Here is a 72,089-nt window from a genome sequence, read left to right as displayed (position 1 = left end):
TCCACACTATAATATACTGTTACAGTAGTACTGTATATAAGTTAGTACGTATCATGTTCTTCCGAATTGACAAGGGACGGAACGACTTGCGTTGGTTTATTATCGCATACCAAAATCGATGTATGTACTTTATATCGATATGTATATATATATAGAAATATAGTCCATACACAATACTATTACTATAGCGATTAATAAATGTTGTAATAATATTAAAGAGTACCTCGTTAATTGTAGGATGACAACCGCATGGATTCATCGCCCGCTGTTGATACACATAATAATAATAATAATTATTATTATTGTAATAAAATCGATTTTATTATTACATCATACATAAGTACTACATAGGTTTTGAAAAAAAAAGTCGCGTACCAAGGAGTGTCTAACTATATTTTACATCAATATGATTTCTTACTCTTTTTAATTCAATCGCATTTTGGTCGAATAAAGGTGACGTTCAAATAATTATTGTTCACAGTTATGAGATGGGTGATTCCAATTAACACAAAATAATATAGAAATTGTGAAAATGAATTATAGTTTACAAATCATAAAATTAAAATAATGGTGTATTTCATTTAATCTTCAAGTTTTTTGACAACTGTTTATTTTATAAAATACTCGTGATACTTATAAAAAATAATTAGTTTTTTGCTAAAATTATTAAATGTACTTAAAATCATGAATCGTGAAAGTATTATGTACTAAATAGTTTTTATAATACCTAGATTTTGAAATTATTAAAATATATGAAATAATATAGTTAAGTATATGTAAAAGATACATAAATCAAGAGACCTCACTCGCTATAATCAAAATATGCCGAAAATATAATGGATTTTTAAAAACTGATCATAAGAGCAAATATATTTTTATTATTTCTATTATTATATATTTTGTTTACATTTGTAAATTTGTTATTCTTTTCGCGTTTTGTTTATTGTCACTATTTAATTAAAATGCCTACTTTGGTTGACCTACGACTTTAGTCTAAGCCTTATTATGCAGCAGTTTACAGTCAGCTCAACGGTATATATATGAATATATCCACAAATTTACAATTTAAACATTCGCGTTCCAGGTTAATTAATTATTTCAACATTTTGTTATGATATATTTTATACTAATAATACATAGCATTATAAACGTTTTAATAGTATTTGAGTGTTGAATGATTAATCTCTGAAGGTACCTCTCATAGAATCGTTTTCAATTGCAATATGCCAGCTTATACTTTAAAAATTAATGGTGATTCCTCAATGATTGAGTAGTTATAAACAATTTATAATTTATTTAGTTATTTAAAACCATTAAACTTGTTTGTCTTTTATTATGTATAAAAATATTTATTTATATATTATATAATTATTCATTAAATTGAACGCTTCTTTAGTTAGTGTACCGATAGCAGTTATACTTTTTTAATCCTAGTACAATAATTTTTTTTATTATTTAACAATAATTTTTGTTTGACTTTGATTTGTTTGTGTTATTATTATTAGCTCCGGAAGTAGTCGTATTCTGGCTAGTACATTCGTCGTCACATTCGCGTTACTTGAATGTATCCTGTCTAGATAGGAAATGATGCCGTCCGTCCCCATTTACTTTTTGCGCAATTGTTTCAGTCATGGTAGTGATTAATGAATTGTAACATTTACACCACGATGGCATACGATGATCGCCATAAATATATTAAGCTGTCGTTTTTATGTAAAAAAAATACTTTAGACACCGTCAATTAGGTTTTTAATTAACTAGTCGAAATTATTACATTAAGCTAGGTATACGCATAACGTATATTTTTATGTCTCCGGTGTTAGTAATTGTAATTTATTTTTTCTTTCAGAAACTACCTCGGGAGAATGTGCGGATAACGCCTCAGCCGCCGTTGCAGCATCTTTGGCTTGCAACAATTCACCAGTGACCAAAAGACGTGTTTTCAGCGGGTATGTAATGGTTTTTTATTTTGCACAATTGCTGTAGACTGTTTAATCCGTCATATTTTATAATATCAATTTATATATTATTGATTGATACCACATCTTATATAAAAGCTGTCGGACACCCATATTTGTCATCGCTTGTTGTGTATACCTATTATGTGTGTCACAAATTGTGATTATATTGTTATGTGTGTCGATGCATTTTGCTATATCGTCCGTGTTAAATAGTATAACCCCCTATGTCACATTATTTGCTGTAAAATCGTTAGTTGTGTATTCTCCTTATTAACATTGAATGGTTTCTGTCAACAGTCGTCTACAACATCGATTTTTTGAATTGTTGATTCTTTTACTTTCTATTGTACAAGATAATTTGATTATTGATTAATCGATTACTAGTTGTTCTAAATATCATGATTATTTCTTGGTTCTTGTAATTAGTATGGTAATTTATTGTGTTACTGAATATATTATACGCAAACAAATTTTATGCTACATTCAAATGTATTATTTGTAGATCAATAATTACTTATTAAGTATATATTTAAATTTTCATTTAAACCTGTTATTCTTTTTACTGATATGAAGTTTAAAGAATAGTTATTGAATCCAAACAAATATTTCTTCAATTTGATTTGAAAATAAAAGAAGATCTATTTTCTAAATATTTAATGTTTGATTTTTTTTAAAATAATATGAGTTAAAGTTACTTAAATATTTTATATTTTCCTTCTTTTAAAAATAGCGATCAAGTAATTTAAGTTAATAGTATTAAAATATTAGAATTTTCATTAATAGAAGAATAAGGAAGTTTTCTTTTACAAGTATAATTCAAAGTTCAATAAAAAATAATATGATTAAAAAATAAATGTTTTGATGTTACAATGGAGTCTATTTTTTATGTGTCTGCCATTACCTTTTGTAGCAGTAAAATTGCTTTATTCTTCAGTTAGGAAAAGTGTTCAAAAATAAAAATAAAAGTATATTCAGTATTTTACTTAATAATTAGAAAATAAAACCAGATTTTGACAAAATTGATTTTTTCATTTTATTGTAAATGAAAATGTGATTTTTATTTAAGTACTTGAAATTGTCACCAAATGTTTATATATCAAATTTTCTGTTGATGGTATAAATTTAATTTAAAAATATTTTGACTCTATTACTATTTATAAGCATTTAAAATTTTATTTTTAATCAACATTTAAAGTAAAAATTTCTACAAATTTTTTTTAAATCACAAAAAATTGTAAATTATTTTTAAATACAAGATTTTTTATGAGTTTTTATTATTGGAATCAGAAAAAAAAAAGGTGAAGCGTAATTCTATAAATATTTGCATACATTTTTTTTAAATCTAAATTTTGACAAAATTGGGTATTCAGGTGTTTATTCAAATTTATTATTAAATGAGTAGTTTTTTTTTTCTGTAATTCAATAATTATTTATCGTATATTATATTATTAAATCGCTAATAATAATATATATTTTTTTTTATTATTGAATTTAACATGCATATAAGTACATTACAGTGCTCCAACTTGCTCATATAATATAGTTATATTCCTAGTTACAACAACTATAATATAATATATTGTCCATATAAAGGTTATGAACTATAATATGATTCATTTTTTTTTTTTTTTAATTACAAAATTTATAAAATAACAATAATTGAAATTAGTGAGACAATTATTTCATAATTGATTTATTTTGTGATAGAAATTAATATAAACTATACTTAGAATAAAAAAATAGAACTTGGCGGTGATTTCCTTTGATAATGCAAAAAGTAAAATTATGTACACATTTATTATCTAGTAGCTAAAAGTTCCATTTCCCCTCCCACCGCTTTGAAATTTCGAAACAGAATTTCACCATTTATTTTGTGCTGGTTTATTCTTTTAATCCTGTTTGTACTCAGCCCTTTCCCTAATTATCAAACTTTCAAAGTAGGAGCTGAAATATATCCCTAACTAATTTCCTTTGTTAAAAATAAAATATTTTGTCTTACGTGTCTGATGATAGTTGCCCACATAATCATTTTTACCTATATAGTCTATAGCCGTAGAATATTTGAATTTTCAAAAAAACAAAAATACATTATGTTATAGTAAATCAAAGGAGCAAGTGTTCACACCCTGACTATAAATGTTATATTTTTAACAAATTGTTATATTTCATTTAAGAATAGTTCACTAATTTCTCAAATTAGAAAAGGTGACTTCATAAAAAGTATAGGTACCTAAAATAATAAAAATAAATAAAATAGTTATACAATTATTCTTTTTAAACTTCATGTGCAATTTGCTAAAAACCCACAAATGTGATGTTGAATTATATTGTTTTGTTAATAATTAGTATCATATTACGTAATGAATTTGTTTAACTGCTTTCAAATGCGTAAAAAATTGATTAACCGGAAAAATTATATGTATATTTTTAATTTCCACACGTTTCCCTAATCCAAAAAACTAGATTGTTTACTTCCCTTCCCCTAACATTTAGAACTTAAATATGAATATGTGTGCTATTCGTTTTCCTTAAAAACATAATCATATGGGTTGGGAAAATGAGCAAACAAAAGATTACTACGATATAAAACTAATGTTGTATAATTTTAAAAATCAAATTTCAAAATTCGCATTTTAGGACTGGCATTTTCATTTTCTACACTTAAATATTTTTTGACTTCCTCAAAACTTTTCTTTTCTTCAACCATACATTGTAGGTATATTAAAAACAATATATAGTATTAATTATACTTAAATAATATGTTCTCATAATTTTTATATTTAAATTAAATTATTTAAAAATAAAAATGAATATTATTTTTTCAACATAAATCAATATGTTTTAAAAATAAACAATTAAAGTAACATTGGAGTATAGAAATAACATTAAGTTCGTTTATAGTGTTTATACATTTGCAATATGCATACTATTTAATTCATTTCAAGTGTTTTGATAATATACACATTTTCCGGTTTATAGTTATTTGTTTGTCACATAATATATTAAATTATGTCGCGCACGTACTATCGAATAAATCGATTATTTCGAAAATATGTTTTTAATCACATTAATTATAATATCTGTCAATTGTTGTTGATAATTTTTTGTATAATTTTAAACTGATACATTTTATCGATTTATAATTTGTTTTCATCTTGTATACTATATGAAGTTCGAATATTAAGTAGGTTTAAAGAGTCTTTGCTATTAATATTTTCTCTGCATAAGTTAATAACTTTTATGTATTGTTCTAATTAGTATATTTATGTGGAATTTTACTATTTTTTTTTTTGTAATAAACTTAATTTTATCATATTGAGAAAGTGAAATGTACATAGATACCTTATCTATATTTTTATAATACCTAAACGTAAATATGTCATGAGATATCAGAGACGTAATAAATATTGATTAAATCAAGCGTGTTCTTTATGGCAGTATTCAAATATCTAATACTATAGAATATTTTAGGATTTAATTTTATTGTATTTTGCAGTAAGTAGGTACGTGCATTATTGAAATACATTTTAATTTAACTTAATATATTATTATTATATTCGATTTGAATATAATTACTTTTTCTTTTTAAATTCATTTTAATAATTATTTAGTAGACCAATTAATAAATCAAACTACATATTAATATCTTTTTATAAAATAAATATTATAACAGTCGCTCTAGGTCATAACAGTGTAAGTTAATTATTATAATATTATTAATGATATAAATATACAAACGTATATATATATATATATATATATATTATGGCAACGCATAACGAACTTTGATTCTTTACTGTTTCGGAAGGCATCTCGAGTTTTCCGCCGTATCTTAAATTTTTTGTCGCAAACGGGGATCGATATATACGTTTACATTATAATATAAATTTAATTATATGTTTTTGGATTTCACAACATCGATAGAAATTTTTTTTATTCGTCGCAAATTTCTACCATATTGTTCTGAGGCTTTGAAAAATAAAAAAGAAGTATGCTGCTAAGTCTTCTATTATTATTGATAGAATGTTAAACTTGTCTCAATTATAAAACTTCCAAAACATAATTCATGTCTATGTACAGTTTATATCGTTCCATGACCCTACATACATAAATCGGTGTATATAATATCAATGTATTATTACTTATTAGTAATGTAATATTTATAATAATGCCATGGGTGTGTGCGCCTCCCCCCTCATTCAGTATTATTACACTTCAACTATATTCATGTGATTATAATTCTTATTTTGTGAGACTCTTTTTTCATTGTGAAACATACTACGCACTAACATTTAATATTTGCGATATGTAAATATACTACATAGATACTTATGTATATATATATACGTAAAGGCGTTTATTATTATAATAAACTCGTCGGTAACGCGATATTTTTTTGATAAAAACGATTCGCCACGGCGCCACTGTAACGATGATATTTTGTCCGTTGGGTTTCCTTATAGGGCTATACGGAGATTTCCCAACCTCGGCCCATTACCATATATATAATAATAATAATAATACGCGTTTTACGATCTATGACCATATGTGGTTGTATATAATATGCATAAATATATTTTAGTCTCTGACCACAGGCGCGTTCGCGATGGTATTTATTATAATTTAATTATTAATTATGTCGTATACTCATTATGCGCCTTGTGTTTTGTCTGCAGAAGGATGTGGATTCCACAACCGTTGAGAAAATTCAGCAACGGCAGCAAAGTTGACAAAAACCACGTGCAATCGTCGGCCAAAAAGGGATCAGATAAAAAATACAAAGTAAACTTAAATTTATACCTACTTACTTATAGCCACCATATTACCTACCTACTAGGTTCGAAAGTTGTGGTGAATGCTTCTTGATAAATTATATTATTATAGCTTCATACAATAAAATATAACCAAAAAATTTATACAATTTATATGTTTTAAGAAAAAAAAGTTTATGGTTTGATCGTAGTGAAATTATTTTTTATCAAAAAGAAAAGAAATTTTAAAGATAAAAATCAAACCATAATGTTTCATATGTGTTTTTTGTTTAAAATGTTTAAAAACTTATTTTTTATTTTTTCATATAAAATTCATATTTTAAAGTTTTTATATGCTGCAAGTCTCGAACCATGGTTATTATTATTAATTAATTAAAACTATGAAGTTTGCATATTATATGCTTTGAATCTTCTAATGATGAATGTATTTATATATGTATGTGTATGTTAAATATATAATTACATATTGTTTTGTTTCTTAAGTCACCCATCAGCGAAGCCACCAAATCGTTACCGAATGATGATGAACAGAACGGTGAAGAACCTGATGACGAACTCGAATTACCGCCGCCTATGAAACCCATTTCTGAGTCGATTTTGGTGAACTCTTCCGACCCAAACACAGTCGTCTCACAAAGAGTGAGTTTGATTATTATTGTATTATTGTTTATATTTTACAGTTAAGTTTATTTTTGAATCCATGAATATCGTAATAATATAATATGTCATCGATAGTAATGTAAATCAATATCCATAATTTGTATACCTATTTAATGTAATCTTTAATCTAGCAATCGTAGCGCGAGCTAACTATAAAAAAAAAATATATACAGTGGTGACACGATAGTGTATATTCTCACAAAACAGGAATTTCTTATTTAAGTTGTGTAAATTGTGTTGTTTTTATTCAAACGAGATAACCAATTATTTATCGAATCTAATTGATGCCTATAGTGTATGACAAAGTATCAAAAAGACAATATAAATGATATTTTTGTGAAAATCTTTTAAATCGTGCGATTAGAAATGAAGTTATTTGAAACATGTTAACTTTTTCATTAAAAAATAATAAATTGAAATCTGGAATCACTACCGTCGCGCTTTTAGCGTGTTCTTGTGCACGGACCGATCTCTCATTCAATTTCATTTACGCAGCACGAGACGTTTGTATTCTAAATGCGAGAAACGACAGCTGCGGACTTCCATCGTCGTTTGTCCGCGTATTATTTTATCTTTGAATTTCTCCTCGAACACATCGTTCTTAGCTTCTTGTTTGCTAACAAGATTGTATATTTGTTTTTATACGCGTATTGAAGGTACGTCAAAAAAGTGAAAAATACTAATTCACGAAATTAATTATATTAACTGTAGTGTAACAGAAATTACTCTTAAGTATTTAATTTATTTACTAGCCAATATTTGTATATTCAATTACAATATTATAGAACGATTCACAAAAAAAAAAAAAAAAAATCATAATCAGATATTAATATCTCTGTCAATCAATAACAATTTAAAAATTGATTGGAAAATTTATATTTCATGTTCTGCAATTTGTCACCATGGTTATACACAAGTTTAATGAAAAAATAAAATCTATGATTTAGATGTAATAACTTAATTAATCACAAAGAAAGATGGCCACGTGGTGATAAAAATGTTAGTATCATAATCACTGAGAGAAAAAACTAATAAAAATAAAACATAAAAATGTAATTATGTATCAAAGAACTTGGTGATATCACAATAAAAACTCTTTATTGAATTTCATGAAAAAAAAAAAAAAAATAAATAAGTGTAAGATCTGTAATCACTATAAAGATATGATGTTGTGAATAAATTTTTAGTAAATTAAATTAAAATACACTTCTTTTATTTCCATAATGTATTTACTTTATGAGAATTTATTCTGGTAAGCATAAATTTCCATTCTAATGTTTTAAGTTTATAATGAAATCCTAATGCCTTTTAATTATTTTGTTCTTTTTTATTTTGAGTCGTATAAAGTAAGGGATTCCTTGCCAAGTAAATCAATTATTAAAACAAAAGAATTTTACTTAAATTTATTTTATTAAGTATTTATTCGTGATATTACATTTTTAAAGTACGTAAACATATTCAACATATTTTTATTTATTTATTTTTTACTTCGTAATTTTTACACAAAATGTTTTTGTTCTTTTGTTATGAGATTATGTCCAATCTATACGCGTATCTAAAAAAACCATCATTAGTGAAACTATAGATTTTTTTTGATTTTTATTGACAATTTTTTTTTTTTTTTATATATACCACTGTAAGTGTAGGGGATTTAAATGTTTTGCATAATTCTTTTCATTATTTAAATGATTTTAAAGGAAAGAATTAGTAAGTAAATATTTAAAATTTAAATGGATTAATAATCATTGTATATTTAGTAGTAATGGGGCTAAGCTAACGCTTTAAAATGTTTGTAAACTATTAAATTCACACAAACCCTCCTGATTTCTATTTATGGTTGTAAGGGGTACCTACAAGTTCCATCTATGTACTTGGTCTGTGATCAAGACTTATTATATTTATGTGTTATATTTAATATTAATTAATAATTGACGAAAACAACATTGTGTTTGTTATTCTTCAGACCTCAGGACTGTCGGCGGAAGTGACAGCCTCGTCTTCAGCCGACTTGGCTGAAATCGAACAAATCGTCAAAGATAGAATGGTGAATTTCGAGAGTGAAAATTTTTGTGTAGAATGCAATTGTTATAGATTATGTAGATAAATAGAATTAATATTTTTTAATGTTTAGTATTATGTGTGCGTGTGTTTGCAATTACAGTAGTATAGTAATATTTAATTACGCACGGCTTATCTTTTGATGTATTTATTTCTTAGTTTTTGTTGTCATTTTTTCGTGTCTGAATCATTGGTCTTTTTACAGGAACAACATACCACCACCGCCGCAGCTGCCGCCGCCGCTGCTGCTTCTTCATCCGCTTCCATCACCAACCCCGTCATCTTCCCTACCGACAAGATGAGTGGTGAATTGAGACTGAAAAACGACGACGTTGAGTGTGAAGAAGCGCTGCATAAACGAGAGTACGTTATGAGAGAGCTGGTCGAGACCGAACGAGATTATGTTAGAGACTTGTCGCTAGTGGTCGAAGGCTACATGACTGTGATGAAAGATCCCGAAGCCGCCGGCTGTGACATCCCCATGCCTGACGACTTGAAATCTGGCAAAGACAAAATGATCTTCGGTAACATTGAACTTATCTACGAATGGCACAGAGAGTGAGTAATTTTAATATGTTTGAACATCTAGTAAATTAAAATGTATAATATATATATTATTATTATCATTATCTTAGTAAACAATTTAATTTTTTTAATTTATATTTTATTCAAATAGTAATTATTTTTTTTATTTTTTTTTAAATATTTTTGGCTTTTTAGTTCAGTTGTTATGTTATTTAAATTGTTTTTTTGTTGGATTTTGTCTTATATAAGTTTAACTACTATATACTAAAAACTACTAATCATATAATTTTAAACTCAACAAATAATTATTTATATACCAATATTATTTATTATGAAATGCCTTTAATTCTTAATTTTATCATTTAATTGTTAATAAAATAAATTATCCCGGAAGTACGCTCATCATTTTTTAGTGCGCTATCTTTTCAGATTGTAATAAATTTGACTTTTTCTGTATTTTCAATTTTCAATTAATAATTTTTTGTATTTTTTTTTTTACAGTGTGTTTTTAGCGGCTGTTGAGCGATGTCTCACCCGACCGCATGAGCTCGGCAAACTGTTCAAAAAATACGAACGCAAGCTTTTAATGTACGTGGTTTACTGTCAGAACAAGCCAGTTTCCGAATACCTAGTTTCTGATCATAATGACTATTTCGAGGTAAAATTTTTAAAATTTTAATTAATAAATCAACATATTTACGTTCGAGTTAAATGTTAATTTTAAGTACAAAGCCGTCTCTTGTCCAAACTGCCTCGTTTCCACGCCTCGATCCTCACGTCATTGGTAATATTAATATTGGGTCCTCGTAAATTTTAGCACTTCAACAATGTGCAAAAACTTTTAAATTCAATATTCATGATATCCCGAATGATATAGTCATTCTTAATGATCTTTTAGTTTCTTCAATTTTAAATAAAATACTAAAAAATATTGAAATACTTTTGTTCAACAATTTGTTATTTTGAAAACAAATTCAAGCTACTTCTATAGTAATATAACTTTAATAATAATGCAATGAAACGAAACTGTTTAGACATGAATATATATTAAGTCTAACCGAAACTCAAAAGATGCTTTTTTGTTACTATGATCAACGCATCAATTATTTCCTTGCGATTCAAAAGAAACGTTCATTATTTTATAGCTTTCTAATAGCCGCATATGTGAAAAACCAAACAACAAACAACCTTAAGAATATTTATTTTATTTTGCATATATTTTTTTTTCTTGATGGCAAATAAAGAGTATTTAGTTTTTCTGAGAATCGTTAGGTCAATGGAAAATAGGACAGTGACCATGATGTTTATTATTCTAAATATTTATTCTTATTTTAGTTAATAGTAATGTTACCAATAGTGTAACCAAAAATATAGAAAGTTTGAATGTCTATATAAGCTAACCTCTGTTTTTTCGTAACCTCTAGGAAATGCGTCAGTTCCTAGGCCACAAGCTCCAGCTAAGTGACATCCTTATCAAGCCTGTGCAGAGGATTATGAAATACCAGCTGCTGTTGCGGGACATGTTCAAGTATACAGAGCGGGCCAAGCTGGCAGACGAAATGGAAGCTCTACGGCAGGCTATGCATGTCATGCAAGTAGTCCCCAAAGCAGCTAACGACATGATGGATGTCGGTCGGTTGCAAGGTTTCGACGTAAGTATATAATATTAAATTCCGCCACAGACTTGGTAAAACTCTCATTCCAAAATACAAGGTTATTCTTTTATTACTGTATAATCACATTCTTGTATGTTTTTCTAAATATTCTTTTTTATTTAATTTGAATACATAAAACGTATTTAAAAAAAAGATTTAGTATTTCTTCATTACGATTAACTATCCTTTCTGGTTTAAAATTCGATATTTTAAGAAAAATATTTTGTTTTAGTATTTGCAGAAATCAAAAATATATATTGTTATTTAAAAAAATATATATACTATAAAAAACAATGATTAAAAAATAGTAAACACTAAACCGTAATTTTTTGAAAAAACGATAATATCACAGAAAAAACAATTTTTGGGGTTTTAATTTATAAATTAAAATGTAAGATTCTCACCCCTAATTACATATAAGGCTATATAATCATAATGATACAATAACCGTCTTGTACAATGATTTCATGACTTAAACATAAATTTCAGGAATACTTTATAATAATGCATAATACCTTCTCAATAAATTTATTTTTTGGAACTGTAAGTTACGTACAATTCTTACATTAATTTATTCCGCTTTAATATTTCCCATTATTTTAAATAATGATTTATGTCTAGTCATAAAACAATCGAAACAAGACTATAGATCCCCATTTTAACCTTTTTTTTTTTTATATAGGGCAAAATTACCGCTCAGGGTAAGCTGTTGTTGCACGGCATGTTGACGTGCGCTGAGGGTCCCAGCTGTAACCCAAACCGAGTACCACCGCTCAAAGACCTGCACGTATTCCTTTTTGAACAAAGTATAATACTCAGCGAAGAAATGCGTAAGAAGGCGCAGTTTAGCAGCCCGGTGTATGTTTATAAAGCGCACATTCAGGTACATAATCTTTTACGATATTTTTTTGCTTATAAAAATTTAACACATTTTTTATTTTACAAAAAATATTCTATTTCATAAAATTAAAACTGTTCTATTTTTTACACTCCGTAAAGTATTATAAAAAAAATTATTGATTGGACCTTTTTTTTGTGATACTTAAACTCAAATTTGATGCAACGTGTAACTTTTTTATTCGATTGAGATATAATTGTTTTCATTATAATATTATTATAAAATTTTATTTTTATTTGTTAATTTACATATTATACGTTTAAATAAATGAAACAGTTTTAATAATTGATTACGAAAATAATATTAATTATTAAATATTTTTACTAAAATATATGAGTTATATTTATTTTAAAGCTTTAGAAATAAAATAAATTTTTATCGTTATAATTTAAAAAAAGTAAGCAAGTGAGTATTTGCTTTGCTGTGTATTAGATATCGAATGAGTCATTTAGTATTATGGGTGTGTTAAATTTGAATTCAATTATGTATCATTATATTATATAAAAAACGCTTTCAATTGAATATAGCCTATCAGTTTATATAACCAAGTATATTTTATCATATATATTTTTTTTTACAACATGTAGCTTTTAGTCATTTATTTTACTTTTATCATTACGGTAAACTGATAAAAATATTTCTAAAAATATAGCATTCAGTATTCTATTATTATAATAAGACATTTTATTCCATATTATAATATAATTTTAGATAATTCAACATTTTATAACATAATATTTTTTTAATTACGGTTAACGAGTAAAAAAAAGGTTCATAGTATGAATAAATGAATAAATAATATTTTAAAATAAATTCAAAATATCACCGTGTAAAATTAAATTTATAATTTTGTTTAAATTTTAACTTCTTAAAATGTAACTATATATAAAAATAATGTGCCTATGTATTTTAATAATTCTACACAATTATAAAAACAACTTATGCGGGATCATTTGTTAAATTTTCAAGAATTTAGACCCATTGGATATTTTTTTAATGACATTTATAGAAACAAAAACTAAACTAAATCAAAAATTCCTCATGCCAGTTCTGTTAATAATATAATAAAATAATAATAATTTAGTATAATAATAATATTTAAATAGTATTACCTATAATGAATAGACTTAAATTAAATGACAAATTTGAGCATTAATTTGATTTTATTACATCGTGAAAAAGTATTCACATAATGGACTATTTTCATATTTTATGTAGTGTGAAGATAAGATTTCCATATCCTGAAAAATAGATAACTTTTCATTAACCTATTTAATTTATTCGGCTGCGATACGTGTATATGTCGAGTGTTTTTTAACCTAATCTAAATCGACGTATTTCAGGTGAACAAAATGACACTGGATGAGAGGCACGGTTCATCCAGTAGTAACTCATCCGACGACTCATCAGACGGGTCGTTTATTATCAAATCCACCGACCCTAAGAGGCCGCCACTGTGGTTCGTATGCCATGCGCATAGTGCCGAGTCGCGTTCCGAATGGTTGCAGAACCTCAGACAAATACTACAGACTCAACAGGACTTTCTAAAAGCCATACAGTCGCCTATAGCGTATCAAAAAGAACAGACGAAGGAGACCAGTTAGTTGGCAAAATACGTCACAATGAACAAATAAAATTAATAATATTAAATGTCTACTATACTCGTCGATTTTGATGGTTTAGTACGATTGTGTTCGGCACATTGACAATTTAAGTCTGATCATGTCCCCAAGCAGATTGAATATTATTATATTATAATTATCAATACGACATTCCTATTTTACATTATCTTTTAAATTTTTATCTAAGTAGTTTTTAAACATAATCGAAGAAAAATAACACTATTTGTTTTTACATTTAAGATAACATCGATTAAATATAATCATCACGTGAGATTGACTTAACTTTAGAGCTTTCTAGAGGATATATATATATTTATATGTATTATTGTAAGATTTTCTGTGAGAACATCGATTTCCAAGAAATAAATCTCAGTATAGACAACGATTACATATAAGTAATTTGTTTTATGTTCCATATAAACATCTTCAGGTTCTTTTTTTTTTAAGGGTCTAGTCAAATGTTTATTTAGACTAATTTATATTTTATAACTTTTTTTTACTATAAGAATTCTTTTTATTGTTTATAATATATCCTGTGCAGTTTCGTACAATATTATTAATATTATTAAAACCTAAAATATCTATATATATATATAATACCATAGACAGTACTTGTGTAATATAAACATTATTCAAATGTCTAATAATATTTAGTAAAAAATAAAAAATAAATGATTACTAGTGTTTTCGTAATATTTAATAGTGATGGTCCAATATTAACGATTATCATATCGATGCCTTATATTATAAGATTCTATTGTTATTGTATCAAAACCAATATCTTACGGACACCAGAAAATTAATATTAAATTATTATATTTATTAAATATGTATACATTTAAAAACACGAATAATGTGAGTGAATGGGTCTCCGGTGAATGATATATCATTGCCGTACTCTTATTAAAACTAAGGTTGTGTATGTTCGATTTTGTGTAATAATTTTTTTTTATTATTTTAATTTCATCAATATTATTATAATTATTATATTTTTGTTTGCCAAAATTTAATGCACAAACTGTTGATTGTAAGTTATGATGACATTATGTTTGTATATATAATATTGAAGAACAATAATAAAATAAAAATTGTTGTTTTTTTTTACTTTGAAATTTTTTGTAATATTAGTTGTTACAATTTATTAATTTTATTAATACAGTAATGTTTTACTGTATTCAACAAATTAACAATATGTAATGTGAACAACATTAATTTTAGCATTGCGTGGACGGCTGTTTAGAAGTAATGCTTGGAGATATGACTAGTACGTTGTTTGTATTATGTATTTACTGCGTATATATTATACCGATTTTTCGTTTATTATTTCAAAATATCACAAGTCACTGTTTATTAATTTTATTTAACTGAATCAAATTAATAAACTTATAGACGGGCTGTTTTTATGAATTAAAAATAGAAACATAAAAATATTGTTTTTTAGAAGATAAAAACTAATCTTTCTTATTATATCTTACTATATGTATAACCTTAAGTATTCTGATATATAATTTTTGAATTGAACATGAATAATATTAAGACTTGTCTTTTTTTCTAGACGAGGGTGTACAAGTTGATACATTTTAACGAATTTGTGTAACTTATTAAATTGATTTAATGTAGACAAAAGTTAACTTGTATATTTGAATAAATTCCTTAAAATAAAAATTAAAGATTAGGTTAATTCAAACTTATAACTTGACTTCTTGATCCAAAATTAAAATGAGCTTAAATATCATACTTACCTATTTAAAATAGATGAATATGATTTATAAAATGATATCTAATAGTAAGAATTAATTTAACATTTTCTTTTAAAAATGATTTAAATAATTTAACACTATAATGTCATACAAATATTCAAATAAAAAAAAAAAACATCGTCACATATAGTTGGTATTAAAGTTATTATTTATTTATTATTCTGCGTGTTCATTGAATTCAACATTTGACTGCTGTACTTATATTTATATTAAATGTATTGAACAATATTTTTATCTTTAAAAAAAAAAAAAATGTTACATTTTTGTTTTACTAGTAACGCATTATATTAGGTATGTTAGAATAGGTATATATATATGTGTGTGTGTGTGTGTGTGTGTGTGTGTGTGTGTGTGTGTGTGTGTGTGTGTGTGTGTGCGTGTACTGTGTATATTACTAATTAATATTTATTGACGTAATTTTTTATATGTAACTACGTAGAAAATGTTTTATGATTTCAAATCATAATTTTAAGACTCGGTTGTCATGATCGGTAAGTTTCATATTATTTTTAGCGAAAACTAATGACGATTAAACAGTACTTTTTTTGGTATTTTGGACTGAATAGCAAAGAATGGCTCTTTTTAACATATTTCGTTAGACTACTACTAAACCATAGTAATAGGTAATAGGTATCAGTAAACTACTGTTTATAATTGTTATTTATTTTAAAACATTATGATGATTATTTATCATTTATTAGTCATTGTTAACATTGACAAATCACTAACAATACAAATCTCGATGTCGATAGTTCGGTACCTATTCCAACCAACTCAAATAAAAATTTAAACCATGATGATAGTTAAAAATAAATATTACTTAAAAAATCCATTTAATTGATTAAATGGTATAAAAAGAAAATTATATGTTTAGATTTTTTTTTATAGAATGGTTAATTATCATTCATCACACATTTCTTTATCTTCGAATTGCCTACAAATACATAACACGTGAAATCGAAAAAAAAAATCACGTACATACATAATACGGTGGACCTATACAGAGTACTTACTTATCACTGAATAACTGAATAGTCTTTGTAAAATAATTATGTACTTTGAAAATAAATTTTAATTTTGCTACTTTTTAAAGGACAACATATTTTTTTACTTTATACCGAAGCAGAATAAAAGTGTTTTCAAGAATAGGTATATAATTTATATCTCCAAGATTAATTATTGAAAAACGACTCATTAATAGTGGTCAGAGAAGTCAGAGAATTACCTTCTATGGGATATACCTAATCTAGTGAGACGATGACAGTTTATAATATTATTATGCCTCCTATAATGCTATTCATTATATTCGTATATTCTGATTTATTATGACTGTAAACTACGAATTATCGTCAATCATCTCACTTCAGCGATGTGACAAACAAGGGAAATGTTTACTTTTAGAGATTTGATCTTTCTTTTTTTTTTTTTTTTGTCAAATATCGTTTGCATTAATTTTTTTTTTAAGATAAATATTTTGGTACAACTGTATGATCTATATTACAACATAACTTTATTTGATTGCATTTTAAAATGAATAATGCATAATTTACCATAATTTTAGGTATCTATTTATCAAAATTATTAATATGATTGTTTTAAAATAAAGCTAGATAATGAATTAGTTACTACCTACGTGAGATTTCACTGATGATGTTTAATTTAAACGACATAAAAATACAGAATATAGTACCTGTCAGCTGTTACCTATCATGATTTAAAATAACAATTGAAGTTTCATACATTGTTCATTGGTAAATATTACACTAGTTTTTTGGCTATTTACGAAGCTAGATTATTTTCTTTTAACAAGTTTCGAGTGCAGTATACTTAATTCTTAACACTGGTTAACTAACATTTTCCTCGTGGAAAATTTTACGCTTAAAGTTACGATGCACTTTTAAATAACAAGTGTCTATATTTTTATACCCTGGGAAAACAAACACAGAATGGCACAAATCGAATACAAACAGATTATTAAACTATACACACTAAAATTAAATTAAAATATGAATTTGTATTTTTATATAATTATAATTATTTTCTGAGTTTTATGTCTCGAATATTATCTATATATTTTGTACTGAGAATGTTTGTTTTTATTTTTAATAATTCATTACATAATTAATTGTATTGGTATACGTAAAAAAGGAACCACCGTTAAAATATCTAAGTCTAAAATAATCATATAGGTAGTCGTACACTGTAGAACATTACCAATGTTCACGAATGAATAGCGCAAACAGGAATAATGGTTATTTAGTTCGTGTTTACAAAATATCAATTGTAAAATAAATGCCATATCTACAAATCAATTACCATATCAGCTATCTATCGTGGTTCGTTGCGGAGAATTAACAAAACATTATCATCTGTTGAATGTCGAAAAAGTTTAGAAAAAAAAGTCATCGCCGCCGTCGCTTAATGTAATATAATATTATATTATAATACAAATAAATAAGTATGCAAATACTTATTTTAATAGCAGTGCCATTTGAACGACCTGTATACTCATGAATTTATGCGTTACGTAAATCGAATAAAGGTGTCTATCACTGCATAGATAACGATGTAAGTTCACGTGTCAGTTATTGTAGGTTTATTTTTGTATGCTCGAGCGATATTCAGTTTCATTTCGATGCGAACTCGCAGCAGCATCGGATTTTCGTCTTCTTTCTGAGATTACAATAAACAAAATCACTAAAACGTTATCAAGTGTCCGAACAAACCAATATAAATTATATTTTGTAACGTTCACCTTCTTCTTTGAAAATGTTTTATCAAGTAAGTGCACACAGGTTATTCACACCCATACACATTGGTAAGAGTTAGGGGAGAGTGTGGTAAGTTGACGAGTCGGATAAGTTGAGACGAATCGATTATATTTCTGAACAAATTATGATATCAATCGATATTATTTACCGATTACATACATGATGTTAAAAACAACTTAAATTTCAATTTTAAAATTATTCTGATAAGGATTAAACCGTTTATACGAGTTTTTTGATCAAACGACGCTTTGATAATATTTTTGGTACATTTACCATAAGAGTTTTCGAACCACCGTAAATATAAATATTTAATATATCTAGTTTATACTTAGGAAAGTACATAATATATTAAAATCGTATGTGCCGATAAATAATTAAAACGTTTAAAAATAATGTGTGGGGCAAGATGACTTGGGTAAATTGACGAAGTAAAATAAATATACAACAAAGTCGTCAACTTACATAGTTACACCCGTACATATATTATTTTGATTTGTTTAATCATGATTATTTATTTAAATAACGGACAGATTATCTAATAATTATCATTTTTATCATTTAAATTTTCATTTGATAATATTTTAATGAAATACAATAAATGAATAAATTCATCAAAAATATTTTAATTAAAAATAATAATTGTTTATTTACTTTGAGAAAGTTGTTATATGTTTAATATTATCATATGTAAAATAAACTTAATATTTATTCTTCATTTTATTGATTTATCTATTGTATGACATAAACCATTCAACTTACCCCAGTGATAAATCAACTTGTCCCGTATATGGGGTAAGATGATGAATTTAGAATTTTTTTTGTTAAGTTTATAAGTTTAATATTAAGTCTTGAAATTATTATAGGTTATTCTTGATATTTAAGACAATGTTAATACAAAATTTCAAGATTTTTTGATTATTATTTAATAACGTAATTATCATTCCAACTTTAGAGTCGTCAACTTACCACGCTCTCCTCTACTTATTATATAACATACCGTTTTTTAAAACCTGACTTTTGGGAGTTACTATTACACGCAGAGCCGTGGCGAGGTCTACCAGTGGTCCTGGCTATTTAACGTATTCCGTTCATGTAAAATTTAACCCTCCCCCCCTTTTTTTTTTTTCGTATGGCGCTTATGTCCGGGAGTAGGCCCGAAGGCCTATAGTTCGGACGCCTATTTGGCAGAATTTCTAGTGGGCACCCGTAGGTTTCTGCCATGCCCGAGTGGGGGGCGGTGGCCTCTCTCTCTAGACACCGTGACTGCCTGAAGAGTGACGCCGCCCGTAACCGAGATTTGAACCGGCGACGGTGCGCTACGCAACCGATGCCTTAGTCCGCTCGGCCACTTAATTAAAAATTGATATCACAAAACCACGTTTTTATTTTTAATTTCTTTGATAAAATATTTAGATATAAACCATTAAACATATTAAGAATGACTTTTACATAGTTCCTTATAACTCAGTTATATGTTTATGATTTCAGATTTGTATCATTTATAACTTCTTATAACCCTTATAAATAGCTGTATGTAATATTAAGTTAGTATCTATAGGATATAACCTAACCTAACCTATAGATTTTTATATGTATTATCTTGCATCTGTAATTATAAATAAGAATCAGGTTTAGTCCAAATTTATTTCATGAAACTTCTAGTCCATTTTTATGCACATATTAAAAATTATATAAGACGATGCTGTTGATAATCGATAGTTATAGGTACATACGACATATTCGTATTATTATATTGAATAATATTTTTATTGATCGTTTTAATATAAGTACTTATTAATGTATCTCGCATTTAAATTATGTATTATTCTTTTTTGAAAAATCTGCAGACAAACGTGTGACAAAAGCTCAGGATTATTTTTTCAGTTATTAATTTCTAATGATAATTGGTGATAAAAATATTTTTTGTATACCGAAAACAAATAACCATTTTTAGATTTGGAAAAGGTTGGAATGCCATCCAATTTTCAATAGCTCTACACAAGATAGGGTCAACTTACAAATTTCGAGAATGAAGTTACAATTAAAATGTTATAACTTATAATTTATTTGGGATGATATTTCTGTGCCAAAATTTACTGACTTGACTCGTTTTTAAGTTCTTCACTTTACGTACGTGAAGTATCGAAAATATCATAGATGATAATCAATGATAATTTTCAATTACGTGGTTAACTAAAGTTACTTAATATTTTTCTGATTTCCATTACAGATTTCAATAATAGTCGGGATTTTTCTAATTGCCAGCAGTGACGTAGTGCGGTCAGTCACTACCGGAGCGAATATATTAGCATTCTTTCCGTTGCCAGTTTACAGTCATTTTTCCGGTTTCAATCCGCTATTTCTGGAATTGGCGAACCGTGGCCACCGTGTGACCGTAGTCAGTCCGTATTATCCAAAAGGAGACGTACCGACTACTTACCATCATGTACCTGTTCCTAATGGTACGCATTATATATAAATATTATGTGAATAATATACGTATTTACTCTTTTTTACGAGTGCGTTACGATAACGTATGGACCTTTTTCACTAATACGATAGTGTACGATTTTTCTACCCAAATTGAATGCAACGTTACCGTTGTTCGCAATCATGAAAATTTGTTAATTTATTTATTTTAGGGAATTATTGCTTAGCTTTGATAAAGTTTCAGAAACTTTGCTGTGACTATTATTTCTAGTGCTAAATTTTTTAAGGAATGATTATCAATATCAAGGTTTTAATTTATATTTTTACTTCTATTGTGTTATTATATATATATTTATTGACTATACTATTGGTTGTATTAAAAATTATATTATATATATATTTATATATATACATGTATAACATAATATGCCTAATTTAATAATACAATTAATGGAAAAACACACTTTTTAATTAACGTCTTAAAAGTTAATTGATCGTGTTTATTTGAAAATATTACCATTGTTATCATTACTGAATACTAAGTATATGTTGGCAAAGTTGCACTCATTTTTGTGGGCAATTCTAATTTCTTAAATTGTTAGGAAGAGAAATCATGCTACTAAAATTGACAAAGTTAAGAAATCGCATATCACGGGTTTTGGCCCCATCCAGCTTTGATATTTTTAATCAAAAATAATATACAGAATGCAGTATAAGATTTAATATTTCTCATTATTTCCTTATGTTAATAAATAATAATGTACATTTATAAGTGTATATAACCAGCCATCTTAGTAGTGAGGATATGATGTGTAGAAAAATTAATCAATAAGCTAAGATTACATTAAAATCAGTTAAATAGTAGATTATTATAGAGAACGGAATCTATTTAATAACGAATATAAAATATATGATTATTTTATATGGATATAGTGAAAATTAAGAGAATCATAAATCCAATGGATATCCGCAATACATATCGGGTGAGCAATATGATTAACGTTCAGCGGGCCATGTCAAAAACGGTCGAGAGGACTCTGGTGCTGAATGAGGTTCGGGAGTTTCTCAACAACACTCGGAATTCCTTCGATCTGGTGTTGATTGAATGTTGGTACTCTGACGCTTACCTGGCACTGGGTCATAGGTAACAATGTCTATAATTATTTTTTGCAGTTTTATTTAAATAAATTGAATAAAAAACGTAAATGGAATAAAACTTAAAAGTAGTAAATCAGCGTTTAATTTTCCTTTTTTGTGCGTTTGTGTTATATTATATTTATTTGTACATATAAATCATTCGTTAGCTTGTTCGATTGATATATTGTTACACGGTTTGATAATATATTTTGTATGATAAAGATAAAGTTTGAAAACATTTATTCTTATTACAAAGTTTTGAAATATTTAAATATTTAATTTATTTTAAATATACAATTAACCAACAGATTTTTTTTTACTATTTCACAGGCTGATTTAATAGGTTTTTCTAATAAGGGAAGTGGGAACTATACTGGCGTTTTTTTAAAATATTATCCTAAAATTCCCTTGCTCGGTTCGTAAAATATGAACAGCTATATTATGTTCGTGCAGCTACTTTGATATTGTATCATACAATATCCTAACTCAGATTAGGATAATTTAACTATCAAAATTAATTAATGCAAAATTAAAAAACTGAAAAAGTATAATATAGTGTTTTACTAAGTTCTAACATATAAGTATTTAACGGGATGCAACACTCATACATGTTGTTTCCGTCTTACAAACGTACAACATAACAAATTTTACGTCCATAATAACATATTGTATTTTGAGTATTAATTTTAAAATTAGAGTGAATTTAATAATGATCATCTAGTCATTTAGATTATCTTGGAGGTTTTTATTGATATTTTAATTACAAAGCAAGTTCTTAACATTTAAAAACTATAGTTTTGTAATTTATTTTAAAATTACCATAATTTGCTTGGTTTAATTGAAATAAATAAGATTTAATAACTGTAAAGGTATTAAAACAATTATAATAACATTTATAAGCATAATTTTAAAAACCAATTTTTTTTTTTGAAGAAGAAGAATTATAGTGTTAATATATATTTTTTATTAATCTATAAACATTTTCCCAACACTCTTTACTAAGTGTGCATGTTTGGTTAGTGGCTTAAAAAAATTATAAATTATTATAAATACAGTCAACTCGCGATATAACGAAATTCGATATAACGAAAATCTCGATATAACGAATAAAACTACCGGTCCCTTGAAAATATCACGGTATAACGAACAAATGTAATGTATTTTGGTCCCCTCGATATAGCGAAGCATTTTTGATCAAAACCTCGCGATGTAACAAATTTTTATAAATTTGGAGCTTTCTATTACGAATTTTTAATTTTAATTAAGATAACATACATGTCTCTAGTGTATAACTCAATGAAAAATATATAAACATAAGTATGTTGCTATTACCACTAATAGATTACGAAGTTTTTCTGATGATTATCATGCGATAGTACACTCAAGTACAGTATCGCAATTAAAATAAGACTTATGTCGATTAGTGGTTCTATGCAAAATGTACGTAACATACTATGTAACATATCGGTACCGTTTAAAGAAAATGACGAAGAAAAATCTTCTGAAGAACCCATCGTAACCTTGAAGGAAGTCAAATTAGGTCTTCGCTTCGTCTTAAGTTATTTATAGAGACATGATATTGACGACAGTGTGTTTTCTAGCATTTTAAATCTGGACAATATTATTGATTAGGTAAACTCAAGCAGTTGCAGACAATCAAAAATATCTGATTTTTTAAAAAAATAAATGCACACATGTATAGCGATTTATTATATGTACATATTAAAAGCAATATTATTATTATAGCATATTTTTATTAGAAATATTACATACATTTATATTGAAATAAACAATAAATACATACTTATATGACTCATATATTTTATACATATGTATACGAATAATACAATTTTGAATTTTTGTTTTAAATCTTGTTATAACGAATTTAATTGGTATATTCTCTTGATATAACGAATTTCGATGTAACGAACTTTCGATATAACGCATTTTTTTCTCGGTCCCTTGAAATTCGTTATATCGCGAGTTGACTGTATTTTAATCGAAAAATTAAATTTATATTTTATCATAAAAGTTCTGTCTTTTAAATTAAATAATTTTAAATATTATCGTCGTAATTTATTAAAATTTGACAATATCTCTTTCTATAATATTAAAAATAATTAAATTAAAAAAACAGTTATTTTAGCATACTCGTTTTTATAGCCAATGTTTTATCTCATAAATGAAAATATTTTCCGTAAAATATTATTTAATATAATATATTATGTACCTACAGTTTTCCTCCACCTATTTGCACCTATGCAATTACAGAATGACTCAAAAACAATGCCATGTCTTTAAAAAAACGAGATCTTTAAAAAGAAGGAATAGAGAGCCAAGTGCTATTATTTATCATCATTTAAATAATCTTTAGAAATTTCATTTAGTTTTCACGAAATATCTCTAGTGGAACGTGCTTTACCGGCAAGTAACCTCAGCTTTTATGTAGTTTGTAGCAACTGTTCAGGTCTGCTCTGCGATTATCGGGTTGATATCATTCAAATGTTTCAGGAGGGTCACATTGAGTATCTAAATGCAAAACGAATATTTTCTACTAAAAAAACACTTTCTTTTGCACAGTTCCAACGCGTTTATTTTAGTACATACGGATAAAAATCAAAGATTTTGATATTAAATTTTAATCATCCTGTATACTAACATTTTGCGGTGACTGCACAGATATTCCGCTCCGTTAGTGTGTATGAGTCCAATGACACCGCCGGTAATGCTTAGCCAATCACTGGGCATGCCGAACCATCCTGCGTATGTGCCGTCGTTCTGGCTCCGGTACTCGGACTCCATGTCATTCAGCGAGCGCCTGTACAACACAGCGATCGCTGCTGCTGAGCTGATTGTATCCAATGTCATATTTCGGTACATGGATCAGCAAATGCTATTCAAACTGTACACCTATCCCGGGCACCAGAACTGCCCGCCGTTGGACGAGCTCCGCCGCTCTGTCCAACTTACGTTGGTCAACGGCCACTACTCCGTGTCATATTCCAGGCCGTACCCGTCAAACGTGGTCCAAGTGGCTGGAATGCACGTGCAGTCGAAGACGTCAACCTCCGTCGATCGGGTGAGCTGAACAAGGCTTAATCAAAAAGAGAAACTGTTGTTTTTCACATTATCTTAAGTTTTTAAAAAGGTAGTACAAGTAAAATAGCGAAAAAAAATCAAAATAGGCAGTAAAAACTTTGATTGTTCAAATAATGTAAAAAAAAAATTATTCAAAATATTAGGTATGCATAAATTAATTAAGCAAACAATCGCATAGTAATAAGAAAATCATTCCCTATAATGTTATAACTTATATGATATATCATATTATATTAATTTTGTGTTACCTATACATACGTAAATAGACTTATCGGTAGATAATTTACAACTATGCAATATATTCTATGTATTTTAACTAACAAAAATTATTAAATACTGAGAAAATGCAACATAATATATCAGCCGTGCTTGCCCTTTCTCAATTAATTTAAGGATTGAAAACTTGATAACACATATCTAATCTACTAAATCGTTCTATAAAATAATATGTATTGAACGATTTAGTTCTTGGAAAAATGTTTAATACTGTTTAACTATAATTGTTAAAATATGTATCTGTGGCTAATAGTTAATATAGATGCAAGTGTACAACATAAAATTAAAGATACTTAATTTTAAAATGTTTAACTAAATACTGTAATTTTGGTGAGGAAATCAAATTGGTTTCTTTTTTTCTAATAAATTATGATGTATAGATGGTATTAATTTTATTTATTGAATACTGAATTAAATAACAAGTACATATAGTTATTTAAACAGTTAATTTTGAACAAGTTTTAAAATGTTCATTCTTATAATGTTCGACAGAAATTCAAAGCACTCCTCGATGGTGCTAACCATGGAGTGATCTACTTCAGTTTTGGATCCAACATAAATTTATCAGACCTGCCAGAACGCTACGTACGGGTGTTTGTTGAATCATTTAGAAAACTCAAGCAAATCGTGCTATGGAAATGGGAAAACGGGACCATCGCTAACTTACCCGACAACGTGTACATTGACAAATGGTTTCCACAAAAATACATCTTAAGTAAGTGCATGAATGTCATAAATAAATAACGAACATTCGACAAGATATACAATAGCGGTTCTTAGACGGAGCTAAGCACTGATTTTACATAAAAACACATAATAAACACTAATTACAATTTTTGGAGACCTACTTTAGGAATTCAAGAAATTTTCGATGAAGTCACAATAGATTAAATATGTTTATTCAAAAAAAAAGTAAAAGCAAAATCATAAAATCAAATAAAAACTTTATTTAGTTCACAAAAAAAAAAAATAAAAAAATACAGTGGTCTCTGTTATAGTATATAATATATATGACATGGATTTATAGCATAAATAAGGATGAAATATGTGTTATCCAAATTCTTACAATTTATATAATTTTATTAATTGTAAAAACAAACCTGATTGATCGTTCGTACAATTAACATTTATTTTCAAACAAATTATAAATTAGTATTTGATTTAAATCGATGACCGTAGAATCGGTGCTCTACAATTTCTTTTTTAAGATAATTATTGTAAATTTATAATATTTAAAAATATTATTACTATCATTATAATAAATTTTGTTTGATTTTTTTTTTGTTTCTTATCTAAACTGATAAAACTATTTTTTGAAACATATTATAATTTAATCAGTTAAGTACCTTATTTTTAATTTTATTTAAAATAAATGTTTTCTGTAATTAAAACGAACAAGAAATAGGCGAAATTTCTTTTTCTTAGTTAAAATAAGCAAATAATTTTATAGAAAGTCTAAAAATTTTTATTTGATTATCAACTATATTAAATTATGTTAATCATATCACATAATAGTTACTACTTTACAAATTATTTCTACAAATAGAGAGTAGCTTTCAGTAAAAGTCTTTAAATTTATTTCTAAATGTCGAGTACTTTTATTCGTTGTAAAGCACACTATGCAAATTCCATGTTTTTAAATTCAACTAAAATTTCAGCGTAAAAAAATCAACATTGAATCTTTAGGCTGCGGTAGTTTACCTATTATTAATACAATACTTACACATACTACATTCACGTTGATTTATAAAATATTATTTATTATTTGTGATACTTTTTTATGAATACAATTATAAAAACATTGAATGTTATTGCCCTAAAAATACCATTCCGACTAAACTGCATTCTAATCTACATTACTTACTCATATATAAGATTATCTACAATTATACGACGTACTAGTCGATTGTAATTTATGTACTACTTATATTATTGTTTCTAACCTAAGGCCATAAAAACTGTAAGCTGTTCATCACTCACGGAGGATATCACAGTCTCGTGGAGGCCCTACACACTGGTTTACCGTTAATTGGATTCCCGTTTTATACTGATCAGTATTACAACATGAGATTTGTCGTCAAAAACGGTTTCGGAATCGAAATATCACTGGACAGCTTGAACCTAAAAGTCCTTGACGATGCAATAGAAAAAATTTTATATGATGTTAGGTAAGAAAGTACTTTAGGACTATATACAGAAATATCATATGATAATATATATTATTATAAATATACTATTTATTCAAAACTTAAAATAAAGTTAAAAATAGTTAAAAATAATTTGATTTAAATTGATATTTGAAAGTACTTTAATTAAATTGATTATTTAATTATCTGTAAAACTCTTTCAGCTGTATAATATATTGAGGCATACTTTGTAATCCGTAATTGTATAAATCATAATAATGTAGTAGGTTTATAATATGTTACCATCGAATTCAATAATAAATTATTTACCTATAGTTAAAATTCTTAGTAGAAATGGTTTTTATTAGCCTCGACTTCTAAAGAAATTTTATAATTTACTCATTACAATTATTATGATTATTAGTATCATGATATTTTAAACAAATTTTACCAAAATTATCGCTACCATTATGTTATAAATATTTAATTATTGTTGTATAACTATTAAATCATACATTTCTGTTATTAGTTTATAAGTCAATATAAAACTTTTTTACAATATGCAACGGCGTGAATACTTTGATGAAATAAATAACTCAAGAATAGTCTAAATATTTTTTTTTTTTAATTTTAAAGTGTATAAACTATAAAAATAATAACAAATGTACCTAATGGTAAACATTTTCATGTCTCTGTGGTTAATGTTTTTTTTTAATTATTATTTAAATTGTTTGATGACAAATAAAATTGTTGTTTTAAATTTGAACTCGAACACTAAAAAAAATTAATCAATCTTTATGCTTAAATAGTTTTTAAATTTCAATAAGAACAATTTATGATGAATCTTTGATGAATTTTTATCGGATGATCAAGACATTTTTATCATCATAAATCAAAACAATCATTTTTAAATTTAATTATACCTTTTTTTGTGATTATATCTGTATATTAATGGTACGTTTTATTTCAGTTATAAGAATAATGCCCAAAGAGCTTCCAATATCTTCTTAGACATACCAGTTTCCGCGATGGATACTGCAGTATATTCAGTTGAATATTTAATCAGAAACGGGGTTGACCACAATGCGGCAATGTCCATGAGTTTAAGTTGGTATCAATATTTTGTTACTGACGTAATGATTTTCATTGGTGCTAATTTAGCTTTAATCACGTTTATTTTATATAAATCCATTGGATATTTAAGAAAAATAATCAATGTCAAAGATAAAAAGTCAAAATAAAGATATACCTAATATATATAATATAATCTATATTTTTTATACATATTATTTAATAACAATAATAATATAATGCGTAGAATAAAATTGTGCAGTAACTACCTATTTACTTATTAATTTGACAATTTTTTTTTTATTTGATTAAAAATTTAAGAAGACGTCATGACTTCAGATTAAGGAAAATGTTTGTAGCTGTATCAATTATCAGGTACACATTGCAATAATATTATTTAAATTAGCTATAAATTATTATTTTGTTCGCGGCATACCTACCGTGCATGGACGCAGTAAAATTGTTTATTTAAGTCGCCGTTATACATATATATTTTGTAAAATCGTCGTCTCAGAATGATAAGATTCTAACAAATTTTTATTAATTGTTTAGAAGAACGTTTTTAAGTTATAAATGGAATAATTTGTTTTAACGTAAAAACTTAATTACAAAAATGTTATGCAGTATCAATAAAGTTCCAAAAAACACGACTACACTTGAAATTTTATTTTACCGCAATTATTGATCAAGTCAATAATAAAAAACTAAGATATTATTTTTAGAATTAAAAGATTGTATGTGTAGAACTTTTTCATTCTGAAAATAAAAATTATTTATCAATTTAGAACCTTTTCGTTCTAAGAAAATATATTATTGATTAAGTTACAACTTTTTGATATTGATTAAAATAATTTGTTTTATTTAATAATACCAACTTACAAGTGTAAATTATGTTAGATCTTTTCATTACGTAATATTATAAACAATTTTACTATGTAATGTATTATTTTTTAGTTTCGAAGTTAATTAGTAATTACCTATTAGGTATTATATGATTACCTACAACTGCAAGGTATAACTCTACAATACGTTAAGACGTTTTCGATGTCACTAAGTGGTGTATCTTCAAATTGAAATTAATTACCCTATATTATATTCATAAACTCAAATGAAATTTAGCTTGTGTTAGATTAAAAGGGTTCACAACCAATCACGTTTTATTTTTTAACACTAATTAAGTGATAAGTGAATTATTAAGCTTAGGTAAAATTGTAAACAAAATTATTTAAATAATAACAAAATTGAATGTATGTATTTAAAAATATACCTAATAAGAAATAAGATACATTTTTAACCATAAAAAGTAAGTTATTAAATTATATAAAGACAAGTTAAAAATATTTATAAATAAAAAAAATTATAATAACTTATACTACAAGTTATAAAATTCTCAACAAACTGTTTTTTTGAAAAATCATACATTCTGAAATATATTTTCATAGTAATTTTTTTCAGTATCTGACATTAAATGATAATAGCATAATATTTATAGTTAACAATATTATGTCAATAATTTATACTTTATCGTGTATAAGATATACAGTATAGTATTAAGACAAAACAAAAATAGATGGAAAATTCCTACATACCGGAATAATATTTTATTATGGCACAAAAATAATTTGTATTATTAAATATTGCATCAATGGTATAATCGTATTATAATTTAAAACAGTACCTTTTGATTCTAAGATATTATACCAAAGAATTTTAGAACTATTTCATTCTAAATAATCTAAATTATTGTTTAGAATGAAAAAGTTCTAACTGTTATTTCTCGGTTTGCCCTTTATCATTCATATTATTTGTAAGAGTTAGAATTCTGAGACGACGAAATGTATATTACTAACTGAACGCTTCGTTGTGATTCAGTCTGATATTAATTACAAAGAAAGTAAATAAAAACATTACAGTAAGTATAAATTCACTGAGAAAATATATCATTTAATTTAATACCTTAGCTACTTTGTGTAGCTAGCTGTAACTATATGTAAAACGAAATAAAAGAAAGACAAATTCCATGTCAAAATAAATATTTTTAGTTTATATTATGTACCCTAAATAATGATAAAGAACATGAAATATTTTTAAATCAGATAAAAATATTTCCATGAATATATATTTTAATAGATAATGTCAAGTATAATTGTTTTTATTTAAATCTTGCGAAATCCTTGAAAATTATTTTTCTTGTTAGAACTTAAGAAGAAAAAATATATAAAAATATCATAATATTCTACAGGTGGCTTAAAATCTCCATTTATATATTTAATATAGTAAAAAATATTGTCATGTATTTGTTTCTGATAACAATTAGTAAAATACTCTGTATCACTCGGTTACTAGTTTAGATTAGTTAAAAAACTAAATGTTTTTATTAAATTTCATCTAAATTATATTAACAAGAAGATTAAATTGTTTAATATTATATTTATCTTTTTTATTTGTATTTTATTTTCTTTAATCTTTATTTTACAACTAAATTCAATGTTAATCAAATTTAAACCTTTTAAAATTATTGATTTGAGACTTAAAATTAATTTAATATTTCATTTATAAAAGTTAATATTATAAATATTATTTATTAATATACCTACATATTTCTTAAATGTATTCAAATCTATACTTGAAGCGTTAAATTAATTGTTTTTCCGTTATCTAAATTTTTCAAACAGTTATAAATAAGATTAAGACAATTAAATTTAGTTTGAAAATTTGCATTATGTATTGTTACATTTTCTTTTATAAATACATTTAAAAATCTTTCAATTAAAAATAATTTACAGTTCACCACCTTAGTGGTGGTGTAAATAGCTAAAATTATTTAGATAAAACGATAGTAGCTTTATCTTATCTAGACAAATTGAAAAATTGATATCTAACTAACAACTAATAGATAAAAGTTATGGCTATCTAGAAAAATGTATTTAAGTTTTCGTGAAATGTCTACAATTTTTTTCAAATATTATTTTTTATTTATTAATGATATCAACATAACTTAGTATAATAATTAATTAGGTACGGAAATAATACAATAACTATAACTAAATTTAAGACTATTTTCTTAGTACGAAATTCGTGCCGCATAGACGTTGTTCAGTGTCTTGGTTTTTATGTTTCTGGAAACAAGCACGGCAGTTGAAAAAGGTTATAGGTGAATGAGCGTGCAGTAGTAGATATCATTGTGCATATATAATATGTATTTAGTTTATCGCGACGTTGTTTACACGCGATTTGAAAACGGAACGAACAATATAATAATAACAATAATAATGATGATAATAATAATAAGACATGAATATATTTTTAACGGTACTTTTCGGGACTTTTCGGTCGTTTTCCCCTCTTTTTCTTTATTTTTCCATGTACGCAATACTATTATACAGACACATTAACGGTCTACGATGGTGAAGGGTAGGCGTTTAGATTGCATAAATAATATACAGCGCAGTAATACGACGACGGCGATGGTTAACCCGCGCGGTACTAAAATACTTTGACGTGGTATGTAAATGTGTAAAAAAATCCGAAAAAAACAACTATGCACCTTGTATAGAAACTATATATTTATATAAATCATAAACAACTACAGAAATATCGCAGCTGACTGCCCATTATCGTCCTAGACACGATTTTTACACATACGAATATTTGATATATCAAATAATATAAGTGTAAGCAAGTAAATTCTACTGGAGGAGAAGTAAAAAAAAAGTCATGGCCGAACAGGATCAAGTAAGTCGTTGAAAATGTTCAATGCTATAGAATACAGTAATGGTATAGGTCAGGGATGGGCAACTCAAAGTTACTATAGGGCCAATTTTTAGAAATTTAAAATATAGCGGGCCAGAACATAGAAAGCAGGAAAAAAATAAAGGTCATTCAAAATATAAATTTTGAATAGCATTTATTTTGTTTATAATGAAATAGGACATAGGTTAAAATTGTATACTTATACCTAATGCAATTTGAAAATGTAGCGCGGGCCAGATAAAAAAGGCTCGCGGGCCGCCAGTTGCCCACCCCTGGTATAGGTCTTAAAGTACATATTCAGATATCCTACTGCGGTACTTTCTGTTATTCGGACTCTTCTACATAAAAACATGATTTAAAATTGTAGCTTATATTTTTTTTTAAAATACCATAAAATTATTTATATTGTTATACTTGTAGCTGTTAGTATAATATAGTAACTATGTGATATTATATTATTATTTTAAGTGATGGTTGGTAACATAGGTACATTTATGTGTGTACACGTCATGTTATGATATTAAAATATTGTCGTGTGTACACGTGCGTAAATGTCTACAATAATAATATAAATGTAAAAAAATAATAATATAAACAATATGTATTGGTTTATGGGGTTACAGGAGACATGTAAGAAAACACTTCTTATTTTGTAAAATTGTAAAGTATTAGTTTTTAAAAAAATATTTTTTTAAGTACTTATTAATTAAAATTAAAATTAAAAATACTTTTAAATTACTAATAATAAACTTAAAAAAATATATATTTTATATTAAAAGTTACCTACATAAATATATTGTTAATTTAATAACTCAAATCTAAATATTTTTCTAATAAATTGTATGTATAAAAAGGTAGATATGATGTGAATATTGTTTTGCTATTCATTAGGTTTCGAATGAATCATTATTATAGCCTATAGATCTATTAAATTTGAATTCAATGATATATTCATATCATTGTACTTATATTAAAATCGATTTTGAGTGGTAATGCCGTAATGGTTTATCAGCTAACTAAGTGAATATGTTTTTTTTTTTTTTTTGACAAAGCTAATGAACTTATTTATTTTACTTTTAGCATTATAGTACTAGGTATAGTAGGTTGATATATTTTTTTCTACAAATATTGCGTTTATTGTATTATTATTTATTAGTATTTATTATAATAATATATATTTATTATATATAACTCAAAACGTAATAACATATTTCTGCAATTACCGTTAAACAGTAAAAATAGATTCATAATATATATTATTTTAAAATCAATCAAAAATGACATCGTGTATAGTAAAATTCATAACGCATAATATAAAACATATACAAGTGTAAGTTCTCGTTAATAATGTTTATAAATGATGGTAAAATAATTAACATACTATCGTCATTTATAGTTTTAATGCCCAAATTATAATTTAAAATGTTTATAAAAAATAATTATCTTAATATATTATTTAGATTTTATGGTTTTAGTATGAATTACTTATGAAGAATCTCGTATTAAAATTTCAAAACTTAAATACAAAAAGAAAAGTTTTTATGAATTCTTAGCTACAAAATAATTGACATTTTTTTGTAATTTTAACGAATTTCGTAAAAATTCTTACTTCAATAACTTATAAAAATTTTAGTTTTTTCTTAATTTTTTGTTCGTTTTATCCGATTATAAAATTAAATACTAGGAATTTTTTAGTTTGTCCTCTATTGAGAACAAATTAAATCCAAAACCACCTTCATTTTTTAAAATCAAAATATTTTATCGACAACTTATCGTGTACTCATATACACATAAAGAACAACATATCGTTGTAAAATCAATACATACATTCACCGCTCCGTTCAAAATGTAAAATCTAATTTCGATTGAGTAGTTAATTAGTTTAAATGTTATAAGTTATAAGTATAAGTATTCGTTTAAAATATAGATAAAATAGAGTATTATATTTGGCTAATATTTTGACAGCTTTTCGGTAAACCATAACCTTGCAGTGCTCCCACCCAGTTCATCCGAAACTTTAAATACTTAAAACGTATATACCCATACATGAAACTGTCTTGCATTGTCGAATGGCAAAAAGAAAAGTAATGTTGTGTGGCAAATGTAATGAGAAGTGAACTATTTAAGTTGCGGCCGTGTACCGGTTTCGAAACGTTTTTTCTTTCGATATTACTTTAAATTATACCTAATCCATAATAAATACTGCTTTTGTAGTTCTCATATCTACTCCAACCATTTTTTAGAACAGCACAGCAGTAACCAGCAACTAGTGTTCGATTTCGATGTATTATAAACGAAATGTATCGATACGGTCTATATTAATTTGATATGGACAATGGTAATATTAACGTGTCCACGCACTAGACGGAAAAATCTTTTACTGTTCGATAGATGGAAAAAAGTCATTTTCCAATGCTTCGACCGGCATGGAAAATCAAATAACTTTCAACGCAAGCATGGCAATTAAATCTTTTTCTTTCCAAAAATATGTACAAATAATATAGTTTTTCGTTCATAAACATTAAACACATAATAAAGGTTTAACTTAATCATCAATACTGATTTATAAAATGTTAATGTATTATTATTATTATTATATTATCTATTTTTTTTCCATTTAAATATATTATTAATGTCACGTTCTTCATTTTTTTCACGCTAACATGATACTTTTATTAGCCCTTTTCATCAAACCAATTACGGTGTCTAGTCGTGTCTCGACACCCGTCCAGTAAATAAAATAGTTAAATAGATAATAGTAAAAATTCGTTTGTGTAACGAATGTTTTCTAGAAATTATTTTCCAGAGAAATTTCGAATTGTTCAATATTTTTTCTACACGTAAATTTGAATTTTTTTGTATTATCTATTCGTGGGACGAACTTATATTATCAATTTATTTAATTTAAACGCAAGTGACAAGTGAATCATCATCAATAGTAAATTAGTATATTTAAATAATCACTAAGACCATTAAGTAAATTAGTTTAAGCCAAGCTGAAAAATTACACTGAGGTGGATGACAAGTTATCCATATCAGTAGATATATATTATATATACCAATTTTATTCCGTATACCTTAGTATTTTAATTCTTAAAAATCTACTTACTGTAAAATAATATTAAGTGACAACAATGTGGCGGCCTCCACTACCACACGCCAGTATCGATGATAGATGGTAGTCTCCGCCAGGGGCCGCTATTTATTCTCCGAATATAAGTATCAGATGGCGCAACCGTTGTTAAGTTTTTAGGGTCGGTGATTGGGTATGTTGTATTTGTGTATGAAACAATACACTATGCCCCATTTTGCCCCCTTTTCCTTAAATAATGCATTATTTGAAATCTGATTTTCGAAACTTTTGAATTCACTTTAAAGACCATATTTTTAAATTCTTGATTTTTTTTTATGTTTCAAATGAGAAACGTCAAAATTTCATAGATATAGAGGACAAAATAGTGATACAAAATCTATATTCTAAAAAATCTATAAGAAATAATCACATCATTTTAAATTTTCAAGTGTAAAAAAATTAATCACTTTTGAAAAGATATGTACCTATAAATTAATGTAATATACATATAATTAATCCAAATTTAAGCTAATAAACTTTTAGTCGACACCCAAATGATTATATGTCTATATACTACTATTGTTGTTGTTATTGTTGTTATGTGAATAGGATATAATACTCGTGTGTATATATTATATTACTTGTTTTTATAGAGGAACTGCACAAATAAAGAGAAAACGTTTAAAGGCACATCAAACTTTGAAGAAGTGGTAAAAGAAACTAGGTAGTATATAAAACATAATTATCACGTGTGACAATGCATTGTTACGAAAGAATTTAAAACAAAAAAAAAAAAAAAAAAAATTCAGAAAGTATATCGCCTATAATAATTGTATTGTAATGTATAAGGTGTTATGATATGCAATGCAATTATGTAAACTAATAACCTTTTAACTTGCGTTCCAGTGATATAAGTCTATAATATATTATAATAGATTAACACTTTAATTCGTTGCGTGAATGTCGTCATGGGAACTAGGTGATACCATGAAATAAGAGTGATCGGTAAAACACCTTCACAACATCAGGACGGGGCAAACCACTACTTTTCAGGTGTTTACACAATAGCATATCGTATATATTCAGCTATTGTTATACAGTTATTTAAATCGTTAATCATTCTTCCTATCTTACCGTGCGTATATGTTTAAACCGTACACGTATTGAATACGGTTAACGAATACTTTAATTTATGATAATACTGTATAATAGTATACCTATAATATTATATACATATATCGCGGATTTCGTTCGATTTCACATGCGCGTCATCGATGTCGTCAATGGCGGCGCCTTTCAACCGTGTTAAAAGGCATCGAATAAAAGTCAAAAGGTTAAACTCCGACGCTCAGGTCAGTATATAAACGTACAAACGTACGTATATAAAGCCACTGATTTCAACCACCGAGTGCGGTAAATGCACCACAGTATTTTTGTCGAGTGACAGGTGGATAGTATGTCCATTGTTCAGTACGGCAGTGCAATGACATCATATTCATTGCATATATTGAAATTGGGTGATTTGCGTTTTCTATGGTTTAACTGGTTTAATTGGTTTACATTTTTAATCAAGAAAAAGAAAAGTTTCAAGTTCATATTATTTAATGTATACTTTCAAAATACATGGCCACATATTTTTGGAGTAGGTGACTATTGGGATTATAGAACCAACTTGTTCAACTTAACCATTTAAAAACGGATTGATGTCACTGTGGCGTACGTTAATCACGTGGAATGATTTTAACATAATATTAATATGTGATTTCTAACTTTGATTTCGGTATCATATCGTTTCTCTTGTTGTATACCTATAATAAAATATTTTTATCATGTTATTGTAACATATATTATGTGTATTGACATAATAATAACAATAGCGATGATATATTATAATACATAAAATAAATCTGTTTTGCGTATATACAATATACGATGTACTTGTACCTATAATATAATGATTTTCGTCCATAAAGTTTGATATATATATTACCTATATAATATAATATAGATGCAGTAAAATCGTATATCAATGTATTCGGCTGTATAAGAATGTACATTGTACATATACAAGGTGATTCGCCAACTGTATGTTCAACCGTTTTATCTTCAATAATGAAATTATTTAAAATCTGATTTTTAAAATTTTTAGTTATATAAAAGTCTATATTTTTAAAAGATGTTTTGTACTAATAAAATAGGGTTTTACGGTGATACAAACTTTTGTATTTTAAATAAAAACCCATATTCCTATTTTCAATTATTAAGTGGATAATATTTCTAAAAATGTTAACGTATTAAATTTGAACGAGTTAATTATTTTTGTAATCTTTGGATATATGGTCCTTGATAATGAATTTAGGTGATGTGAGAATTAAGGTGATTTGAAAATTTTAGTAATTAATATTTATAATTCACAAAAACAAAAATAATCCAATTTTTTATTTATTTAACACGTTAAATGCTCTTTTTTACATAGTGTGTGTTGATACCAAATTATAAAGGTAACTAAGTACATGAGTAATTAAGTATACATAACAATTAAATAAGAGATAAAAATGTTTAACTAAAAAATGAGGGTTTACATTGGCGTTCGACGATAACCTTCTCAGAGGACTTCGTTAGCCAAATAGTTTGTGGCGACATGAGGGACATACTATTGCGATGATAATAAACACTGAATAAAATATTATACTTGATTCATATTTTTTAAAACTATTGTTCTTGTTATATATGTTTTAATAAATGAGAAACTACTCGTTTGAGTTTTGAATAAGATGCATTAAAAATTAAAATGTAGGTATCGAAAATTATTTGCTGTATCATTTACTGTAGAAAAGGGGGAGGAGGGTTCTCTTTTGAAAAACATAAGTTCGTAATACTAATATTAACTACACACTTTAAGTAATACAAACAGTACTTCAAATATTTTTTAAATATGATGTTCTAGTATTTAAAAATAATAAAAATTATATTTTGTGTTAATTTATTATTTAAATAAAACAACGGAAGTGAGCATGCTTGGTAAATCACCCTGTATATAGCCATTTTTACTGCAACAAACGAATATTTCACTGTCGTCGTCATAAAACGCCACAAAGATATTCCAAGTGTACACACACGGAAATTCGCGTGTCGGTTCGGAAAATAAATTACGAGAATTTTTTTTCATTTAAGTCACTATGCGTTTACGATATAAACAATACGAAAACTGTATATACATAATTTATTGGTCTAGTTTTATTTTTATATAGGTATGTATTATAACTGACAAACCTAAATAATATACTTACTGCTAGGTGTAAGCATTTAATATAGACCACACACGTCATGTTATTTTTGTAACAAGAGGTTATTCAGTTGTCCTATGGGTATGAATCGCGCAATGAAACACATCGAATATAGGTACATGATTTATCATTGATATTATAATATTTATTTTCGGTTTTTCGTCGCAATACGCGCTCTGTTGTGCGTCTACATGGCTACGTACAATATATTCTTTTTAGTATTTACTTACGACTCTGTGCCACTATACGTCCGAATCCGATAGCATCCACGCGATCGCGACGTATTAACATAGATATACCTGCATTTACATACACACAAAAAAATTAATATCTTTAAGTAATATAATATTAGTGTGGTTAAAAATTATCGCTCGAAATGATTTCATCGAATCCCGAAGACGATCCCGAATCAAAAGAGCAAGATATAGACTTCACGTCATTGCCATTAAACGAAGCGTTGCAAGTAAGTCTCTGAATAAAATTTTGATTTCAAATTTGTATTGTGTACTAAACGAAACTTAAATAGTATCGTATGTACATAATCACTTAAGACTTGGAGACAAATTAGAAAACTGACTTTCTTACTTGTTTATTACTGACATTTGATTGAATGCAGAATGCATAAGTTAATTTATTATAAAATACAATGTATAAATAATGGTCGCTTAATATAGTTTCTGGCTGATAAATTAAGGTCTTTAGGATTTGTCATTTATATTGATATATATAATATATTAAACTGCTACATTAATAGCATGCCTAGGATCAAACATAATTTGTGTAATCTATTACGATAATTAATTCTAATACTAGTTATGTTCTATCATTTCAATAACGATTTATCGAATATTATTTGATTATGGTATGGATTTAAAGAAATCTAATAAGCAACGAGTTATACAAAAATTTCAAAATGTTAATATAACTTACAAGTCTGTGGAACCATCTCGAGGGGAGTTATTTAACGGAAATCATTCAAACCGAATTCTAAAATTGAAAATATTGTATTATTACTATATTTATTTCAACACTTTTTGTAAAAGTCTATAGAATTAAATTTGAATACAAGTAATCATTATGCATTACAAGAAATACTATAACAATAATCAATTTCTAACAAATATAAAATTCTCCTATTTTTTTTTTTTTTTTTTTTAGAGACGCCGAGAAGAATGCGAACGAAAAGCCAGACGGGGGGAAATGGACCCTCGTCTGGAGTTCACGTTCCAATTACTCATTGACTATACTGGTTTACCGAGAAATTCCGTTATGGACTATGTGTTTGAATCCAACATGGTATAAACTTATTGAATATTATGTTAAAATACCGACTGTACGTCTGTACGTCTGTACATATAGAAGTTCAGTCGGTATTATAATATACGTTTTATGTGAAACTGTCAAAAATCAAATGTGTTTAACAATAATTTTGCTTTGCACTTATATTTAAGTTGGACCAGATCAACGAGTTATTTTTACCACATGGTAGATCTAAACTTATGTGGTTCTATCAAGATGTTGAAGTTGAAGATACCGAATCGTTTGAAACAACGGTAATATAATACACATAATATTTAAATAACACACACTGCCATTTATTATTCATTTATTCATCACATAATATTTATTAGAAAAAACTTATATGCACGTAAATACACAATTTTAAATATTAATAAAATACCAGTTTCTTTAAAAATTGTACATTATATGTATACTATATTTATCAATTAATTAATTTATATTTTAAAAGGTGTATAGACTTAGGAGTATAGAACATTTATTTTGCGACAACGCACAAATGTAGAAACTTCACCATTAAAAACCTGTTGTGTATATAGGTTATAGGGTATTTATGTATAACGATTAGATACTTTGCTTTTCGTTAATGCACATGAAAATCTTAATCCATCATTATCGTGGTTATTTCTTTGCTTATAAAAGGTGTGAACTGAGGATTGTGTATTTTTAATATTAATAAATTGCTCTAAGAACATCTTGTGACGCAATTTCGAAAAATACAAATAATATCTAACTTCATACTTGTGAATATCGATAAATCATCACTACCAAAACGGAATTTTATAGAGTATGTAAAATATGGCTATTTTAATGTAGATCTGGAACAATAAAAGGTCGTGAAAATTTGCACCTAAGAATTTGAGAATATAGTTAGTCATAGAAATTAATTTATACATAATATAATTAATTTGTTGATTGTAAATTTTGTGTAATAAAAATTAAGGTTTAAACATAGAATTTTAAAAAGTATTTAATTTTATACAAAACATTGCTGTTGAGAGAGTTTTCCCACCACTAACATATACGTATGTATTATTTTTCGTACATTCATGATTTTTTTTTACAATTACTAAATTGGTTATTACTTCACTGTTAACCTGATACTAGTTCTAATATTATATTCAGGTTCAATTAAAGCCCACCAATAGCAGTAGAAATCTCCAACAACGACTCAGCACAATGTCGAAACCAAAAAAAAAGAAACTCTTCCTCACAGACGGATGGGAAGTCGGGCTGACAGGAATTTGCATTTACATCATCCGTCTGAATACCACTAAACAGTTGCCAGAAGAAGGGTTTCACAAAGATTTGATCTGTGGAACTCTGGATGCGGAAAAAAAGGGATTGGTCAAGAGCATTGCAAAAATCATTGAATTCGTGTTTATACCAGCATTAGCTATACCACAAACAGGAGACGAACCTTTCGACGATCAACCTGATTGCCCGTTGATTAAAAGCCAATTGCTTCCTGAGCTAAGATCGTTCTGCAGCTGTTTAAAAGGTATAATTTATAATGATATTTTAATAGTATAAATTTGAACTTTTTCTGAAAAAAGTAAAATAGCACAGAAACATGAAACTAAGGTCTACATAACTAAATATTGATGATTAGGTATTTAGGTACCTGTATATTTTATAATAGTATAGGCCATAGGGCATAGGTACAAGTTAACGATTTTATTCATTTTGCAGTTAACAAGTTAGGTTCCGACAAAATGATTAAATATGACGAAACAACATTCAATTTTGATTGAAATATATGCCGTATAATATATTCAATAATATTAAAATGGACATTTTTTTTTTTATTTGAATTTATCGGCACACAAGTTAAAACAACAAATTTAACATACTCTGCAGTTTTGTACCTTTTTTTTCACCAGGACACAACTTGTGTGTAGTGATCTGTTTTGTATATAATTATATTTTATATATTTTCATTTCGTGAAATAGACACGAATACAATTTTTGTAATTCTAACCAATTTGTTACATCTGATTTAATTGTTAGTTATAAGTTATAACCTATGTCTACGCCGCCGCCTTTCCGCTGTCCGAACTGGTCTGTGTAATCGCGAGCGGAATGAACTTTTCGGCAACCTCTTTCTATGATTAAGACTTTGTCACCACCGCGCTCACCCGTCATGTAATTACAGACAGTTCGTCTCCGTCAGCCTTTGAGCGTGTGACTGTCAGAACCGTGTCTGTCTTGTGTCGCCTCTGTCTTTATTGCGAACTTGCGAAATCGTTTTAGCCCGTACGCCGTGTATCATTCTAATTACGCGTCTATTATAATTACATATGAAGTGTTCACACCGTGTCGTGGTTATCGACGTCGTATTTGGATCGACATCCCGGTGGACTCAGTGCGACCGGACGTATCTGGTGTGTTCCACAAAATAATGTAATATATATTCTATGTCTATGATTTAAATGATACAAATCCATATAAGATCTATGTAAAAATCTAACAATTTTAACGTTATTACGATTTACATTATACTATTATGGTTGAAATCGTTATACGTTATTCGCTAAATTTAGTTACTAATAATATTGTTTACTTGATATTACAACCCATTATTTTTTTAGTGAATTGTTAATATAGTATTTTTACTATAATAGAAAGTTTTTTTTTTAATAATTTTATAAAATTTATCCTGCTTAAATCTTGGAATATTATTTTACTTAATATCTTTCAATTGATTCTTGAGTACAATAAAATATATTTTCTTATCAATATTATTTTCTGTTTTATAGTATGCGAAGAAGTTTGCGATCAACCAAATATTTTTGCTGATGGTATGAGTCTAATATCAAAAGTTCCATCCTACAAGGAGGCTAAACATCTTGCCACAAATAGGGATGAAATACTAATTTTAGAGAAACGAGTAACAAATTGGATACGAAAAATACGAGAAGTAAATTTATACGTATACTTAAAAAATGATAATAATTGAGATTTGGCATTAGATATTGTTAGAAGACGAGAAATTGAAGTACGAAAGTGATACTAGTGGTCCGCAAGATGAATTAGAGTTTTGGAAAAAACGCGGAGCACAATTCTCACAAATTGCTGCTAATCTCAGTTGGGAAGAGGTAGACAATTGTTAACTGCATTAATTTATTAATTTCATATTACTATCGAAATAACTAATTTATCTAATCTATAGAGTTTTATGGAAGTCTTATTAATGAAAATTGTTACTTAGGTAATCATGACTATTTGTTGCTTACAACTCTCACGTTCTCGAATGGTTGACCGATGGAGACGTACAGACAATCATTTGACACTGTGCTACAATGAAGCAAAAGATAACTCAAAATACATCCAAGCGTTGGAAAAATGTTGTCACTCGCTGTACCTCGATAACCCAGTTAAAATGAGAAACTCGTTAGTTCGTATGCTTCAAACTGTACGTCTTATTCACGATGTGTCAATGTTCTATAATACTACAGAAAAAATATCATCTCTTATGGTTAAAGTAAATATCATCTAATTTCTAATTTCTAATAAAAAAGTTCAGTAAAAATACATGTCTTATGTACCTAACTTAGATCACGAACCAAATGATTGAAAGCTGTAAACTTCATATTACTAATAGAAATAAAGATACTATATGGTCTCAAGATAGAGCAACTCTTACAACTAAATTGAATGAATGTATTACATTGAATAAATTGTACCATAACACTTACGAAAGAGTGAAACATCATCAAGGCGCTGGGAGACAATTTAGTTTTTCTGAAAATTACGTATTTGGTAAATTCGATGCGTTTTGTGATAGATTAATCAAAATTTTAACAGTTTTCGATACAATTGATGATTACAATGGACTGTTTGAACGAAGAATGGAGGGTTTAATGTTCGGGGATGGTATGATGATAATATTACCTTAATTGTTATAACTATCAAGATCACTATAAATAGTTTTATTTCAACAATATTTCCTAATAAAACAATTTATTTATAGCATTAGAAAATGCAGTGCGGACTTTTGAAGAAGCCAAATTAGTAGTGATGAACAAAAGTTATGATTATTTAGATCAGAAAAATAAAGAATTTGATCATGACTACACAACATTATTTGTTATGGTCCAAACTTTGAAAGATGAATTAGCATTCACAATAGAAACTAATTTTAATTCTGTCTGGGAAACGGGTCAAGGAATAAAATTCCTTGATAAGTTTGAAAAAGTAGATAATGTTGATATTGGTTTGAAAAGTAATAATTGATTATTTGTTTAAAATAGATTGCTACAAAAATACCGGTGACACGGATGGATATAAAATATAGTAGAGTATTGAAATATTGTGAAAGTCAAATAGATAGAACATTAAAATTGTTTAAAAAACGAAGGAACAATCCTCCTGTTCCTAAGAATTTTCCACCACTATCTGGTAATATTTTATATTTTGTCGTGTACTGCAATATTTAAAAGTCAATATATATCATAATACGAATTTGTATTAGGTCGTATTGTCTGGGTCAGATCTTTACGACAACGTTTGAGTTATTTAATGGACGAAGCAACCGATCATCCAGTATTAAAAGTAATGCCAGAAATGACAGAAGTACAAAAAAAATTTGCCGCCATGTCTGTAGCTTTGCTTGATTATGAAGAAGAAATTAAAAATATTTGGATGAACCACAATGTAAATCATATAACTTAACGTAATTTTTTTAAATTTTTGTCATCTTAAATCTGTTTGTAGGTTAAAGTAATAGAATACTGTTTAGTTCAACCATTATTAAAATTTAAGAATACTAATAACATGGTTTATGTTAACTTCGATTCAAGATTGAACCTACTTATACTAGAGTCAAGTTGTATGTTGAAAATGGAACTAAAAGTTCCAATTGTCACCAAAGCTCTATATTTTAGAAAAGATCACTTTACACTAGTTTGTGACACATTACAAGTATAAAGAAAAGAAAAAAGTAGAATAACAGTTATTTTTATATACTAATTCACATTTTTTTATGATCCTAACAGTGTATGTTGAATAAAATGAGAAAAGTAGCAAGCAGCATAAATCTCGATGTTAGACCACTTTTTGTCACTCAGCTTGTATGGCTTTTGGATCTTTTAACACCTGGATTGCAAAAAATTGATTGGACAGATCCTGAGTGGAAAAATTTCGTTGAAAAAACCAATTCTGCCATAGATGAATTTCAAGTTTTAGTAACTAGGTGATTTAAAGAACACGAAATCTATTGTATAAAATAAAGTATTACATTATTTTTTTTAAATTTTAATTTTAGGATCCATGATGTTTATAATAACAGAATACTTCAGGTACTTTCTTCAATGCAGTTAATTACACTTCATACTTTTCCTGAGGATGGATCTACATGGACTGCTGATGAGTTTTTAGATAAAATAGATGAAACATGTCGTCAAGCATCTTTGGTTTGTAATCAACGTGTTTTTATAAAAAAAATTAACTCATTCAACCATAACATTATAACCAAATAGGAGCTGAATCGAAAGAGTATTCTAGTGGAAGAAGCAGTTGAAGAAATATTGTATCTTGTTCAGAAGGCTAATGAAAATGTCACTATTCCTAAACTAGAACAAGAAACTACTCTTAAAGTTAAGACAGGTGAAAAATAATATGTTTTCTTCAGATACGAGTATTTAAATGATATTGACTGTGTGTGATTACTATAGATAGAGCAAATGTAGAAATTACTAAGCAAGAAGGAAAGTCGAATGAAACTCAAACAGACTGGAGTACCGTATGTGAATTTTTTAATAATCCATTTGTCTTGGCGGCGTATGAGTTGCCTCCAACTATTTATACCCTGGCAAATAGTGCTGTTAAAGAAATGAGACGTTACTATAGTCGCAAAGTTACAGATGTACTCATCAAAATAACGAGGCAGTCGATCGATGCATTAAGAAAAAAGTTTTCTCAAGAATCTAGTAAGACTATGATATAACGATGTTATATTTAATGAACACCAATAACAAAAAATAATAAAAAATTGATGTACATAATGTAATATTTTATCCAGGTGAAAATCCTATTTTTGAAGTGCACGCAATACTAATGATTCCATCGATTGTGATTAGACCAAGTATAAATGAATTACAAGAGTTGATGATTCAAGCGGGGAAAACTATGGTAGGAGTATCCAAAGGAGTCGGACAATGGTCTGGTAATAAAAAAACAAAGGTAATAAGGATTGTATAAAAAATAATAAAACACGAGAATCACAACAAAGACATGTTATTTACTCGAGGTATACATACTTGGTATTGTTTTGTGTTGTCCACGTGTTTGTCTTCGTGTGCGCGTCTCGTTTGTTTTTCTTCCGGCAGGTGTTAGCAGGAAAATACTGGAATCAGTTAAAGAAAGATTGCAGCGAGCGTAGAGAAAAATTTTTTTCTAAAGTTATTATTTCTGATATGGAACAGAGTGTACCAGCCACTGTGCCAACTATAGAAGATGCAAGAGCTAAGCGTCGAAGGTTATATAAATTAGCATCGGAGAGAAAACCGCCATTCCCAGTAATGCATAGAAATTTCTATTCACATGTCACTGAAAATAAAGAAATCATCAAGGCCCTTTCGTTACTTTCTACATGTGTACAACCGTTAAAACCAGTAATATTGATTTATCTTTCAAATTAGTCATATATTTACATTATTAATTTTAATCCATGTCTTTAGATGCTCTGCGAATTTTTAAAACTTTGGGTGCCATATAAGATTTTGTGGAATAATGACCTTTCAGAAAGACGAGACTTGTCGACAGTTTCACTTTTAGATTCGGAAGCATATCTTCAAAAACACCATGAACTTTTAGAACGTTTAAAAGTAAAGCCGGATACTTATGAATTTGGATCTTGTGTCTTAGTATCTGTAGGTGGGTATAACTGTAAGAGTATCGTACTAGTTGTCCACATAATTCATTAATAAATGTTTCAGAAAAATTAAAATATGGCCTAACCATTGAGGTTAAATCATGCAACCGTCGAATCGGTCAGTTGTTACGCAAAAAGTATCACCGTGAAATGGATTACGTATATGCCGTGATGAATGAAATGGAAAGAAAGTTGGAACGACCAATTAGAGATTTAGATGATATTAGAATGGTCATAGAAACATTGAAAAAAATAAGAGAAAATGAAGTTGATATGGAACTTAAAATAGAACCGATTGAGGAAGCATTCAATGTATTAACACGTTATGATCTACCGGTAGATAGAGAAGATTTAGAGTTGGTTGATAATGTTAGATATTGTTGGCAAAGAGTATTAACGCGTGCTATGGATATGAATATATATTTATTAGAATCTCAACCTCAACTTCAAACAGAATTAGCTGAGAATTTAAAACATTTTAAAATAGACTGTGTACAGTATTGTCACGAGTACAGAACACTAGGACCAATGATGCCTGGTCTTTCACCTAGAGAAGCTTCAGATAGACTTATTATGTTCCAAGTAAATATTTAATTATTTTCCAGTTATTTTTTTTATTATTTTTAACAAAATATTTTAAAATATTAACACAACAAAATTAATCTTACAGAATCGTTTTGACGGCATGTGGCGTCGTTTACAATCTTATCAAAGCGGGGAAGAATTGTTTGGTCTGGAAACTACAGAATATCCCGAGCTAGTCCAAATACGTAAAGAACTGAATCTTCTCCAAAAGCTGTACAAACTATATAACGATGTGATAGATCGAGTTAGTAGTTACTATGATATTCCTTGGGGAGATGTCAATATAGAGCAAATAAATAATGAATTAATGGAATTCCAAAACAGATGTCGTAAATTACCTAAAGGATTAAAAGAATGGCCAGCTTTCCATGCATTAAAACGAACTATTGACGATTTTAATGATATGTGTCCTTTATTAGAACTAATGGCAAATAAAGCTATGAAACAAAGACATTGGCAGAGAATAATGCAGATCACTGGTTACAATTTTGAATTAGAAAGTGAAGGATTTTGTTTAAAAAATATTCTAGAAGCACCCCTTTTGAAACATAAAGAGGATATAGAAGATATATGTATATCAGCAATGAAAGAGAAAGATATTGAAGCAAAACTTAGACAAGTCACTAATGAATGGTCTGTACAAGAGTTAACCTTTTTAACATTCAATAATCGAGGAGAATTATTACTTCGAGGTGACACTACAGCAGAAACTATTGGTCAACTAGAAGATAGCTTAATGATTTTAGGGTCACTGATGTCAAATAGGTAAAAATTATATTTTTCTTTTTAACGATCTGTGTTTATTCATAACTCAACTATAATTTAGGTATAACGCGCCTTTCCGAAAACAAATACAACAATGGGTATATGATTTATCCAATACAAATGAAATTCTAGAGCGTTGGCTTTTAGTTCAAAATATGTGGGTATACTTGGAAGCAGTATTTGTTGGTGGTGATATAGCCAAACAACTTCCTAAAGAAGCAAAGAGGTTATATAATATAAAAATAATATCATTGTTAAAGTTTTTATAACTTATCATATTTATGATGTATATTTATTGAATTAGATTTAGTAAAATTGACAAGTCATGGCAAAAAATTATGCAACGTGCACATGAAACACCAAGCGTAGTTATTTGTTGTGTTGGAGATGACATGCTAAAACAACTTCTACCACATTTACAAGAACAACTAGAGCTGTGTCAAAAATCATTGAGCGGGTAAGCTTTAAAAATTGTATAATAATAATTAAATAACGAAAATATTTTAAATATATTTTATTGACTTACAGTTATTTAGAGAGAAAACGCACAATGTTTCCTAGATTCTTTTTTGTTTCGGATCCCGCTTTATTAGAAATCTTGGGACAAGCTTCAGATTCGCATACAATCCAAAATCATTTACTATCGATATTCGATAACACTAAAGCTGTCAAATTCCATGAAATTGAATATAATAAAATGACAGCCATTATTTCAACAGAAGGAGAAACTATACCACTTGAGAGAGCTGTTAGAGCTGAGGGCAGTGTAGAGACTTGGTTAACAAGTTTGTTGCAGACGTCTCAGCAAACGATTCATTCGATTATTCGATCGTCAAATCATCAGATAAATGATAATAATTTTATTTTATTAGCGTTTTTGGAAAAAATGCCCGCCCAGGTAAAAAACCTGTAGATAATAAATGATATAAATTTTAATTGAATTAAATCGACAGCCATTGATGTTTTTGATTTTTTACATTTTTAATACACCGTGTAAATTATATCAATAGATCGGAATATTGGGAATTCAAATGATTTGGACCAGAGATTCTGAGGTGGCATTAATACACGCAAGAACGGATAGAAAACAAATGCACGATACGAATAATCGATTTTTGGAATTACTGAATACGTTAATCGATCAAACAACTAGAGATTTGACACGTATTGAAAGAATAAAGTTCGAAACATTAATTACAATACACGTTCATCAGAGAGATATATTTGATATTTTGGTAATGATTTGTAGCGCTATTATATTATCCATATAATATTCAATATAATATAATAATAATATAATATGTATTGTTCCAAACATCTCTAATTGTACAACCTTTATTTCTCAGAATATTATTTTATTTCTCGATTATTTTGAAAAGTACTCAGCATTTTTTACTTTTTACCCTTAAAATAAAAACAAGATTTGCTAAAAAAAACATCTTACCATATTTAAAATTGAAAATATTTTTCAGAAAAAGTACCTTCAAATACACTAATTACCATAAAACCATTTGATTGATTATAAATATTAAATCGTTCAACTTAAACACTAAAAATTAAAAAATAAACTATTGGTATTGTTTGGTTTACTTAGAATCCAGTGAATTATTACGATTTAGAACTATCGGCATTTAAAAAAAAAATATATATATTTTACAATTTCTTGCAGATTTTAATTATTATATATCTATAACTCTCGATGCTATTTTGTGTATCATTTAGTGTCGTCTCAATGTACGTTCTGTTAATGACTTCGAATGGTTGAAACAATGTCGATTCTATTTTAAAGAAGACTTGGACAAGACTTGGATTTCTATAACTGACGTCAATTTCAATTACCAAAATGAGTACTTAGGATGTACAGAACGTTTAGTCATCACCCCACTTACAGATAGGTAAGTGTCGTATATTATTAAATACGAGTACATGTACACATACAAATTTTCTAATTAAATATTTTTGTGATTATAATATTATATGATTAGGTGTTATATTACACTTGCTCAAGCATTAGCGATGAGTATGGGCAGTTCACCGTGTGGACCAGCTGGTACTGGAAAAACTGAAACTGTTAAAGATATGGCAAAAACTTTGGCAAAATATGTGGTAGTCTTCAATTGCTCTGATCAGATGGATTATCGAGGCTTGGGTAGAATTTACAAAGGCTTAGCACAATCAGGAACGTGGGGATGTTTTGACGAATTCAACCGTATTGAACTTCCTGTGTTGTCGGTTGCAGCACAACAAATAGCAGTTGTGTTATCAGCAAAAAAAGAAAAGAAAAAACAGTTTACATTTACTGACGGAGATATAATAGACCTTTGTCCTGAATTTGGCATATTTATTACAATGGTATGTTACTAATAAGTAATATTACAGACGTCGTTTTTATCTGATTTACATTAATTACAATTTTTTTTTATTTTTTTTTTTTCAGAATCCCGGTTATGCTGGACGCAAAGAATTGCCAGAAAATTTAAAGATTCAATTCCGTACAGTGGCTATGATGGTTCCAGACAGACAAATTATTATCAGGGTTAAATTAGCTAGTTGTGGATTTTTAGAAAACATTACGCTCGCTCGTAAATTTTATACATTATACAAGTTGTGCGAAGAACAATTAACAAAACAAGTTCATTACGATTTTGGACTGCGAAATATTTTGTCAGTATTAAGAACTCTGGGTGCTGCGAAACGAGTTAATAGTAAAGATTCAGAAAGTACGATTGTAATGAGAGTATTGCGTGATATGAATTTATCAAAACTGATAGGTAATTTATTACATTTTCAATTTATATTTTGTCATTGTAGTCATTGTACGCTGTTTTTTGAAACTTTCTTACATGTGATTTTAATAGATGAGGACGAACCACTTTTTCTATCGTTAGTCACTGATTTATTTCCCAATCAGGTATTGGAAAAAACTTCTTATCCCGAATTGGAAGAAGCTATTGAAAGCCAAGTGGAGGCAGATGGTTTAATATATCATTCACCTTGGGTTTTGAAGTTAATACAAGTAAAAGTCATATAATTGTTATCATTTTTATTATTACATACATTTGTAAAGTCTTATAATTTTAATTTCCATTATATTGTTATTTTCAGTTGTACGAAACACAAAGAGTTAGACATGGAATAATGACTCTCGGGCCTACTGGATCTGGAAAAACCTGTTGTATTCAAATTTTAATGAAATCTTTAACAATTTGTGGCGAAAATCATAGGTAAAAATGTAAATATGATGCCTGCAATCTAAAGATTTATTGAATGTTCGACATTCTAGAGAAATGAGAATGAACCCTAAAGCAATCACTGCAGCACAAATGTTCGGCCGTCTAGATGTGGCCACTAATGACTGGACTGATGGTATATTTTCTGCACTATGGAGAAAAACACTAAAATTAAAAAAAGGTGAACATGTATGGTTGGTTCTTGACGGACCAGTGGACAGTATATGGATCGAAAATTTGAATTCTGTACTGGACGATAATAAAACCTTGACCTTAGCTAATGGAGATAGACTTCCCATGGCTCCTTGCTGTAAAATCATATTTGAGCCCCATAACATTGATAACGCTTCACCAGCTACTGTATCACGTAATGGTATGGTTTACATGAGTTCGTCTGGGTTAGATTGGAATCCAGTTTTGGCAGCTTGGTTAAAAAAAAAGAATAAAAGGGAATCAAAACTATTCAAGCGGTTGTTTGAAAATACTTTTTCAATTATATATACATGGGCATCACAAAATTTGAACATGACAATGAAAGTCTTACAATGCAATACCATTCAACAAGTATTTTTAAGCAATATTCTGGGTTTTTTTTTTTATTATACCTTATAAACGTATCAATTTAGATGCTAGTGCTATTACAAGGCTCAATACCTAAGAAACCAGATGAAGAAGAAGGAAAAGGAGAAGATGAAGAAGAAGACTATGAAATCAAAGATGATAGTACTAATTCTTCGGGAGAAGGTGATGACGTAGAAGGAAGGGAAAACCACTATCTCAAACCAGACAATTTACTGTATAATACTTTTTATTCATAAAAGATTGAAATAAGTAATATTTTTGTTTTCTCTTTTTAAAGGCCAAGTAAAATACATTTACAGCGTCTGTATACTTTTTCATTGGTGTGGGGACTGGGAGCTTTATTGGAAACATCAGATAGACATAAATTCAATAATTATTTAATTGACAATTTTAGTCATAGCCTTGATCTTCCTAAACAAGATGATCAGCCTAATGCTACAATATTTGATTTTTTTGTAACCGAAGAAGGTATAGTAATATTGCATGTCGTCAACTCAAATTTGAATCCATTTTATACATGTTAAATTAGGAGAGTGGGAACACTGGAATGTTGCTATGTCTTCTATTACTCCAGCAGAATCATCAAGTTCTGATTATAGTCAAGTATTGGTTCCAATATTAGAAAGTGTTCGTATTACATATTTGATAAATATCATAGCTACACAAGATCATCCAGTTTTATTAATCGGAGAACAAGGATCAGGAAAAACTGTTATGATGAAATCGTACATGAGATCTGCTAAACCAGAGCTTTATTTAAATAGATCATTTAATTTTTCATCAGCAACTAGCCCCTTTCAGTTTCAAGTAAATTAAAATTGACATTTATGAATGGCAATTATACAATTTAATTTGAGTAACAAATGTTTTTATTATTTTTAGAAAACTATTGAAAGTTATGTAGAAAAAAGATTAGGAAACACATTTGGACCACCTGGAGGTCTTAAAATGACAGTGTTTATAGATGATATAAATTTACCAGAAGTTAATGAATGGGGCGATCAAATTACAAATGAGATAGTTCGACAGACAATGGACATGAAAGGATTTTATAGTTTAGAAAAACCTGGTGAATTCTACACTTTGAATGATATTTTATTTGTCGGTGCTATGGTACATCCAGGTAAGATAGTAATATATTTGGTAAGCTGTTTTAATTCAATTTTTAAATTGTATATATTATTTTACTTTATGTTATAAGGTGGAGGACGAAATGATATACCGTCTAGGTTAAAACGTCAATTTTGTATATTCAATTGTACTATGCCATCAGATGCTTCAATTGATAAGATCTTTCGAGTAGTTGGTGAAACGCACTATAATGCAAAACGAGGGTTTTCAGTAGAAATACGAAATTTGGTTAAAAAACTAACACCTATAACAAGAGAACTTTGGCATAGCACAAGGGTAATTTAAATAAATGATTTACTAGAATAAAAATCATAGACATAATGCTTTGATAATAATAATCCATAATTCAAAATTTGGGGAATTTAGATAATAGTTAATTGATTTTATTTTTTATCAAATATTACGAATCAATTTTCAAAAAGTACTAATGACTAATAACCAGGTTGAATATATATATATATATATATATTTATATATATATATATAATATTAGTATACATGTATATATTTGATTTTTGAAGTTTACCACTTAACTAGATTATTTAAAACATGAACAAATGTTGAATTAAAATAACACTATTTTGTGTTTATAATAACAAAAAAAAAAAAATAAAAATGATTTTCAATTACAGATGACTTTATTGCCAACACCAGCTAAATTTCACTATATCTTTAGCTTAAGAGATTTGTCTAGAATTTGGCAAGGAATGGTTGGGACGTTGAGCACTGTTATAGATTCTGCAAAAATATTGATTATGTTATGGAGACATGAGACTACTAGAGTATTCTCTGATAGGTTTGTTTGTTTGAAGTTATAATTATTTTTTACAGCTAAAGGAAAGTATAATTAAAAAACTATAAAATTTACTGAATTAACTTTATATATATACACATTATGATAGATTTACATCGTTGTCTGACAAAAATTGGTTTGATCAAGAGCTAAACAAAGTTGTAGAATCTAGATTGGGTACTCAATATTTAACCATGCTTGATACAGATCCTCCATTTGTAGATTTCATGAGGTAAATTCTATATTTTAACAGAATATGAGTAAAAAAATAATTTTAAATTAATGTTTAAGAGATGCTCCAGAGCCGACTGGAGAGGAAGGTGAAGAAGCTGACATGGAACTCCCAAAGGTGTACGAGCCTGTTTTGGAAGAAGCTCAATTAAGAGAACGATTAGAAATGTTTTTATCTCAATTTAATGAAATGGTTCGAGGTGTTGGAATGGACCTAGTATTTTTTCCTGATGCTATTCTTCATTTAGTTAAAGTCAGTTTAAATTAATATTAACTTAAAATTAAAATTTCTAAAACTATTTTTTTTTTTTTTTTTCATAGATATCAAGAGTTATACGACATCCACGTGGAAATGTAATGTTAGTAGGTGTTGGTGGTTCTGGTAAACAATCTTTAACAAGACTAGCTTCTTTTATAGCTGGTTATAAAACGTTTCAAATAGCATTAACTAGGTTTGATTCTATTATTAAATGTAGGTATTATTTAAATTTTAAATAAATCATTAATGAATTTTCGTTTACAGATCTTATAATATAACAAATTTTTTGGAAGATCTCAAATTGTTATACAGAACATGTGGTGTTCAAGCAAAAGGTACAACATTTATTTTTACTGATTTGGATATCAAGGAAGAAGGTTTCTTAGAGTATTTAAATAACATTTTATCTTCTGGTAATAATATCAATAAATACAATTTTATTTTCTTATTTAAATAAACATATTATATATGTGTTTTTAGGTGGAATTACCAATCTATTTACAAAAGATGAACAGTCAGAAATTATATCAGAATTAACTCCTATTATGAAAAGAGAAAACTCGAAAAGAACTTTAAATCATGAAATTATAATGGATTATTTTTTAACAAGAACTTGTCAAAATCTTCATGTTGTGTTTTGTTTTTCACCTGTAATTTTTTATAATTCGTATTAACAACTAATAATGTTATTCTATATTAAAATTATACACATAATGTTGTAGGTAGGAGAAAAGTTCAGAAATCGAGCTCTTAGGTTCCCAGCATTAGTATCTGGATGTACCATAGACTGGTTCCAACCATGGCCCAAAGATGCTCTAGTCCAAGTAGCGGAACATTTTTTGGTAGATTTTGATATTGAGTGCACAGGTGAAGTTAAACAAGAATTAGTAGGCGCAATGGGCACAATTCAGGATATAGTTGATCATACTTCCAATGATTATTATCAAAGATTTCGCAGAGCTACTCATGTTACACCAAAATCATACTTAAATTTTATTGGAGGATACAAAAGTATATATCATCAAAAACAAAAAGAATTAGGGGAAGGAGCTCACCGCATGGACACGGGGTTGGCAAAACTAGAAGAAGCTTCTATTTCCGTAGAGTTACTGAAAAAGGACTTAGATGATATGGAACAAGAATTAGCAAATGCTTCTCAGAAAGCAGAAACTGTGAGTAAAAAAATTATATACTACAAAATATTATTTGGCGTTATTTCATAACAATATTTTTTTTAAAATTATTATTTACAGGTGTTAGTTGAAGTAACTGATCGTGCAAGACAAGCAGAAATTGTTAAAAATCAGGTAATGAAAGTTAAAGTTAAAGCGGAAGCTTTAGTAGAATCAATTGCAAAAGAAAAAGCTATTGCTGAAGAAAAACTAGAAGCGGCTAGACCAGCTCTTGAAGAAGCAGAATCAGCATTGAATACTATAAAGCCTGCACACATTGCCACTGTTCGTAAACTCGGAAGACCTCCACATCTTATCATGCGTATAATGGATTGCGTATTAATATTATTTAAACGAAAACTGCATCCAGTCATAAGTGATACAACAGTTAGATGTCCAAAACCATCCTGGCCGGAATCGTTAAAAGTAAATGTTTTGAAAAATAAAAACAATTTAAATATTATAGTATTATTTCTTATCGATAAAAAAGTTTCTAATGATAAATTTGAAATTCCAAGTTAATAAAAATGAAAACATAATATTTAATTGATATTTGTTAACAATTTAATTAAATCTACTTGAGACACTATACTATTTAAAAAAAGGTGTTTAGTTTATTTAAAATTTAAAGAAAAATAACTTCAGCATTTAACGAATTTTTATAAATGTATCAACTATTTTACTTATTTCATAACATATTAAATGACACTATAACTCAGCTTTTCCAACAAATTATACATATTGGTTTAGTAGAAAACACTGATACATGCTAAAATATATTATCTTATATTTTTGGGGTATTAGTTGTTACTATTCTATCAATAATTTGACTTTTTGTATTAATTACTAATGGCCGCTTCACATGATTACTCAATTAATTAATATCATAAACAGCACTTTAATTTATAGCAACTAAGCCGTTGTCAGGGCCGGCGAGAACTTTTGTGAGCCCCGGGGCTGATAAATTCCGGGCCCCTTTACTTATAGTTATTTCATATTTGACTACGATATACATAACACTTTAATACAGTAGTCTAACCAATTAGAGATTAGACGATTACACAGACCGAACTCGCATTGAATGCGCGTATGTTTTGTTATCTTTGTGCGTACTGTTTCGTATTGTGTTGCGTACAGTGGCGCACAGAGGTATTTTGAGAGCACATGCAACTATCCAAAGTTACCCACCCACCCACCCACCCATTTTTTTTATTTAAAAACAAAATGTTATTTTATTGAACGTAATGTAATATTTTAATAAATAACTGTGAAAATTGAATAATAATAAGTGATAGTTAATTTCACCAATAAAAAATTGCCATAGACGCATACAAAATTATTTGAAGTTCGTAGATCAAACAGTCAACAGACGAACAACACAAATTCACTAAAATATCTAGTGGAAAGTGTGGAATACCGAATACTGGAATTTACTAACCGATTATCGGTCATAATAATTAATAATTATCGTGAAGCCAATGGATAGGCCGGGTAGGGTGGTTGCTGGCTAGTTATATTGAGGGAACAGGGAAACACATTTCTAAAAATAAATACCTAATATACGCTGTTATTGGTATCTTATCACCATGTAGCAATACCCGTATTGTTATTTTGATTTGTATACAAAAATATAATAATTCATAATATTAAATATACGAGCGTATCAGCTAAACAGCGTACAACATTAATATTCGAATATTGTATTATTCTTGATTCAGATGATTTTTCTATTACTTTATCATTTAATATGTTGTAACTTGTAACTATAAGTAACTTGTAACATCATATGAGTTGTCGTGTAGCATTGTTATACTTTACTCCTATACTTTATTTAGGTACCTATAACCATAGGGACTAGGGACTATACCTATCCACCCACCTACCCACCTACCCATCCCGAAAGCACATGCAGTTGCACCCCTTGCTAACCTGTCTGGGCGCCACTGGTTGCGTATGAGTATAATATAGTAGCTACATGTAGCTGTTTAATTTTGAGCGATCGAACGCGAATGTTTACAGTTTAACTCGTAATTCTAAATTATATAACATATAATTTTTATACATTTATTTTACTCAAAAAATTAGTAAAATTGACCACCCGGGCCTATAGGGCCTATGTGACTGTGCCTAAATACACCTCAGACAACGGGCTTCTCTGGAGGCTTGGACCCCGGAGCTCTGGCCCCACCTGCCCCATTCACTCGCCGGCCCTGGCTGTTTTTAATCTGTAGTACATTTTTAATATGTTGAATTTTTTAAATTTTATATCTACGTCAAGTGTTGTTTGTTTATTTTTAAAAGATTTTCTCTCCTGATTATCAATGGGTATTGTTGATATTACATTTTATAGATGATGGCGAGTACAACATTTTTACTCCAGTTACAAAACTATCCAAAAGATACAATCACAAATGAAATGGTAGAATTATTGCAACTATATTTTAACATGGAAGATTATAATATGGATACAGCAAAAAGGGTCTGTGGTGATGTTGCTGGATTGTTATCATGGACTAAAGCTATGGCATTCTTTCATAGTATAAACAAAGAAGTTTTGCCTCTTAAGGTATATAGGTATTGAACGTTTTATGAGCAGACAAATTAAGTATATTTAAACTGTTTTATGTTTATTTAGGCCAATTTAACTTTACAAGAAGCTAGATTATCTATTGCAATGGACGATTTGTCTAGAGCTGAACTTCAACTTTATGAAAGAGAAGTAGCATTAAATGAAGTTAAAAGTCAATATGATGCTGCTGTTCAAGAAAAACAAAGACTTACTGATGCGGCAAATGTTTGCTTGAGAAAAATGACCTCAGCGACTGCTTTAATTAATGGTTTAGGTGGTGAGAAAATAAGATGGACTCAACAGAGTAAAGAATTCAAGAAACAACTTGGACGGTACTACATTCAAAAATATTAGTTTTATCTAATAGATCTTATAATATACATAATACATCAATTTTTTTTTTTAATTTAGACTTGTTGGTGACGTTTTATTAGCAACAGGATTTTTATCATATTGTGGGCCATATAATCAAGAATTTAGATCTAATTTAGTCCAAAGTTGGATGAAAATTTTAACAACACAAAAAGTTCCATTCACAGTCAAACTTAATATAATAAATATGCTTATTGACAATTCTATGGTACAAATATTATTACTATGTATGTTAATTGTATTACTAAATTTAAAGTGATAAATGTTTAAGGTATCTGAGTGGACATTACAAGGTCTTCCCAATGATGAGTTATCGGTGCAAAATGCACTAATTGTAACCAAATCTAGTTCATACCCACTTCTTATTGATCCTCAAAACCAAGGGAAAATGTGGATTAAAAATAAGGAATCATCAAATGAACTTCAAATAACTTCATTGAATCATAAATACTTTAGAACACATTTAGAGGATTGCTTATCTCTTGGAAGACCATTACTGATAGAAGATGTTAGTGAAGAGCTTGATCCAGTAATTGATAATGTATTAGAAAAAAATTTTATTAAATCTGGTTCAATTGAAAAGGTAAATAAAATAATTATGTACACATACCATTTACATACATATTTTATGTATAAATGCTCAATACTTATTATCATTATATTAGGTGGTTGTCGGTGATAAAGAAACAGATGTAATGCCTGGATTTGTATTATATATAACGACCAAATTGCCCAATCCTGCATATTCACCTGAAATTAGTGCTAAAACTTCAATTATAGATTTCACTGTCACAATGCAAGGTCTTGAAGACCAACTTTTAGGTATAAAGAAAAATAAATAATAACACAAATTTTTATAACATATAATATTTATATTTATTTAGGTCGAGTTATATTAATGGAAAAGTCAGATTTAGAAGCTGAACGCGTGGCGTTATTTGAATCAGTTATACAAAATCAACGATCAATGAAAGAATTTGAAAGTAATCTCCTGCATAAATTATCTTCAATCCAAGTAATGTATCATGGAATTGAATAATATATCCATAACAATATTAAAATTATTATTTTTATCAAGGGTTCATTGGTAGATGATGAAGATTTGATTAGAGTACTCCAAGAGACTAAAGCTACCGCCGAAGCTGTAAACGCTAAACTTCAAGTTTCTGAACAAACCGAAATAAAAATTATGAAGGCCAGAGAAGAATTCAGAGCAGTGGCTGCTCGTGGGTCAATACTGTACTTTTTGATAGTTGAAATGAGCAACGTAAACGTTATGTATCAAAATTCATTAAAACAATTTTTAATGATATTTGATAACTCTATAAACAAATCTGTAAAAAGTTCAATAACTGAAGAGCGTATAATAAACATATTACAATATTTAACTTATGAAGTTTGGATGTTCACAATGAGGAGTCTGTATGAACGCCATAAGCCATTATTCACGTTGATGTTGGCTATGAAAATCGATTGCCATGAGAATAAAATTACACACGAAGAGTTTATGACATTTATAAAAGGTTATAATAATTATAACCTTAACAATACGGAATATAAATTATTTATAATCCATATTGTTAAATTACAACATTATTATCTACTAAATATATAAATATATATATATATATATATATATATATTTTATAAACAAACTGTCCCCATGCATTTCGTTTCCCATAAATAATCGACACCTCTTACATAGAACGTATTTTATCATTAATTTATATTTTTAAAATTGTTAGCTCTTTCACTGCCCGCCCGCATTATTTATTTTTACTTAGCGTTTTTTCCGTTTTTTTTTCTCTTTGCTCTGCATTTAAATGCCATAGTGGAATGGTGCATAAGGATCCTAACTGACATAACCAACGTTGACTTAGACAAATTTCAGCAAATACCTGCATATACTCATAAATTCATATAAAATTCCATACGAATAAGCACTTTTAATTTTTTCCTAATTTTGTTGTTGAATTATAATTACAATCTATAATCTGATGGCTTTATAACAATGGAAAATTATTTTCATAAATTAATTTATTTATGTATACAAGTACGTAGAATAAAATGTAATATAGCAAAAATGTTCATGGTAATGTATTCAAAATTTCTCAAAGTTTCATGGCGATCTAATAAATAGTATAGAAATGCATAAAGGGCAAATAGATATAAATTTTTTTTTATATATACAAATAATACTTATTTACGTATAAAGGTGGTGCATCATTAGATTTAAATGCGGTTGCTCCAAAGCCTTTCCGATGGGTATTGGACATAACTTGGTTAAATTTGGTTGAACTTAACAAGTTATCTGTATTTTCAAATCTTTTAAGTAAAGTAAGTCATAGAAAAACATATTTATATTTTATAACGTGATAAACAAGTCTTGTATTTTTTAATTATATATTTTTTAATGATTTAGATAAAACAAAATGAAAAGGAATGGCGCATTTGGTATGAAAAAGAGAAACCGGAGGAGGAAGATATACCTTGTGGGTATAATAAATCTTTAGATGTATTTCGAAAGCTTTTGTTGGTCAGGTCATGGAGTCCAGATAGGACTTTGTCTCAATCTCGAAAATATATAATGGGTATGCAATACTGTGAATTTACGACATTTGAATTTTTACATCTTACTTTAAAAAAAAATAAGTTCCTTCGAAATTGATATTAGATGAACAGTGCTTACCAATATAATATAACTAGATATTATTATCATTTAATACATTACAATTTAAATTCACATATTTAGGTAATAATAACACAATAACTGTATATAGAAAAAAACATTTTAACCTGTATTTTATAGATTCTCTTGGGCCTGAGTATGGAGAAGCATGCATCTTAGACTTGGAAAAAACTTGGGAAGAATCGGAGCCACAGACACCACTTGTTTGTATCTTATCTATCGGCTCTGATCCATCACCGCAAATCACCGCTCTGGCTAAATCTAAAGATATTCGTATGCATAAACAATTAATACAACAATAATTAACTGTTTATACATATGTATATTGTATATTTAACAAATCTACTTTCGTTTTAGAAATACGATCTGTTTCTATGGGTCAAGGTCAAGAAATTCATGCTAGAAACATGATATCCGATTGCATAGCAAACGGTGGTTGGGTACTTTTACAAAACATGCATTTGTCTTTGCCATTTTGTACAGAAGCTATGGACGCTTTGTCAGATTCGGAAGAAATACACAGTACATTTAGAATGTGGATAACCACTGAAGTACATCCTCAGTTTCCGATTGCACTACTTCAGGTAACTTAAAAAATCGTTTTTATACGTTATCTTAACCAAAAGAGCTTGTAGAAATATAATGGATAATAAAAAGTAATCTTTTAACACACCTACTTCATAATGAACAAATTTGAGAAAATTTTGATATTACTATCTCTTTCTCGAGAAAAAAATAGCCATAAAAACTGTAACGCATATTTAAAATTTAATAAGTTACCTATCTAAAATTATTTTATTTTTTATCTGAAGTAGTTATAATAATTATTCAATATACCCAATAACATTTGTTTTAGTAAAGATATTCGTATACTCGTATTTATTATTATCAGTAGATGCGTTGTTTTTTTAGTTTTTGTGCTATATTCTGTTGGTGTCTATTTTTATAACCGCATATAAATATAATTATTCTCTTATAACTTTACTTATTATTTCTTGTTTATTATAGTTATTTCTATAAACACAAATGATTAATTATAATACATGTAATATGTATAATATATACACGAACGTCACGAACGCTGATGGACCATAAAGTGCCGTGATATTTTATACTTTCTAATTATAAATAGCACCTAATCTAATTCTATAATGATAGAATAGTATTGTATAAAATAGGTACTTAAATCTTCCAATAAACAGCATAAATTTCGCTAAATTTTATTCCATTAGAAATTTAAATATAGGTACGCCCCTAAATTTAAGTACTTCTATAAAATCAGGGTGTTGGGATAGTTGCGGTCAACACTATTTTTGGCGGCACTTATGGAGATTTTTTTTTTTATACCTATAAACTGGTTTTACAATACTGATATAACAATAATAATAAAGTAAAACTTACGCGAGAGTAAAATCAAACTTTCTTACTTTTATGTTATTTTTATATACAAATTGGTACACAACGTTATCGAAATCAATGCGATAATAAAAATTATAATATTGGATTGCGATTACGGCGGGTAAGTTGTATTTTTAGATATAATTATTAATTGGTAAAATCAATTTTATTGAGATAATATGTCAGTTAGGTATTAATAGTTCATTTTATAGTTTATTAAGTAAGTTTTTGCACAAAAAAAAAATTTATTTTTAGACATTTTTTTAAGTCTTTTTCCTCTTCATATGTTTTAAATATCTTGTCAATTCTGTTGTCGAGTTTCATGTAACATGTTTTCCATTTTTTTCCTTTTAAATTTATTGAAATTACTGAATCCATTTCTTACTTGGTTGTGTTTCCTAATGCGTCTAAGGTAAATCTTAATCACAATACAAAACATATTCATCAATTTCAATATTTATAAATATATTATGATTAAATTCTTGGTATTTTAGTTTTAATATATAATTTTTTTTACATCTAATACAATGACAATCGAACATATATAATACATAATACATATTATTATTATGTTATGAAGTTCATATATTTCACTAAATATTTTTCGGTATAATTGGTTTAAATGATCATATTATTGGGTTAAATTTGACACCAAAATATTTATCTTGATGTGTACTTAAACAGATTATACATTATACAAAATAATAAAAATATACTATAAACATTAAACGAAAAAACAACTACTTTTACTTGTTTATAATATGTGAAAATGAAATGTTTTTTCCTTTGATGGTAAATTAACCTTGAGGTTTTGATAATTAAATTAAAGTTGTACCAATTTGTATATAAAAATAATATAAAAGTAGGAAAGTTTAAATTTACTCTAGTATAAGTTTTACTTTCTCATTATTATTATTACTAGTAAGTAGTATGTCAGTTTAGTAAAACCAATTCATAGATATAAAAAAAAGTCACCGCAAGTGCCACCAAAAAGGTATTTAGCGCAATTTTGCCGACCGAATCTATGCTGTAATCAAAATTAATAAACATAATTATATATATTTACTTACAGATGGCAATTAAGTTCACAAATGAACCTCCGCAAGGTATTCGTGCCAGTATGAAAAGAACGTACCAGAATATAAGTCAAGTAGGTTTATCAAAGTTTAAAATTCTAATAATATTATTGTTTAAAATTTTAAACATTATTTTTCAACTGAAACACTTACTTAAAATATTATTAATTTTAATATTTTTCTATAATAGGACATGCTTGATTATTCGGCTCAACCGCAATGGCCTATTTTACTATACGCCGTAGCATTTATTCACACAATCGTACAAGAGAGACGAAAATTCGGACCATTGGGCTGGAATATACCGTATGAGTTTAATCAAGCCGATTTCGCTGCGAGCGTTCAATTCATTCAAAATCATTTGGATGATATGGATCCTAAAAAAGTAATTCAATTGATAATATATCAAAACAATAATAATATATCGAAAATAGCTACGATAATTTCAATTACATAAAATACACTATAGTAATTATATCAATGCCTGTTTGCAGGGCGTGTCTTGGCCAACTATTTGTTACATGTTGGGCGAAGTACAATACGGTGGCAGAGTTACTGACGACTTTGATAAAAGACTTCTTATAACGTTCACTCAAGTAAATTTTAATTAACATTAATTTATACGAATTCTAATTATTTATCTGTAGGTATGGTTTTGCGATGTGTTGTTGAGGCCAGGTTTTGAGTTTTACAAAAATTATAAGGTTCCTGTGAATCGTAATATACAAGTTCGTAAAAAAATCAATTTGTTTTTTTCTAATTATATGATATTTTATTTTTCTATTATTATTATTGTTTTTTAGGGTTGCATTGATTACATTAACAGTTTACCAGTAACGGATTCTCCAGAGGTATTTGGACTTCACTCAAATGCTGACATCACGTAAATAACTGTTAAAATGTTATTAAAAAATGTTAAGTGTTTTAATTTTATAATATAATTGTTTCAGACATCAAATAAATACCGCGAAAGGAATACTAGATACGATTTTAAGCGTCCAGCCAAAACAGGGGGGAAGCCAAGGAGGAGAGACTAGAGAAAGTGTTGTCTATCATTTAGCCGATGACATGTTAAAAAAGTTACCAAAACAGTATAAAGATTTTGAGGTGAATAATAAATCATTACTCATTGTTTATTAGTATTATTGTATTCGACGAAAATTCTGATCATCGTTTTTCGTCTGTAGGTAAAAGAATCGCTGCAGAGGATGGGTGCCCTGTTACCTATGAACATATTCTTACGACAAGAAATCGACCGTATAAAAAAAGTAATTGGAATTGTACAAAAGACACTGTGCGATTTGAAATTGGCTATCGATGGTACAATTGTCATGAGTCAGGGACTAAGAGAAAGTTTGGATGCCATGTACGACGCCAGAATACCACAGAAATGGCAGAAAGTAATTTGAAGAATAATTAATGATAATTGATAATAATTATAATAATAATAATATGATATTAAGTATAAGTACCTACTTGAGTATATACTAATCCTATGAATCCACATTTTATATACCGTGTTTATTCTTTTATCGTGAACCAGGTGCAATATGCTAATATGCCTATTAGGAAATATAAGGCATTGTTATTGAATTTTTTTTCAATTTTTAGAATAAATACTACTTAATCATAAAAATATGTATAATTTTAAAACTTATACATTTGTCATTCCACTCAAAATTTTAAAATGTAAAAGTATTTTCTAATAAATGTATCGTTTAGTTTAGAAAAAAATAGAATCAGTCTGTAGTAGGTTTAATAAGTGTGAGCATTAAAAAATCTAACAAAATTAATTTTTTGTTTGTACTTTGTATATATTATTCTCTACATGTATAGGTGTCTTGGGAATCAGCTACTCTCGGATTTTGGTTTACTGAGTTATTGGAACGAGATAATCAGTTTAGAAAATGGATAAACAGCGGTCGACCAAATGTGTTCTGGATGACCGGTTTTTTTAACCCACAAGGATTTTTGACGGCTATGAGACAAGTAATATGTTATACTATTTGTCTATTTACAATACTATGATAGTTTTTGAAGGATTTTTGTAAGCACATAAATATAAACGATATATTATTTATGCACCTTTATTATTATCTTTGGGCATATGATTGTTAAAAAGTCAAACCTTCTAAAATGAAATTTCTAATTAACTATATTAACTTATCGAGTTAACATAAAAACATTATTTTAAGTTAAAATCATCTTTTTTTATATATCTACGACCATGTTTAAAATTAAAAATGTGTAACATAATAGGTATACTTTTATTAGGTATAGTACTAGAACTACAAAGATTTTAAACAAAATATGAAGAAAATTAGAATTTATCATTTAAATAATAATTTAATAGTTCCATATAATATAATATATTATAATAAAAAGTAGTTTAGTATAGAATGGCTGATTAACAAAATGGTTAATATCTTTATAAAAATAATTAAAACGTAATACGATTTCTTTAGAGAGGTGTATCTAAAATCCTACAGGACCGATTTGTATAATTAATTTGTAAACGTTAATACTCAGTATGCAGATGAGCCGTCAAATGAGAAAAGTTTCTCAAAATGAAAATTTAGTTTTCCACATAGTTACGTTGCGAGTTTGCAACGCGCATTACTTGTCGTATACATACACACACACACACACACACACATACACATGTCCATAACCTCCATAACTTTTACATCTACTGCTACGCGTTATCAATGTCAACGGCATGGATTTTCTAATAAAAACCCGTAATAAGCTGTAACAATATAGATTAACTCTATTTCCGAATTCATAATTTTTCATTCAATCATTTCGCTTACAATGAATATCAACAGAGCTGAACAATATTTTTTAAAGTGGACTGTGATTTTTTTTTAATTAATTTTATTTAGTTTTGTTTGGAATTAAATTTTTATAAATAAATATTATTAGAACGTGAGAAAATTCCTTTGGACATAACCAAACATAAAGTTTTACCGAGCCAATTTGCGTGATTTTTGTCTTAAACGCAAGTATTCGATATATAGATAAGTTATTTAATGAAAAAATTTCAACAAAATTATTAACTAAAAAGTTATTAAATATATTAGTTTTTTATGTTCCTACGTAACATGCTCGGGGCAGACTTTATAGGCGTAGGCCAATCAACAGTTTTAAAACTTCGGACCATCTTTTACCAAAAATTAATGAATACAATAAAATAAAATTTTTTTATCAAATTAATATTATGTTTTTTACTACAATAATTGTCGACTATTTACATAAAATATAATAATACTAAAAGACAGTATACCTACAAATTATAGTGATTTTACTTTACCATAATGGCTGTATTAAACAATACAGTCTACAAATCAAGCAATTTGGTTACCTGGTATACAGTCAGAAAAACAAAATTTTTAATAAGAATTAAAACTAAACCATACCAAATATATTTAATTTAAATTTATAAATATTTGTGTTGGTATTATGATTATTCTTGAATTAATAATTATAACAAATAAAAATAAAATATAAGTGGGTATACTACTATTAATAATAAATTTATTTCAATTTAAAGAAAACAATTTCATAAGAAAAAATGCTGTAAGGTTGTTAGAAGATGTGTCTACCATAAAATAATTGTATAATTATATAATTGCCACCAAAATATGAACCGAATGAAGCCAAACTCTGTTGACTGTTCTGCTCATTATGAACATAATATACCAAAATACCATATTTCCTTCATCAAATCTAATTGATTAAAGAATGGAATTCGATACATTTCTGTTAAGATCTTGTTAATCTTTAGTTGAACATACTATCTTCAGAAATATTAATTATGTTAGTATCGGAATTATAGCTATCATATAATTTTATAATATTACTTCTATGGGATGGTTCAGAAATTATTGATGTTTGCATATTTATACTGTTTTATTTTGTGTTGACTCATTATTACTTATTATTCTTATTAATGATACTGTGTTAAAATTGAATGCTACTTAGAAAGATGGATGTGTACTTGATTTAAGTTCAAAATTTAATTTTTGTTGATTTCTCTCCTAAACAATAGACTTTAATTTTTGTCTATCCGTTTTTTATTTTCTTGCCCTATCAGTACTATGCTTACATTTTACTGAGTATTTATTACCATCAACATCACCACTACGTTTGTATATTTTAAATTTTAAATAGGTTATTACTTATTAATCTAAATACCAACGTTATTGAATTAATACATTTATATAATATTGATATTTTGCTTTAAACTGTTACAGTTAAATTTAATTAAGGCGCTTCTATACTATACTCGTATAGTTATAGTTGTATTTTATTTAATTTTTAATATATAATGTTACAAAACTTGATAATTTAGTTTTTGTACTTATATTGAAAATTGCAGTAGTTACTAGTTGCACAATCACTATTTATTTATTTATTTATTCTAAACGGGTGAACCCAATTACAATTATTATAGCCATACGCCTAGGATTTACATAATATTTTAAACTATATGTGTTTAACTAACTCCTCAGATGTTAAGTAAAATATTTATTTTTTTCTTTTTTTAATAAACTGCATTTAATTAATTTCGTTTATTTGAGTGTCTGTACCCAGTGACTGTGCACTTCTTGCATTCCAATGTAATTACTAGCGTTTTATTAATCCACATCGAATTCTTCGCGTTTTCTAGGAAGTGACAAGAGCACATCGGGGCTGGGCGTTGGATTCAGTGGTGCTTCAGAACTTAATAACGCGCCATAACAAGGAAGAACTGAGCGACTCACCACCGGAAGGCGTGTACGTGTGTGGCATGTTCTTAGAGGGCGCCAGCCTAGACCGGAAAACGGGTAAATTGGTGGAGAGTAAGCCAAAGGTACTGTACGAACAAATGCCGGTGATCTACGTATTCGCCATTAACACCACCGCAGGAAAAGATCCGAAGCTATACGAGTGTCCGATCTATAGGAAACCGCAGCGAACGGATCTCAAGTACGTGGGTTCAATAGATTTCGAGACAGACAACAATCCGAGGCACTGGACGTTAAGGGGCGTCGCCCTGTTGTGCGACATAAAATAAATAATGCGAATACAATAGATATTAAATTATATTATGTATCTACACGCGGATATTGTATCGAATTCAGATTATATTATAAATAGTAATAATTGTATTAGCCGTCTTCGTTAATAAAAAATAAAAATATATGGGCTTATTTAGTAATAATACCTGTAAGTAACTTTTAGTGATTAAAGTTACTCATATTTTGTTATTTTCATATACCTACTTGAAGATTTAGATGTAATTGGTAAAACAGTATATTAAGCATTAATAAGTAAGAAAATGTTGCGGTAGAATTTAAAAAGCATTATTACATGGCTATATAGTTGCTACGGGTTAATGTTAACATTTGAGTAATACCGAGATTAGCCGGATAATATAACATTACACGTATGTTATCATTACCAACAATGAGTAATTTTAAATTTTGGCATATGTCAACATTACATAATTGGATAATATATGATATTAGCCAAGAGCTTTTGAATAATGTCTTTACAACTACAACAATTTATCATGCATGAGATAAAATAATTTTAATCTTTAACAATATTAAATACATAATATTAATAATATAATATTATACAATTATTATTATTAAACAATAAGAGTTAATTTTTAAATAAGATACTAATACACACATTCAATTGAGTATTTTGTGTTATATTTTTAATTATTTCTTGAAATATTATTTTAAGTATAAAATAAAAATGTTATCCTTTATTATTCCATGGCATGCTTCCATGACATTTTGAATTGCATGAAATTACATTTAAATTGATTGATGTCACATTTTCTCTTACACGAACCCCTTTTATATCCTTGACCACCGCCATCTGACATTTGATTAGCAATTTTCCCCAATAGTTATAAAAAAAAAAGTTGATCGAATAAACTCTGTGTAGGTGTATTATTAAATACAACAGCATAATTACAATCGTTTTATTGTGTTAATTATTGAACATATGAAAAAGACCATAGAATGAAAAATAATACTGTTGTCGCTGGTTTTTAATGACTGTATAATTTTAATATATATTTTCATTAATATAGAAATGTATAATTTATTTTAAAAATACTGAGACAGACACGCGGATGATATATGTACAGTGGATACACGGTTAAACATAATAATTAAATAGGTAACATCTGTAATGGATCGGATCGACATTTGATCTATAAGATAACATGCAACAATAGATAATAATAATAATAATAATAGTGCATTTCTGAGTATAGTATACGCGTCGACATGCGCCCGCCTTGAAAAATTGAATTAATACAGTAAAACAAAGGCATAAAAATATTTTCAACAAACAGTCACAATAATGATAAATGATGTCAACACAAAATTAATAATAAAGGAATATAAGTATAAATATATAAGTAAGACATTGTTAAATATAAATAAATTAGAATGTCTTCAATACATGCCATATTTAAATATCAATAAGATATCATAAGAATAAAAAGATTTAAGAACTATTATCCTCAAAGGAAGAGGACAAAGTTTACGGACAGCTTGATATTCTTTCCTTTTGATAATATAGTCGCCACTCGGATGCACACCGTCGTCACCAGTTGACACGCAACAACAACTCGACCCATTGACCAAGACATCGGGGCACGTCGTGCTTTACCATACTAAATGTACCGATCTTGGCTTAGGGCCCTATTTATACCACTTTTGCCTCGTTTCGAGTTGCGACAAATATTCTTTACCCAGCGCTTCCAATTTTGAGTCAATTGCGTTACCCGCTGCCAACGTTTTAATCGATTTTCTGGTATACCAGTTAAATCTAGGCCCGTTAATGATGGTAGGTTCACCAATTAAAAATGAGCCGGTGATTAATGGTGTCGTATCAGAGATCGGAGGAAATGGGTTAAAGGTCTGAATCATGGACTGCTCTATTTAATTAAGATGGTGTTCAAGTTCATCATATGTCAGACTGCCGTACCTAAAACTCGGTATAAATGATTTTGATGATTTACTATGAGCCTCCACAATCCGCCAAAATGGGATCGAGGGGATGAAATACCACCTTATGCCCTCCAGACGATAAAATCAGCTTTTTTACAATGCTCTTCGTATGAAATATTTTTACCTAACAATTTATTATTAAGCTCCCACAAAATTAGTAGCATATCACTAATATATCGATACTACACCGCGCGATCCAATAAAGCGTTTTAAGCAATTTAAATGCTTCAGAGCGATCTAGATCTAACTAATTCAATATGAGCTACCAGTGCTAAAACATACAACACACAGATACTGCCTTATTGTTGTAGCATTCTTCGAAACTTGTTTTATGTTCAAAGGACCGGCATAGTCAACCCGCATTTTTAAACGGTCGATGTTGGCTCCAGTCGTTTCGATGGTAAATCGCCATTATTGGTTCAACTACTGTTGGTCGAAGTCGAAAACACTTTAACACTGGTGAAATATATGTCTAGCAATATTTACCTCCTATTCAGTACTTTAATCGACTATTTGCCAACATTGCTTGCGGGCCTGCATATGCAAACGATCGTGTTCGTTCCAATAGTGTAATTTCGCAAATATACTATTTTGATCAGAATAGGATGACGCTGTGCTATACCACATGATTGGCATTTTTGTGACGGCACCACGACTCGTATAATTGTTTTCAAAAGGGTTGTAATGTATGTATCTCCTACTTTTATCGTTAGCGCAATTTTTATTTAAATCATTTATTTCACTGACCAATAGAAGCTTGAGCTATTTTAATTATAATTATTTCAGTTTCTTTAATTCATCTGATAATATTGGATCAACTACTTTAATTTTTATTCTTATTTTTATAAAACTGCAAACAATAATGTGCCGCAATAACGTTCCAAGAGGAATAATTGTTTAATATTTGTTCGTTTATAACCGGTTAGCAAAATGCAACAGTTTCGGTGTGTACCCTTCTATATTTCGGTATATTTTAATTCGCAAACACGTTTTTCCAGTTTATGATCGCTGGTTAACTTTAGTTAATTGTGCCACCATAGAACTATTTATTATTTTCACCACATCTCGTGAAATAATATCCGCGGGATTGTTGTCCTTAGTTCCAATA

The 72,089-nt window shown here is 27.8% G+C and overlaps 3 protein-coding genes across 5 annotated transcripts in view; all 3 read left to right on the top strand.

Annotated features, from left to right (window-relative positions):
- Positions 1-14,342, top strand: part of LOC112602686 (triple functional domain protein) — a 112,952-nt gene extending 98,610 nt beyond the window's left edge. Inside the window, exons 27-35 of one of the 3 annotated variants that reach the window (XM_025350892.1) lie at positions 1,850-1,949; positions 6,638-6,743; positions 7,217-7,372; positions 9,357-9,437; positions 9,657-10,009; positions 10,478-10,634; positions 11,401-11,628; positions 12,314-12,514; positions 13,873-14,342. In XM_025350892.1, coding sequence (XP_025206677.1) covers positions 1,850-1,949; positions 6,638-6,743; positions 7,217-7,372; positions 9,357-9,437; positions 9,657-10,009; positions 10,478-10,634; positions 11,401-11,628; positions 12,314-12,514; positions 13,873-14,133 — 1,643 coding nt within the window. In that variant the 3' untranslated portion in view covers positions 14,134-14,342. The remainder of the gene's footprint in view (positions 1-1,849; positions 1,950-6,637; positions 6,744-7,216; positions 7,373-9,356; positions 9,438-9,656; positions 10,010-10,477; positions 10,635-11,400; positions 11,629-12,313; positions 12,515-13,872) is intronic. The other 2 variants (XM_025350893.1, XM_025350894.1) reach the window with 2 other exon arrangements.
- Positions 14,343-18,525: 4,183 nt separating this feature from the next.
- Positions 18,526-28,994, top strand: LOC112602740 (UDP-glucuronosyltransferase 1-3-like). The gene is made up of 7 exons (XM_025350982.1): positions 18,526-18,692; positions 20,913-21,144; positions 22,046-22,256; positions 24,929-25,328; positions 26,117-26,339; positions 27,573-27,792; positions 28,721-28,994. The coding sequence occupies exons 1-7, from the start codon at positions 18,681-18,683 to the stop codon at positions 28,989-28,991; spliced, it is 1,569 nt and encodes a 522-aa protein (XP_025206767.1). The 5' UTR covers positions 18,526-18,680; the 3' UTR covers positions 28,992-28,994.
- A 3,505-nt stretch (positions 28,995-32,499) lies between these two features.
- LOC112602474 (dynein heavy chain 5, axonemal) lies at positions 32,500-69,248 on the top strand. The gene is made up of 64 exons (XM_025350567.1): positions 32,500-32,556; positions 40,093-40,230; positions 40,386-40,487; positions 41,359-41,734; positions 42,993-43,153; positions 43,206-43,331; positions 43,445-43,717; positions 43,791-44,109; positions 44,207-44,430; positions 44,487-44,634; positions 44,708-44,889; positions 44,950-45,156; positions 45,231-45,427; positions 45,500-45,647; positions 45,714-45,840; positions 45,909-46,163; positions 46,256-46,416; positions 46,659-46,847; positions 46,914-47,109; positions 47,172-47,689; positions 47,778-48,457; positions 48,519-48,683; positions 48,762-48,914; positions 48,986-49,355; positions 49,468-49,692; positions 50,180-50,352; positions 50,443-50,809; positions 50,895-51,228; positions 51,316-51,473; positions 51,563-51,681; positions 51,741-52,251; positions 52,314-52,483; positions 52,547-52,737; positions 52,799-53,076; positions 53,152-53,392; positions 53,471-53,676; positions 54,033-54,196; positions 54,303-54,425; positions 54,485-54,677; positions 54,746-54,876; positions 54,948-55,096; positions 55,164-55,333; positions 55,406-55,855; positions 55,937-56,281; positions 58,206-58,421; positions 58,491-58,756; positions 58,836-59,004; positions 59,068-59,379; positions 59,462-59,618; positions 59,681-59,811; positions 59,875-60,319; positions 61,012-61,133; positions 61,219-61,387; positions 61,606-61,758; positions 61,843-62,069; positions 63,956-64,033; positions 64,150-64,344; positions 64,454-64,555; positions 64,607-64,687; positions 64,763-64,842; positions 64,910-65,066; positions 65,147-65,359; positions 65,796-65,948; positions 68,632-69,248. The coding sequence occupies exons 1-64, from the start codon at positions 32,539-32,541 to the stop codon at positions 69,016-69,018; spliced, it is 13,944 nt and encodes a 4,647-aa protein (XP_025206352.1). The 5' UTR covers positions 32,500-32,538; the 3' UTR covers positions 69,019-69,248.
- The last annotated feature ends 2,841 nt before the right edge of the window (positions 69,249-72,089 follow it).

The sequence above is a fragment of the Melanaphis sacchari genome, unplaced genomic scaffold (genome assembly GCF_002803265.2).
Source record: "Melanaphis sacchari strain LSU unplaced genomic scaffold, SCAv2.0 Contig8_pilon_pilon, whole genome shotgun sequence".
In the NCBI taxonomy this organism is placed as follows: Eukaryota; Metazoa; Arthropoda; class Insecta; order Hemiptera; family Aphididae; genus Melanaphis; species Melanaphis sacchari.
This window is presented reverse-complemented; position numbering and strand designations above follow the sequence as displayed.

Coding starts and splice junctions, on each gene's coding strand:
- LOC112602740 (XM_025350982.1), top strand. Junction 26,340..27,572: donor TCCACAAAAATACATCTTAA/GTAAGTGCATGA, acceptor TTCTAACCTAAG/GCCATAAAAACTGTAAGCTG. Junction 27,793..28,720: donor AAAATTTTATATGATGTTAG/GTAAGAAAGTAC, acceptor GTTTTATTTCAG/TTATAAGAATAATGCCCAAA.
- LOC112602474 (XM_025350567.1), top strand. Junction 45,648..45,713: donor CATGTCGTCAAGCATCTTTG/GTTTGTAATCAA, acceptor ATAACCAAATAG/GAGCTGAATCGAAAGAGTAT. Junction 59,005..59,067: donor TGCTTATTGACAATTCTATG/GTACAAATATTA, acceptor TAAATGTTTAAG/GTATCTGAGTGGACATTACA.